The 71,079-nt window shown below is 39.8% G+C and overlaps 4 protein-coding genes, 1 long non-coding RNA gene and 2 pseudogenes across 6 annotated transcripts; 3 read left to right on the plus strand and 4 right to left on the minus strand.

The window, feature by feature from the left end:
* Window positions 1-7,614: 7,614 nt before the first annotated feature.
* LOC133714002 (root meristem growth factor 10) lies at window positions 7,615-8,824 on the plus strand. Its single transcript, XM_062140017.1, has 2 exons — window positions 7,615-8,015; window positions 8,136-8,824. Exons 1-2 carry the CDS (start codon window positions 7,869-7,871, stop codon window positions 8,505-8,507), a joined length of 519 nt encoding a protein of 172 aa, XP_061996001.1. The 5' UTR covers window positions 7,615-7,868; the 3' UTR covers window positions 8,508-8,824.
* A 3,997-nt stretch (window positions 8,825-12,821) lies between these two features.
* LOC133713668 (spindle and kinetochore-associated protein 1 homolog) lies at window positions 12,822-16,159 on the plus strand (annotated as a pseudogene).
* A 7,698-nt stretch (window positions 16,160-23,857) lies between these two features.
* LOC133713669 (uncharacterized) lies at window positions 23,858-25,744 on the minus strand. Its single transcript, XR_009848182.1, has 3 exons — window positions 25,538-25,744; window positions 24,301-24,454; window positions 23,858-24,203 (listed from the first exon to the last, which is right to left on the minus strand). It is a non-coding gene; the product is annotated as an uncharacterized LOC133713669 (long non-coding RNA).
* A 395-nt stretch (window positions 25,745-26,139) lies between these two features.
* On the minus strand, window positions 26,140-26,883 carry LOC133716582 (disease resistance protein TAO1-like). Its single transcript, XM_062143275.1, has 2 exons — window positions 26,490-26,883; window positions 26,140-26,279 (listed from the first exon to the last, which is right to left on the minus strand). Exons 1-2 carry the CDS (start codon window positions 26,881-26,883, stop codon window positions 26,269-26,271), a joined length of 405 nt encoding a protein of 134 aa, XP_061999259.1. The 3' UTR covers window positions 26,140-26,268.
* Window positions 26,392-30,231, minus strand: LOC133713666 (TMV resistance protein N-like). The gene is made up of 4 exons (XM_062139697.1): window positions 29,599-30,231; window positions 28,042-29,143; window positions 27,401-27,802; window positions 26,392-27,290 (listed from the first exon to the last, which is right to left on the minus strand). The coding sequence occupies exons 1-4, from the start codon at window positions 30,081-30,083 to the stop codon at window positions 26,883-26,885; spliced, it is 2,397 nt and encodes a 798-aa protein (XP_061995681.1). The 5' UTR covers window positions 30,084-30,231; the 3' UTR covers window positions 26,392-26,882.
* Window positions 30,232-56,159: 25,928 nt separating this feature from the next.
* On the plus strand, window positions 56,160-60,225 carry LOC133713667 (spindle and kinetochore-associated protein 1 homolog). Of its 2 annotated transcripts, none has more exons than XM_062139698.1 (9): window positions 56,160-56,345; window positions 56,437-56,561; window positions 56,962-57,074; window positions 57,193-57,280; window positions 57,416-57,483; window positions 58,314-58,419; window positions 58,498-58,527; window positions 59,168-59,281; window positions 59,978-60,225. In XM_062139698.1, exons 1-9 carry the CDS (start codon window positions 56,249-56,251, stop codon window positions 60,053-60,055), a joined length of 819 nt encoding a protein of 272 aa, XP_061995682.1. In that variant the 5' UTR covers window positions 56,160-56,248; the 3' UTR covers window positions 60,056-60,225. The 2 variants fall into 2 exon arrangements, with proteins under 2 accessions (XP_061995682.1, XP_061995683.1); XM_062139699.1 differs by having other exon boundaries at window positions 56,437-56,525.
* A 9,769-nt stretch (window positions 60,226-69,994) lies between these two features.
* On the minus strand, window positions 69,995-70,865 carry LOC133716583 (TMV resistance protein N-like; annotated as a pseudogene).
* Window positions 70,866-71,079: the final 214 nt, after the last annotated feature.

Genomic DNA, 71,079 nt, shown 5'->3' on the forward strand with positions numbered 1-71,079 from the left:
GTTGGAGAAAGTGCCACCTTTTCAGATGGCAATACATGTAGACCTTTATCAGGTGCCACAATCATGAAGCCCGATAAGAAGCAGTTCCAACTAGCGCATCTATGTGTATTGCAGAATACAGATGAAGCAAGGCCCTATTTTGAGTAAGTGAGCCCAACTGTTTTTCCACTTCTATTTTGTTGATGTACAAGTATCTTGGAAGTTAGTTTACTAAATGTTATCATTTCTATTCTTTTTTGCAGTGAACACTTGGAAATCTTGAAGCGTGTTTTTCCAAACTTTGAAAAAAATGAGAAATGGCTAAAGGAGAAGCAGAATAAAACATTTGTTAAATGGATACAAGACAAGGTAGTGATCTGCTTATTTCAACCTCTTATTTATTTCGACATGTTTAGATTATAATAGTGTTTTATGTGGAAATGTAGGTTGCAGCTGAACTTCTTGATGACGGTAACAATGTATCAGAAAAGTTACGATGGATCGCTGATGGTCCTAATCCAGAAGTACCCTCATTCTGTGGTTACATGATCAATGGGGTTAACTTCAGCACCAAGGATCGTGATGATGTCCGACAAGTTCAATGCAGTGGTGTTTCGTTATTCGCCAATGCAATGCTAGTGTCTAGTGCGAAGGATAAAAATCCTGTGAATGATGATACCACTTTCTATGGAGTCATTAGGGATATCTGGGAGTTAGACTATCATAGTTTTAGGATACCTATATTCTATTGTGATTGGGTTGATATTGATAAGGGCATTAAGATGGATGACCTAGGATACACTTTAGTAAATTTGAACAAGTTAGGACATTTCAATGATCCTTTTGTGTTAGGTAGACATGTGAAGCAAGTCTGCTACATAGATGACCCTCTTAATGCTAATTGGTCAGTGGTTTTACGATGTCCGGATAGGGATTACCATGTTGGGGATGAGGAGGAGGTTGACGTCATTGAATTAGAGCAGGAGCCATTTGTTGCAACCATGCCACCCATAGATAGTACTGAAGGCACTAGTGACCAAACCAGCAATTATATGCGGGATGGTGACGAAGGCATATGGGTGGAATGATGAATTGTGTGTTATCATGGTTTAGGGTTGATGTTGTTAATTTGATCATTGTAATTGAACCTTTGTATGAATCTTTGCTTACTGAATGGTTGGTCTATATATATATATATATATATATATATTTGATTCTACCATGATGTGAATCGTTGCCTTTTAGGTACACTTTTGAGTTCTTTGATTGCTTTAATCTGTTATCGTTTTGTGTAAGATCCATTTACTGTAATCAAATGTTCATTGTGAATCTTTGTTTTATTTTGCTTTCCTACCTGATTATATGTTAAACTAATCTATGTGTTATTGGTTTAGGTTATGGCTCCAACAAAGACAAGGGCTGCCTCTAGAGCAAGGGCAAATATTCTGAAGGCATTGACAGTGACAAGAGCGAAGTCTGCACCAGAACCAGCAAAACTGGCTCACTCGAATGCTTCTGAAAATATGCCTTCCCCAAAGAAAGCAATCATATCGCTGAATGTCAAAAAGTCATTGACCAAGAAGAAGAAGGGCAAGTCATCAAAGGCCACCAGCCTCGAAAAACATGGCTTACAGTTGTTGAAGCGAGGCTGTGTAACTATGCATAGGATTGTGCGTCGAAAAATCCTTGGTGTAAAGCTTAAAGTCTTGTTTAACAAGAAGGGTTCGCCTTATGGTGCTGCAGCGAAGGAAATGCAGTCATACATTGGGGTACTTGCACGTACCAAGGCACCTATTTGGAGACCTACTTGGAAGCAGGTGCCAAGAGATCGTAAAAATAAGATATGGCAATGTGTTGAGGTATGCAAATGACCCCTTTGTTTATTTCATTAATGTAAACAACAAGTACTTTACCTTCATAGACTTGGTTTTAATCTGAACAATTATCATCTGTTTAGATGGCATTTGAGGTACCACCGGAGGCAAGGAAACTGGTCCTATCTTCAGCTTGTCAAAAGTGGAGAGAATTCAAGAGCAAGCTGACTACACACTACATCATACCTTTTAAGGATGAACCAGAACTGCTAGAGTATCCCCCAGCTGATTACAGCTTCATCGAGAAGTCTCATTGGGACATATTTGTAGCTGATCGGTTATCTGAGGACTTTTTGGTACAGTTTATGAGTATTTTAATGTTTTGATGATTTTGATAGTTAGTTTACTGTAATCATGTCCATACTTTTGAATTCAACCATGTTTTTACTTGTACTGTTTATAGGCACTTCAGAAGGTGCAAAAGGGAAAGAGGGCTAAGAACAAATACCCTCATCGCATGTCGCGCAAGGGATATGCAAATCTGGAGGCTGAACTGGTGAGCGTATATAGACTGATCCTCAAATTCTTTCATACATTGTTGTTTTAAGGTTAAATGATTTCTTATATTTTTGTCTTGCATGTTGTAGTCGGAATCTATCCCTGAGTCAGAACTCGACCGTGCAACAATGTGGATCAAGGCACGGCAAGATAAACATGGTAACTTCAAAGATGATGAGGTAGAGCAGAAGGTCGCAGAAATAGTAAGTAAACCAGTATAGTCTTTTCAATTAATTGAAGCCATTTTTACAACCATATTATGATATTGGCATTTGTAAATCCTAAACTGATTTATGCGAGTGCCATTTTTTGTTTTAGGACAAGGTGAGGAAGGAAGTGAGTGAAGGATCGGTGACAACCTGTGGTACCGATGATGTGTTGACATTGGCTCTAGGTAACCCAGAGCACCATGGTAGAGTCCGTGGTGTGGGAGGTCATGTCAAGCCTGCTACTTATTTCAACCTACCTAGGCACCACAGAAAGAGTGTTGAAGAGAGGATTCAAGAAGGCTGTAAGAAATTTATAGAAGAGGAAACAGAGAAGATTGTGGCACGAGAGAGAGCTCATTTTTCCGAAAGGATAATGAGGTTGGAAGCTAAATTACAGGAAGTGAGATCCACTCCCATTGAGTCGCCTCTTGGAGGGCACATTAGCAAGGATGTTGGTTCTGGACAAGGTAGCTGCTCCAATTTGAGGGAGAAGTGTGTAAAGCAGAAGGCTGATGAGGTTGTTGCTGCTGCAAAGAAGCGATTGGATTTGGTGGATGACATTGTGATGGAACTAGAAAAAGAAAGGGTTATAGAGCTGCCGGTGGAGGAACCAGCTGCCGTAGAGGTTCAGGAGAGGGCTATTGAGTTGGTTGAAGTCACACAACAGGTATATATTCCCTAAACCCTATATGATCAATGTAGATGTACATTACTTTGTCTATTTTCATGCATATGGGATCAGGAATATATATATATATATATATATATATAAATAGTTGATCAGTCATTGATATAGTTATTTGTATGGGAATATGTGGTTCTTCATAAAACAGGAACTCAAGGAGGCAGAGTGCAAATTGGCTTTAGGTGACATTGGCAATATTGTTGCCATTGCGAGGCTTGTTGAAGTCGACGCTGACTCTGCCAACCAGACAATTCATGGTGTACATTTGGGAGAAGAGAATGTGCGAGTGTCAATTTTGCGTCCACTTGACCCTAAAGCTAAGCTTCCATTCCCAGTCGGAGATGAGATGGTTACTGTCAAAGATGCTGTGGGGTCTTTTGTTGCTTGGCCGAGGGATCTTATAGTTCAATCCCCTCCCGATGTTAAGAAGGTAAAGTAACAAGAATTGGAATTTAATGAGATTATATATGTTACATGTTATGTATTTGTTAATTAAGCACTCAAAACTGTTTTCATGTAGAAACAACCTGTGAAGGCTGGTAAGGGTTTGAAGAAGAGGAAAAGGGTAGTAGCCGTTGATGAAGAGGAGTTATTTATCGACTTCAAGAAGCTGCCGAAAGATTACCCTGCAGCGTGCAAGTGCTTGTGGTTGTGGGCAAAAGACAATTTGGCAAATGGGAAGACAATCTCCTTTCAGATGGAAGACAAAGTTTTTGGCATCAACAAAAAGCAATATGTGTTTAAGGCAGATATTCATGCCTTGTGTACCATGGGTGAATTGTCGGGTGGAGTGATCTGCATGTACATGCTGTAAGTTGCTCCAATAAGTCATTCATAATGTATTATTGCCATATAATTGTGTTTCAATAATTATACTCTCCTAGATTGCAAATATATTAATGATCTACCTATTTTGCAGCTACTTGCATGAAGTCTTGAAGAGAGCAAAGATGTCAGAGATGGTTGGCTTTGTGGACCCTTCACAGCTTGGCGCACTTGGATGTGGAAATCCAACAGAAAGATCACGCCATCTAGCAAATAGGTTCCAAAATGCAAAGAAAGGGCAGATTTTTATGTTGCCATATAATGCAGGGTGAGTAACATATTTTTAAGTTTATCTAATTGCTTGAAGTAGTCATTTAGTAAGTAATATGTATGTGTATATGTATAATACAAAAACTGGAGTTGACATAATTTTTGGTTTCAAATTATAAGCAAGCACTGGATGTTGACTGTTGTCAATCCGGATGAAGAAACAATCTACTTCATGGATCCTTTGAGGCGTCGACTAATAGGTGACGAATGGGAGACGGTTGTGGAGAAGTAAGTTTGGAGCGTCTTTCATTTTGATTAAATGATGGACTGATGATTTCTGTGTTTGTTTCTTTGTTGAAGGGATCGATTTTAACTTATTGCTTTCTTATGTTTATTTGTTAGTGGTATCAAAATTTACAATGCTCACAGGAATAGATCTAGCCGCAAATCAATATTGTGGCAAAACATGGCGGTATGTCTAGCTAGTATTCATTTGTAGGTTTACACTTTCTACTTTGGTTGGTACATATGATGGTTAGTGCACTGCTGAGCTCTTGTAATGTACTGTTTTTAGGGTATTCCGGTGCAGCAAACTGACAAGGATTGTGCCATATTTATCATGCGGTTCATGAAAGAAATAGTTGAGGATAGGAATCTGGAATTTGCATCAAAAGTAAAGCCTCAAATTTAGGCCTAAACTGCTTTGTAACTTCATTTTCTTGTTGCATGTGATTTGTGATGTTGAGATAGTACTATATTTGTTTCAGTGGCAGCGGCGATCATCCAAGGAACTGGTTTACACCCAAAAGGATCTTGATGCTGTGAGGACAGAGTGGGCTAAGTTTGTCATGAAGTATCACACATAGCTGGTAAATGCATGAGATAATGTTTTTGGTATTTTGATCACCCTAGCTAGTTGCCATTTTTGGCCTTTACGTATAGGCATATTATGGTGAATGTGCATTGGACAGAGTTATACAAGCACATGTTTTTGGTTTTAATGTATATGTGTAGGCATCAGGGTGTTGATCGATTACTATGTTGATTGATGTTGGGATGAATCGAACTAATGGAATATTGTAGATCTTGTTGGAATCAATGGAAAGTTTTTGGTATCAATATTGGATGTGTTCGTAAATGCGTTGATTGATTGGTTTTTGTTAGATGCAATATCCAGAATGTATGTCTTCTTATCCAATCTCAGACAATTCAATTTCACCAGAAAACCATTGTCTGACAATTGAGCACAAAAAATTCAACTGAAAAAACTGTTGTCTGTACAACATAACAACAACATCTTTTACATTGGTTCTATTGCCCAACATTGTAAAACACAATGTTAAAGGTACATATTCTGTTGTCTCACTTCATTAACCACTACATCATAGTGCCCAAACTACAAATATGCTGTTGTTTGACCAAAAGCAAAACAACAGAGAGTACAAATTAAACATTGTCTCACTTCAATAAGCAGTACATCATAGTAGCAAAACCATGGTTGAAAATAAACTTCAATAACTGCAAAATCTAGAAAGATGTTGTTTGAGTCGACTACAAACAACATTTTACTATGAGAAAAATGTTGTCCTAAATGACCTCAGAAGTTCATTTTCTTTACATTCTGATGACTTTATTCACTTTGGACAACAGCTATTTAGGAGGTCTGTTGTCTTTTCTGGTGTTCATACAACAGCCTTGTTAGTTCTTGTTGTTGTCCAAATTTTCTTCAGACGACAGAATCTCGCTGTTGTCTGATACCTCCATCAGACGGCTCTCACTCAGTCAACAGCAAAGAGGGGTATCAGACGACAGTGAAAAACTGTCGTCTGATCATATTATTGGCGTAGTGTGGATTCATAAATTCCTATATTTCCTTTTAGTTAACTAGTGATGAATTTCAAGAACTAGGTGGCCTCTAGCCGTCGACCCTCGATTTCAATTTGATAAAGAACAAGAGACGAAACCTCTCAGAAGCAGGAGAAAAGTGTGTGATCATATCATCATATCTATAAGTTAGGCTCTAAATGAAGGTAGGAAAAGGTCATTTTCCAACAATGACTTTGAAAAGTAAAATGTGTACGTAATGCTACACACCTACGTCTACTAAATTTGTTCACCAAATTTAAAACATAGTACTTACTGTAAACTAATTCAAAATGCCTTCATTTGCAAAGTTTAATTTAGTACGTCCAATTTAGAGGTTAACCAATTGAGTACGTCTAAATCAATTCAATCGAATTAGAACTCGTACGAACATGTTAGAGTAAGCGTAACATTGGCTTATCAGCTGTCGCCTACGCTTGCTAAACTGTTCACCAAGTTCAACCACAAATCACTTATGTGACAAATGCTGCATTGCTTGGTGATTGAATTTGGTGAAAAAGCATAGTATTTTCCCTATACTAAATCAGAATGCCTGTAAGGGTCCAGCAACGTAGAGAGGTTAACCAGCTGAGTATCATCAATTGATTCAATCTGAATTAGAACTCGTACGAATTTGTTAGTCTAAACAGGCTTTTTGGTAGTCGATCAACCCAATCAAAGTCAATTATTATGCTCGACAGATCGAGTTAGGGCTATAGGTTCGAGCAACTTATATTCAATAATATGAAGTTGTCCAGATTCACATTAGGTTTCAGCTGGAAGCTGTTCGAATTTGCAAGATACATATGTTTCGAAAGTTAAAATTCCTATGACGAGACTTTTAAGTTTTAACTTTGCATCACTTTTTGTTTCCTAGATTGAGGAAATAAAAAATTAAGGTATTTCTTCTCCTATTGTTTGATCTTGTAGACAGTATGAAATAAAAAGGGTAGTTCCTAGCTACTTTTTGAATGTACTTAGCTAGGATTAACCGCTAATAAAATAATCTTAGTACCTTAACTTGTGAGATTAGAAAATTCATAGTCAAATTGCCAAGAGGGTAAAAAGAGAGGCGGGGGCTAGGGACTAGGAAGTAGGAACAAAGAAGCACAACTCATGCAAACGGTGAATCTATGATTCTATAATTTAATATAAGATCAAATTAGTGAGACAAGTAATATGGGAGTGCCATCGGTATATTCAACTAGGCAGACACTAGCTTTCTCGATTTTGTCATGTGTTTCACTTCTACCAGTTATACTTGGTTAATTTCCATTTGTTTTGTATAGTATATGTACTTTAGATGTAAAAATCTCTTTTTGACCTTCCTGTATATAATTTTGAACAAGCTAGGGTGAGAGTTGCTTCTTCTCTTTCTCTGGTGGGGAGTCTTGGGACCCAACAGAATTGAAATCGGAGAGTTAAAGAGGACAAAGGGTAGACCACCCCATATCTTCGATCTGAAGTCATTTTTCGTCTCATTTTCATTTTCACACTACTGCTTACCCATACACCTCCATGTTCTTCTAGCTAAAACAATTAGCCTCTTAAATTTTCTGAAATGCTTAACTGCATTTAATGCTCATTCTCTATATCTCTATCCTCTCAATCCTTACATATACCACCACCAGTACTACTAGCGTTCTACAAACACCTTCTATCCACCATCAAGATTAATCAAAAAGTGCCATATAGTTTCTGTTCAATCGATCGATCTTCATATATATGTCGACCTGCACTACTCATCACTGTCCTCTATATCTTTTTCTTCTTCTTCTATGCCTGCTTTCTTTGCATGCATGTAGTGCCCGGCGTCTTGCTGGGGTTGATGATCCTAACAAGTCTTCGGAAAAGCTTCACTTCACCAACAAGGTAAGTAGTGAAATATGATTTCTTGTTCATGCTCTTCTTGTTCTTCGTCTTCTGCTTTCATTTTGAGTTCAGATCATGAAATGCAATAGTCCAAGTTAATGACGTCATGCTTTTCTGCAGGGTACTGATGTTAACATTACAGTTGTGCCGAAAGTGAAATCTTTCTCGTCATCAAAGCCGGTTCTTGAAGTTACAGAAGGATCAGAAATCACGGTGGAGACGGAACCCGATAGCGATGATAGTACTAGAGAAGAAAGTCCTAAACGGTACCACACAAAAGCTACCCCCAATGTGAAGAATGTCTCATCGAGAAAAAGGAAAGGATCAACCTCATCATCCTCAAGTGCTGCAGATCAGAAGTCGAAGACAAGGTCTGATCAGCATGTTTCAGTTTCATGGCGAGTGCCGCGAAACAAACGAGGGATTCAGAAGCAACCAGGGTTTAATCTGGACTATTCACCCCCGAAGACACACCCTCCTTCTCATAACTGATCATCATCGGTCTATATTATATATGAACTATATATATAGATATGGATTCTGGATCCTTTTTCTTCTTCTTAGTCTGGTCTGTATTTTTTTTCTTTTTCTGATCGATCCCCTCTTTTGCGATATTAATGGAAAATGAATACTACTTCTCTTCAATGCATGATCCATCATTGCATGTGGAAGGTATGTATGGTCAAGAACTTGTAGGGCCTTAAAGTCCTAGCTATGGTTATAGTATGGTCTTCAAGTACTATAACATATGATCGATATGACTGTATAACATAAGTGTTATAATATATATATCATCTAGTGGCTTTTCGATCATCATCCCATTTAATGTATATTTAGCCACAAATTTATATCTGCCTCTTCTTCTTTAATTTCTTCCCGATCCTTTAATGTTCTATATGAGACATCCTATTGTGCTCCATTATATGATATCATAGCGTGTTTTTCCACCGTTAGAAATGTTTCTGTCACCTGTTAAATTTGGTTAAATTGATCTGATGCAAAAAGGGTAAGAGTAAGGCCATGAGATATGTTCAATCAACCTTCTTAATTTATAATTGAATATGTGATCTTTCATCTGTGTTTATTTTTTTGAGGAGATCTTTCATCTGTGTTCTACCTTCTATATATATGGGGATCACTCATCAGTACGCTGACGTTAATATGTTCATCTTATGAAGTAATTTAACATTCAATTTTCTGAAGACAACAATGAACATTAATTGGTTAAGATTATATGGCTATTTTGTGAGATTGATCCAAGACTGAGATGGCCGGTGTGGAAATATTTGTGAGATGGAGTGGTGGGTTTCCTAATTATTATGAGGGAGGCAGTTATTATATATAGTTTGAGTACCCCACACTATTTAGTTAATGTTTATGCTTGTATTACCATTGGTATTTTAATTTGTTGGGAAGAAATTGTGGCAATTAATCTTCTGAGTGTGTGTGATAAATTGAACTTACTAAACAATAAGTCAATGAAACCAAAAGAAATTCAAAGTTTTGGGTGCAAATTGTTCTACTACATTGTTAAGATTAAATCGCAATCATCAATTGAATCATTGATCACCCAAATCATCGACCTAACTAACTCAGAACTCGGTCCGATTTGATGTATAGTTAGATGAAGGGATAATTAAAAAACATAACATTACTTTTACAAATGATAAAAGAACATTACGAACATATTATATTCATCTATATCATATTTGTTATTGAGTCAAGAATTGAAGTCGAGCGGTGATGAGCTAGCTCAGGGTTTGTTTCGATCACTTTCTCATAGCTAGCTAGACGTGTTCAGAACGTGATCACAAAAATAAAAGTCTAGCTACATGAGTCTTAATTCTTAATGATACCCGAGGTACTAATTTTCTTGAGGTATTATAGTAATGGCTTGCCAAGTTCATACATTTAGTGCCTTTTTGCGTGAGCTCGAATCCTTGAGTCCTTTTGAGGTCGTTGACAATGCAATGAACTTCAAATCCATGTTTAATCAAATCCCTTTGCCAAGAAAAGACAGTGAACCTTTTTCTCCTCCTAGCCTGACCTTCATTGCATTTTGTATATTGCTCGTGCAACTCTCCATCCCCAAGTCCACTTAAGCTACTTTGTTTATTACTCATCAATAGTTTAAAAATAAAACAACTTATTATATAGAGTGGTCATTTGGCACCATTTTCCAGAGGCCTCAAGATCATCTAACAAGAGAGACATAAGATGCAACATTTTCAAGGGTGTCTCCAAAAAAAGATAAAAACTATAAATGAAATTCAACTCGGTTTCAAAATCCCAATGAACACCAAGTTATTAACTAGTAGATATTTTTCTTATGGGGGTAATGGAGACAAACATCCCATGTATCCTTACTTCCTTAGTAGCCAAAATTCCTAACAAAGCCAACAAGAAATGTACCCAATTTGCTTCTTCCCAATGTGATCCAATGGTTCAAATTGCATTCCAGGCATTTCCAGCTAATCCCCATCACATAGCCTTTGTTAAACTTCATTTCCTTGTTTCTTTGTTTTTTGTCTATTTTTATGTCTCATTCATCCCAAAGTAAGAAAAGGTAGGGGAAAATGTGCATGTTCCAAGATGGGTACTTCATTTCATTTCTGTCTACCTAATAAACCAGATTTGAAGGTCCCTATACATTTTGTCTCCCAAGATTTAGTGGTGCTCACCCAGTTTAATCAATTAATTATGTACTGAAATCGATATAATATTGGTTATTAAGTTCTCATCCATGCATTCTTCTCCTTGGAGGATGGAAAGTTTTCATGTACTTTCTGAAAACTTTGAGGTAAACATCTTTCAAGAATTTACTTCACCAACTGGCAACTGGGGTGCTTGTAATGATTTTAAGATCTCAAAGATGGATTAGTATTTCCTGCTTGATATTAATTAGGAGAAAATCTAAAGTGGGGCAATTTTGCCAACGTAGTATTTTCTACTTAATTAATAATATTTTATATACATGGCGAGAAATGATTGGACCGTCGGACAAATTTTGTAGTCTGATGGTCTTACCGAAAACCCTCATTAGAGATGTTCATTCTTTAATGCTCAAATCCATTGCTATAGATGAGTGCACAATTACACTGTACATTGGATCATGCATCCTGTTTTACATACATGTTTCAGTATTCAGTACACATGCAGCTAGGGTTTTAGGATTGGCCAAAACAACAACTCTGAAATAGTAGTTTCAACTTGATACAAAATTACAAATCCATAACTTATGTCTCACAATTCACATTTTACTGAAAGAGATAAACATGATTGCCCTATCTATTTTAATTTAACTCTATGTGAATGCGAGTTTTTGTATATAAGTGTAGTACTCCTCTCAGTCTGGTGGTCATGTACTCATGTTGGTGGAGATATCAGTAGTATTACAAAGTGAAACCTGATTCAGAAAGAGAATCAGCAATATGAACAAAGTAGGAGCAAGTGTTCAAAAATCAATTACCCAGTACAAATCAAAATCCAAAACGGAACATCTCATGATTTTCATATATATAGCAGTCACAATGTCACAGAACTGTGTTTCACCTCAGATAAAGTGATAAACAATCCCAAATACAACAAGGGTTGCTAGAATAAGTCCATTACATTCTCGATTACATGCACTAGAATGACAACCAGTTTTTTAAGGACGAATAGCCAGACCACATCCATTGATTATGTTGTTATGTTCACAACTTATCCAGAAACCAGGATAACAACATTTATTTTAAAATAAAATAAAAAAAAACAGAAAAACTCAATAAAAAGAATGTAGTCCGAGACACTATATATATCACTAAGTAAAGGGACCATCATGGAGCTGAATTCGAACAAAGGAGGTACTAACAGAAATAACCTAGTCATATTAACTTCCACCTCATTGATTCATTGATGTCGAATGCTTCAAGCTATGTTAATAAGCATTACTTCGTTTTCTGGGAAGCCCTACGTACAGTTTTGCTGCTATTTCGATCCCAACACCACTGGTTTGATCTATCAACCGCGTAATCCAAGACCTAACCTTGCTCCTCTGTTACTATAACCTTATCAATTATGCACATCTGATGGAATGATCGATCCAGCCATTGTTTAACCTTGTCCAATTCATCAAATATGCCAAGATAATGAGATATGCCTATATGCGATTCCCAGGCTTTCATATATAAAATATCACTAGGATTTCGTTAATTGGCATTTATATCTTACAGACGAAACTGCGTCAGCATTTGTGAATTTTTTTTTTTTGGTGTGTACTCTGCATTCATAGATCAAGGCCACATCAAAAGATAACTCTAGTTATCAAGCAGTCTAACACCACAACAGGAAAAGAAGGGAAAATTAACAGTAAAACGCCAAATCAAGGTCAGCGAAAACAAATGAAAAGTCCAAACTCTAGCTAAAAACCATTTCAGCAGAAAAACCACAAACAAGGACCCAAATAAATGACCATTGGCATTTTTTCACCAAAAAGCTAAAATTCATTACTCCAAAATTTATCAACAGAAACAAACCCATTATCTCAATCGCAGTAAAATTCACATTAGCTACAAAAATTCTCAATAATCTTACCTGTTTCAGCAGTAAAAAGTCGAGACCTTTTACCATATATAGGTCGATCATTTTTGTTGTACTGGGTATTATCGTACTTTCACTACTTCAGTAACCTTTCTGGATACGACGCCGTCTTCTTTATCTTCTCTTACCCCAAAATCTCAAATGCTTCTTATTTTCCCGCCAAAACAACTTTCCCAACTTGAAAACGAAAATCCACGAATCGAAGATCGAGAGAGAGAGAGAGAGATGGAGGCGGAGAAAGCAGGGGCGTCGTTGGACTAGCTGATCGCCTGGTTCAACAGTCGGATCTCGGAGCTCCAAGAGCTCGTTATTGCGCGAAACAGTATGACCCGACCCAATTACTTGATTTAATTTCAAGCGTAGCATTCTCTAAAGCTCTGAAATGTGAACGATTCAGTGTACCCAGCTAGCAGCGTCACCGATTTTTCGGCCCTCGACGCCGCCGTGAAGGACCCGGTTCGCGACGAAACCCTAGCCATCCCCAAAGCAAAAGTAGTTCCTTTTCTCTCTCTCTCTGAGTATGTGTGGATTGGGCTTTGTTTGATTTCTGAGAAATTTTATGAAAATGTTGATATATCAGTATGCGAGGTCCTTATAATTTTCATCATGTGTTGGGTGGAGTTTGTGATAATTGTGCTTGTGGCTACTTGGAAAATCAATTTACAAAGTGAATTGGAAAGAATTTGATCTTCTTACTAGGAAAGTAAAAGAAGCAATTTTGATCGTCTGGGTGTATAATGAGCCTATGAATTCTTCTTTTAAAGGTTAATGAAGGTTTCAGTTGTATGTGTTTCCATGAATGATGTATAATTAGATGGTACAATGTGATGGCAGAAACTGATCGATGCATCGCTGAAGCAGCAAAGGAAATTGAAGGATATGTCAGTTTATCCCCCCACTCATGTTCCGGAAAGGATGTCAATGTTGAATCTGGATACCAACAGATGGTAGAGAGCTTATACTGTTTCTTTGTTTCAGTTTATTTCCAGAAAGCTCTCAGCAAAACACTGGTTCTGGGATCTTCAAGCTTGAGGAGGATCCTGCACAGCCGCCGCTGCCTAAAGTACATCTCTCTGTCTCTCTCTCTCTCACACACACACACACACACTTGTGTCAATTTATGGTCTATTCTGTAATCATCTATAGCTACATGCTCTGTATATAGTATGAGGGGCCACTATTCTTTCTGTTTTTGTTAATTTCAGGAGAAAAAGGGTCGTTCCATGCCACCATTGTGGTTTATAATAGCTGAAGAGCTGGATTCATTGTCATCGTGAGTAAAGTTTCCTTTCTTAATTCTTTTGCTATATTTGTTAAGAGGAAGTCCTGTCTTCGTTGTTTTCTTTCGGACAACAATAGCATACTAATATGGTAGTCACTTATACTGTTATACATCTGACATGGACATAGTCACATAGACTGTCTGATAAGAGATCTCAAAATCAAGTAATGCTAACCTGGCAAAGTGATATACATAGAGGTGGAACTTGTGTACAATCTAGTATTGTCATTGTCACAAGTGTTAACTAGTGGCAAAAATGTATAAAATGTTATCTCTCCGCTACTTTAAAGTACTCTACATTCACAAACTACTGCAATTTCTTTTCTTGCTAAATAAGAATTTTTTATTTTCCTTCAAGTTTCGCCTTGCTATGCAAGAAGTGTATGCACAATGAACAAAAAAGTTTCACAAAGAGATATTAAGAGTGAAAACGACTCTGACAGAGCTGCAAATGGATTAGGAGGTCTGTGCCTGTTAACTCATACATGTATCTTATAAAATGAGCCTTTGTCTGTATTGAAGAATGTTCTACACTTTTGAAATTTGTACAACTCTTTCCAGCTATAATTTTGATCCCAGATACCATGAATTTAAAGGTTTGAAAGACCACTAATTGTAAATTATCAAGCCATCTTTAACTTGGTTTGTTTTGCCTCCAAGGAGGAGGAAATGATTTCTACAGCCTCAAAAGTAATGCTATATAATAGGCTGTTGTGTCTACTCCATGATGGGTAGGTATTGAAAACAGAGGTCTTCTGTATCTAGCCCTGTTATTGGCATCATTTTCTTGCTCTAAGTATTACTAACTGCAGATACATGAGAGGAAGGCTAACACTAGAGAAGGTCAATGCAGCTATTAATGACATGGCAACATATGCTGAAGCAAATATCAGCTCATAGCTGCTCCAAAGAAGAATGTTTGTGTTCTGCCTCTCTGATTTTTGGTTTGTACATCTTTGGCACAGGTCTGATTTTGGTTATCAATCATCATGCAGGTGGCAGGAGATCGATGGGAAAAAGCCTTGGTAAGTGAATTAAATCAGGTTATTGGGTCTGTTCTCAGGTCCTAAGTATGATGTTAAAGGAATTAACACACTTAGCTAGCTAATACCTTCTACATCTCAAATTTCTAGATCTCCCCCCCTCCCTCCCTCCCCACCCATTTTTCCTCATAAACCCTTGAATTTCATTAGGGACGAAGATGACGTCGCTTCTCTGAATTTTTTATGGCCAGTCAGGTCCTTACTCCCACTTTTATCAGGATGGGGGCTGCCTACCTCATATCTTGTAGCTCATTGTTCATCTGTACTAAAAGAAAAAAGAAGAGAAATAAGCAATATCCTTTTGGAACCATTGTTTTATGCAAATAATGTGTCAAGTATGGGATTCTGTAATCTGTATTGCCATGTCAAGCAATGAGCATGTAGCTTTGTCAGTTCTCACTGCTGGTTAACTTTTTATATTTGTAAGCATGGTTTATAGCTGCTCACGTATGCCATTAGCATTGATACCGCTTACCGCTATAATGAATACAGGATATAAGAGATACAGCAATGCATGAAGCTGTAAAGGGAAAACACTTCTTTCTCAAAACTGACATGAAGGGACCATCCTTGAAGCCTGACAACACTGGAAAAGCAATACTAACTGTAAGGTTCTTGTCTTTATTTTTCAAACATGTATTGTGTAGACTTTAAACAATATCATAGTGCACTCAAGAAAGCTTCAATTCTACTTGGCATAAGTTGAGTGAATACATGGACCTCCCATCTTCACTAATAAAGAGGTCTCAAGTCCAATCCTCTTTTCTCAATAACTGATAAATGTAGTAGTTTCTGTCATATCTACTTGGACTTGAAGATCATGACTTTGATATGTGTATTCTCTGAAATAGCATTTATCTTTCATGACTCTTTACAAATTCAGCTACTTACAGTGATGAAACTTTTATTCTTGGTGCCTTTTGCTGCTTCACAGGTCCTTCGTCACCTTGGTCGTGTAAGTGAGACACGGATTGGTCATCATCGGGTGATCATTCTTTTGAAGCCTCATTGATAGGGCTTGCTTTCTGGACAAATGTATGCATTGTTTTTATTCCTTTTCTGTTTCGGATAAAACTTGTGTTTTATCCTTGCTTGCATATGTAGTAAGTTAACAGTAACTAGTAAGGTGTAGAAGTTGAAAACTGGTTTGGAAAGTTATGAAAAAGTGGGTTGTCCAGAACTTATTGATCCTGTGTTTTATTTTATTTATAGTTTCATTATATTATATAGAAGTTGAAAACTGGTTTGTAAAGTTATGAAATAGTTGTTTGTTTAAGTAAAATAGATTCGAGAGAGAATTGTAGAGAGAGATGTGTATTAGTATTGATAATAGGAGCCCTATATATAGGGATTACAAAGTGCTAGTTCTAATGTTACAAGGAATACCAATCCGTGTAGGATTGGGAAATCTAGAACCTTCTCTCCTATTGCTACTCCTAGTTTGATAAGGCACATTAAATCGATATTCCTTCAACACTCCCCCTTGTGCCGCTTCAAACTTGGTGGTGACGCTTCATCCGTTGCCTCGTTAAAAACCTTGCCAGGTAACAAAAACCCTGTGGGATAAAAATAACCCTGGTTGAAGGACAAAAAGAGCACAACACGTCCTTCACTCTTCGAGATCGAACATGTAGACACCATAACTCCCCCTGATGTCGATATCTCCCCCTGATTGCTACAATCGTGGGAGTTCGGATAACTTTCTCAATCCGATGCTCTTCACATGTTTCTCGAAGGTGGATTTAGGTAACGACTTAGTGAATAAGTCCGCTACATTATCCTCTGATCGGATTTGACTCACTTCAACCTTTAGAAGTGATTGTTGTTGCTGATTATAAAAGAACTTAAGCGATATATGCTTGGTGTTGTTGCCTTTGATGAAACCTAACTTCATTTGTTCAATACAAGCTGCATTATCCTCATAAATGCATGTAGGTTCATCTGTGGTAGACTTCAAACCACAACTTCCTTGAATATGTCGAATCACAGACCTTAGCCATATACATTCACGAACGGCTTCATGTAGAGCAATAATCTCTGCATGATTCGAGGAAGTAGCAACAAGGGTCTGTTTCGTAGACCTCCAAGATATCGCAGTGCTTTCTATGGTAAAGACATAACCAGTTTGGGAACGACCTTTGTGAGGGTCAGAGAGGTACCCTTCATCAGCAAAACCCATCAAGACATCATTGTCGTTTTGATGGAGGGAGATAGGAGGACGCCGGCCACCAAGAGCGGCGGCGGCGCCGGCGGCGGCAACATGGTCGGCGGTCATTCTATGGACGGGGGCGTTTTGCCTTTTGGGGTCCGATCCCAACTTTTCGTCATTCCTTTTCTCTCTGTAGGGATAAAATAGGCCCATATCAATCGTACCTCCTAGGTATCGAAAGATTGTCTTTACACCAATCCAATGGCGGCGTGTTGGCCCAGAGCTATGTCGAGCTAACAAGTTCACTGCGAATGAGATATCCGGTCTTGTGCATTGAGCTAAGTACAATAATGCGCCTATTGCACTTAAATAGGGAACTTCGGCCTCTAATGGTTCTTCGTCCTCATCCCTTGGACGAAACGGATCTTTTCCGGGCTCAAGACTACGGCCGATCATGGGAGTACTCGCAGGCTTTGCTTTATCTTCATTAAAGCACCTTAGGACTTTCTGAGTATATGCAGACTGATGGATCAAAATCCCATCACTACGGTGCTCGAGTTCTAAACCGAGACAAAACCGTGTTTTCCCAAGATCTTTCATCTCAAATTCGGATTTCAAGTATTTAGCAGTTTCCTTCAACTCATCTAGAGTTCCAATTAGGTTCATGTCATCGACATAAACTGCTACGATTGCAAATCCGGAACTTGTTCTCTTAATGAACACGCAGGGGCATATTTCATTGTTAATATATCCCTTCCCAATCAAGTAGTCACTTAGACGGTTATACCACATCCGTCCGGATTGTTTTAATCCATATAGTGAGCGTTTTAATCTTATTGAAAACGCGCTCCGTGGTTTAGAGCCACTTGATTTGGGTGGTTGAAGTCCATCTGGAACCTTCATATATATCTCTGAATCTAGATCCCCATAGAGATATGCTGTAACCACATCCATAAGCTGCATGTCAAGTTTTTCGGAAACTACCAAACTGACAAGGTAGCGGAACGTTATAACGTCCATTACGGGAGAATATGTCTCCTCGTAGTCGATTCCAGGGCGTTGTGAGAAACCTTGCGCCACAAGGCGGGCTTTATATCTTACCACCTCATTTTTCTCATTACGCTTTCTAACAAAGACCCATTTATGGCCAACAGGCTTTACACTTGGGGGTGTCTGCGTTACAGGCCCAAATACCTGTCTCTTTGTTAGTGAATCCAATTCAACCTGGATCGCATCTTTCCATTTAGGCCAATCTGCTCTTCGTTGACATTCTTCAACAGAGCGAGGTTCGATATCATCATATTCTATAATTCCTTTTGCAATATGATATGCAAATGCATCATCAATCGCCATAGAATTTCTATCCATCATCTCATGTACACTAGTGTAATTTATGGAGATCTCTCTATTCTCTGGAGTTGGTTCTGACATTGGAGCGTCCCCCAATGATGTCTCTTGGACATAACCATAATCCGGAATATTCTCATGAGATGGATTATTCACATCGATGATTAATGGATTATTTTGTGCCAAACTCGCTTTCTTTCTTGGGCGAGAATCCATCGAACCTATGGGCCTCCAGCGCTTCCTGGCAAGAGCCGTGGGCCTAGCCATAACGTCACCATCATTGAGAGATGGGACGTTGGCGCCATGCTCATGCATTCTTGAGTTGGCGTCATATCCTCTACTTTTAGGGACATCAATCCTTGCAGGCACGTTTGCAGCAGGTATGTGTGATCTCGTCACTTTAGCGATATCAGAAAACGCATCAGGCATCGATTCTGCTACGTTCTGAAGATCGAGAATTCTCCGCACTTCAATTTCGGACTGTGCGGTTCGGGGATCAAGATGAGACAGAGTGGGGACAGACCACGACAATTCCTGTCGTTCCTGTTGAACATTGATGTTCTTATCTCCCCCTAACGACGGGAAGACTGTCTCATCGAAGTGACAATCCGCAAATCTAGCGGTAAAGAGATCGCCTGTCAAGGGTTCTATGTAGCGGATAATCGTTGGAGAATCATATCCAACACAAATGCCTAATCGTCTTTGAGGACCCATTTTGGTGCGCTGTGGTGGCGCAATTGGCACATAAACTGCACACCCAAATATGCGTAAGTGTGAGACATTAGGCTCATACCCAGTCACCATCTGGGACGCAGAAAAGGGTTGAGTGGCAGTGGGCCTCAGACGAATAAGCACAGTTGCATGCAATATTGCATAGCCCCAAGCAGAAATAGGGAGATTGGTGCGCATTACCAATGCCCTAGCGGCCATTTGTAGTCGTTTAATGGCGGCTTCTGCGAGACCATTTTGGGTGTGAACATGAGGAACAGGATGTTCAACATCAATCCCAATGGATATGCAATAATCATCAAAAGTCTTTGATGTAAACTCTCCAGCATTGTCTAATCTTATAGACTTAATAGGATGATCAGGGTGGTGAGCCCTTAACTTAATTATTTGTGCTAGGAGTTTAGCAAATGCAGCGTTCCTTGTAGACAATAGCATGACATGTGACCAGCGTGTTGATGCATCAACCAATACCATAAAATATTGAAATGGTCCGCATGATGGTTGAATAGGTCCACAAATATCACCTTGGATTCTTTGTAAGAATGGTATATATTTTCTTTGGTGTCCTTTGCATAGGATGGTCTCAATCCTAACTTTGCTAAAGAGCAGGCTTTGCAGAAAGAATGATGGGCTTTAGAAACAACCAATGAGGATTTTTGTTGAGCCACAAAGTCACAAGTGACTTTAGAAGTAAAAGTTGGAGACAAAGGAGCCTTGGTGGCGTCAATGCCACCCTGAGGCCGCAGGGGGAAGGCGGCGCCGGCCAAGGATGGCCGGATTTGGGGGTGAACGGCGACGTGAGGCGCAGGGGCTCCTTCGGTGTCCAAAAACCTAGTTTTACTTCTTTTCGTTCGGAAAAAGGGATGTCTGTGTGAAGTCTTTAATATACGGATCATCATGTCACGACCTGGGTGTCCCAAACGGTCGTGCCAAAGCCTATATGTGTCGGAATCCCATAAATCATCTCTCATGACATGGTTGGATTCAATGACTCGAATAGTGGTTGCATACAACCCACTAGAGCGACACATAAGTTTCTCTAAGACTCGTTTATGTCCGTAGTCATTAGAGGTGATGCAAAGGAACTCTTGTCCATTCTCACAATGTGTTTCCACATGAAAACCATTGGCTCTTACATCTTGTAAGTTAATAAAGTTCGAAAAATATGTCCATGACATGAGATAAAATCAATCGATACTTTATTAATAATAGCCAATGATTACATCAAAGTTTCTTGACCAAAATCTAATCCAATATAAAAATCAAACCGTAGACAAATCGTAGTCACTCAATCCGTTCGGTAATTTCAATTTAGTTGTGACCAGGTAAGGTAAGGCGAGATTTTGGTGGAGCGTTGCTCACTTTTAAAACCGTTCTCTCAGATCAAACCTTGCCTAGACATCACAAGTACTCTTGAGTACGCCTAGAGGGAAAGAGTTAATACAATAAGTCATTTTATTGATTTAAGGCATAATTGCCATTACATAATTCTTGGACAAAATAAAAGACTATAAATAAAAATCTGCGGCATTTTGTCTTCATCGCCAGATTTAAAGTCTTTGTGAACTCGAAGTCTTGATCACCATGATGCAACTACCTTCTTAGGTACATTGCAAATTCAGGTCCATTGATCAGACGTTCCATATCAGAAATAGACACCATAAAGAGGATTCTCCCTTGATTGAGGCGCATTGGCACAATATGCATAGTCCCTAGGACTGGTGGCGTTGGAAAGTGGTGCCCATGGCCAACGTTGGGTCCATGGTTTCCAACCCTATTTCCCTCAAAATCACGCCTCCTACGGTCGTGGGATTGTCGCCTTGAGCGATTACCTTCTTGAGCATTTCGATCGTATGGATCATGACGTCGATGGCGACTTTCTCTAGCCATAGGACGATGCTCTTGATAGCTATCTTGAAGCCTATCAAATCTTCTTTGCACAAGTTCATTGCCATGTCTTTCAGTAGTGGCCATAGCTTCAATAAGCTGTTGAAAACTTGTGATCCGTCTTGCATTTACATGAGTCCGGAATAAGTCAGAGGACCTCATAGCACAGGCGGGGAAGGTATTGAAGGTTTTCTCAATCAACTGGTCTTCTGTGATTGTTTTTCCACAGAGACGCATCATTGCTCTGATGCTGAGAGCTTCCGAATAAAATTGCATGACAGTGTCAAATTCAGAGAAGCGAAGATCTTTCCATTCTGCTTCTGTATTCGGAAGTATGGAGTCACGAACATTGCCATATCGTTCGCGAAGCGCATGCCAAAGCTTTATGGCGCTATCCTCATTTATGAACTCAAACTGTAGGTCACTATCCATGTGACGTTTCATGAAGGCAAGTGCATTGGAATTATCTTTCTCAGTTTGAGGGTCTGGAGCTGTTTCTATAGGACAAAGCTCTTGGATAGTATGCAATAAATCACGGGCAATAAGGTGGATCTCGACATCAATGACCCAAATTAAGTACCTTTTGCCTGCATAATCCAATGGAACAAAATCGAGTTTGTTCATGTTTGACATCCTGAAAGATGAAACAAGAACAAGTTAGTTTCGGAGTCAATGCTTCCACGAAAACTAATATAAATAAGATTTCCGAGCTATGCTACCAAGAAATCGATTTCCAAGAATAATTGGATTAGACCGAAACAATGATGTTTGAATGGTCAAAATAGATGCTCACGAACGCTCTTAGTCCGTAGCATACGAACGCTCTTAGTTCGTTAATTGCGTGAATCCCCACGATTCCGCTTTTCAAGAATCGAACCCACGTTATAAGAAAGGTGGGATGTAGAAGAAGGGAGGTTTTCAAGTCCCCGAGAAAAGAAGAAATATTTGAATTATAGGAACTTCAAAACTTACTCTTGAATACTTACTTGTATTTGGATCACGCGCGTGTCGATGCAGGCGTGATGGAGCGAAGCAATCCAAGTAGATGCGTGCAGCGAATGCGGGGCAGCAGGGGCTGCGGTGGTAGTAGTGGTGCAGGAGCAGCGGAGGCAAATTGCAGGGGCAGCAGCAGTAGTGTAGGGGTGCAGGTGCACGGGTGCGTAGGGCAAAAACGCTAGCCAAGTTAGTTGGAGGACACGGACGCTGCAGGGGTAGCAGACTTGCGGTAAGGCTACAGGGGCAGCGCGCAAGGCAGCAGGAGGCTGCAGTGGCAGCAGCAGAGCTAGTCGCAGGGGCGCGCGGGCTGGCAGGTATGCAAGCCGAAAGGGCTGCAGGAGCAGGCGGGCTAGCAAGGGGCTAGGTGCAGGGATGCTTCGGTGGCAGCAGGCTGGAACGCAGGGCTGCAGGGAGGGGGCAACAGTGTGCGCAGGGGCGCGCGCGGAGCAGCAGTAGGCGCAGGGGCGCACGCGGGGCAGGCTGCAGCGATGCTAGCACGGGCTAGGGGCTGTGGCAGTTTTGGCGATATGAAATTCTTTTCGGCTTTTTGGCTTTTGTGGTTTAGGGCTCGTGCTGATAACGTGTTTAAGTAAAATAGATTCGAGAGAGAATTGTAGAGAGAGATGTGTATTATTATTGATAATAGGAGCCCTATATATAGGGATTACAAAGTGCTAGTTCTAATGTTACAAGGAATACCAATCCGTGTAGGATTGGGAAATCTAGAACCTTCTCTCCTATTGCTACTCCTAGTTTGATAAGGCACACTAAATCGATATTCCTTCAACATTGTTATTATTTTTAACGACGCGAATCTAACATTTGACATAACCTAATCCTAACTTAATTTCCCACCTTCTGTTGGGCTACGCTTTATTGGTACATAACATAACCTTGTTATTTAAAAGAAAGATGCATGAGTCTATAGTTTGTGATACTTGTTAGCCCTAAACCCAAACAACATAAAAGATGCACAAGTACAAATTTTATTCTCCAAAAAAGTGTGACAAAAATTGTATATTGAATCGAGATTGACTATCATCGAAAACTAAAAAATGTTTCACTAAACTAAATAAGTAAGATAAGAGTATTTATTACAAACCAAATAGATCATTCTTAACTTTTTACATTTAAATGTAAATATTGAACAAACCGATGCAGCGAATTCGTTTTTCAATTTTAATCATGAACTATCTAAATAATAAATAATTAAGATCATGAACTACATGAAGAATTCTTTTTCTGGTCAGTAAAAACTTGAACATTTAAACAACCATCTAGCAGATGCAAGACACAATCCACCATTAAGTAAATGCGTCAAGTACTAACGTGCAATTAAAAAACAGCAGTGCCATAAACACCAAAGCAAGGAAGGATAACATAATGACCGCATGAATTCTTCTTAGTCTTTGCCCTAATGTCATTCTTCTTCTTCTTCTTGGGGCAAGTGCTTCTCTTTCTCTACGAGCTAACATGGTTTAATATGCGAAGTAATTGCTGATACAGTTTCTGTTACGAGTGTAAATGGCATTAAACTCGTTATTTATAGAGCACGGTTTCGTTTAATTATCATAGGAGTCCTTTTCTGGAAAAGATTGGTAGTTATAGTTTCAACCAAATTAGGATTTGCTAGAGAATAAACCTTTCTAGTCCTGCATTGGATTAATTTCATACTACATACAATATCTTTTGCTGTTAAATATGAAGTTTGTTAAATGATTAATCACAAATACCTACCGAACCATGGAGCGATTATCAATTTGATACCTTGACCATTGACACTGTTAGATATGAAAATATTAACGGAGTGTAACTTAAAAGTACGAAATTGAAAATCACGCCAAAACTCATTTAAGCTTCACCCTCTTTTGCAAGAAGTATACACGAAGTTAGAATAAAATATATCTGACAGAGCTTAAAGGGTTAGGAGGTGGTGTCCCTGTACCCTTACAGATAATCAACAATATGATACTTCCTATTCATTGAAGAGTGCTCCAACATGGAAAGACTTGCTTACATCTACCATGCCAAACAGAACGCGAATTAAAATTTCCTGAACCTTCCACCGGTACCTGTTTCAGTCTTTGCATTTCATACTGGCGCGTGGTGCCTAAAGCAATACGACTCCTCACTTCCTCAGCTTTGGTGGAAGTGTTCACTCACAACTATCCCATCTGATATAATTGAAGTAAAGACATGTAAGAACGTCAAGAATGATGTGTCTCTTGTTCATAGAAACATTGGTACAACAAAGCTTGACAAATTGATTACCTGAAGCAAAATTGATGTTGATTCCTGCATAAGAGGCTGAATCTGAACTTCCAACCACCAATTTGTTTATCCCAACCTAGTGTTCCACATCTGATATATGCTTCTGTCCTCTTTGTTCACACAGATACTACATTGCTCTGAGCGTCAACATCTTCTTTTAAACTTTCCAAAAAAAAAAAAAGTGTTATGTTGATCAACAAACAGAATGCAACAATTGACAAATTTTGAGTCATTATTTGGTTGAATTATTGTGCTATTAGCTCCTCATACATACAGATATGTCATATTATGCTTTTTTGGAATAATCAGTGAGTGAAAGTATAGCAAAGGATGCTGGCTTAATATATGACCACCCGAGAATGTTCATATGTAACTTCCTATGTTGATTGACTGCATGAGATGCCTGATATATACTCAAGGAGATCTAGATTTGCCATTATTCTGTTGAAACTTGGTCTTTGCTTCAGTTTTATTATTTACTTTTCATACAGTGACCTATAGTCTCGATATGTACTATGTGATATTATATGGAAAGGAAAAACAGAGAGCTAGAACTGCAGTCGGACAACTTTCATATAAGCAAGACTGATGCATGAATTAAGAATTCTGTCTTAACATTTCAATGAGGTTATTGGCTTTGTCAGTTGTTGCTTCTGGTTAACTTGTCATATTCATGAGCATGGTATATAATGTTTGGTTCGTCCATGCAATTAGTATTTAATAACACTATAACAAATGCAGGAAACAAGAGAGATTGCAATAGAAGATGCAAGGAAGGGAATACAAGTATGTCATGAAACTGACATGAAACTATGAAAGGATGTCGATCCTTGAGGCTTGACATGAAAGGAACACAAATGAATCACCCAAATTAAATAATCTAGTTAACATAACAGAACAAAAGACCTAACGAGTTACTATAAAAAAAACTTGAAAAGAATACCAAAGTCAACCAATCGAGCTAAGAAATTTATCAGCTATAGAGAGACGGGGAGACCTAGAGCAAGTACCAAAGTTACTGGACCTAAAAAAATTAATTACCAGCAGAGCACACTGCTGCATTTCATCAAATATGACGCATTTCATACGGAAGTGTTCTAAAAAAATGAGAAACAAATGCAATCAACAATCCATGTTTGCCAAAAATGTTTCCAAAAAAGGAGGGAAAAAAAGAAGAAGCCAAGACAACGAATAATCAAATGGAGTATATATGAAAAGTTGTAATGATGATGGATACCTAGAGAGACAATGTGAGGAGTCCCCCTTCCCCTGAGACATCCGCGTCCTCTGACTCTAATCCTGTGCACCCACTCAACGAGAAGCAGTAGCATATGGGCCCTCCTGAGCACTCCTCCTCCTCTTCCTGCACCTCCACCCCCATCTTCTCCTTCCCTCTCTCTAGTGTTTCTCTCTTTCTTTTGCTCCTTATCTCTGTTTCTCTATTTTCCAAATTGCAAATAAGGTCCCACAGAGGGTGGTGGATTTATGTGGAATAACCGAACCCCGCAACTTGTGATCCAAGTGCAATCTTCTAATGTCATTGAATCATTTGGGATGACTCCATAGGTGCTTGCCACTATCCTAAATCTGGCCTCGGTGTGTTTGCGTTCATTATGCCTCTCTCCTAAACTTCGGAAATTTGTATATCCCAGCAACATATGATCTGATTCAAGAGGCATGCCAGTTCCATCTAGAATATCGAACAAAGAAAAATAGAAATTGTCCCGACCATCATTTGCTTCTAAGGTACAACAACATACAGCAGATTGAGTTTTTGTATTTGCAGCACCCCGCAAGTTACCGATGGCGCATATAGCGAACCCTAGAAACTTGTTTGCGAGCCAATTGGGTGGTAATTGCACAGTTACGGAAGACCCTCTACTCTGATGGTTGAACCATTCTGGAATATCACTTCCAGGAAGAGATACAAGGCAAGGAGGTCCAATATAACGATCATAAATATAACGATCATAAATAACCTATACATTGAAAACAGGAAGTTAAACTAAATCAGTAAATTAGGGTGTTTGTGTTGTATGTGTATGTGCTAATGTTTCTGAAAGAGGGCATAAACCTGAATATCAGTAGCAGTTTCCACAATATCTATAAATAGATTGGTATTGATCACCAACATCCATTACATGATAATGATTCCATACACAAGATAGAGAATGGAAGTTGTTTTATACCACTTCTCTCCACTTTAAATTGCCGCAAGGATTTCAAATTCCCAAAGTACTCAGGCAACTTTGAAAGGTTAGAGCACCCAGTCAGATCGAGATAAAGAAGGCGTGCCAAATTGCAGATATTGTCCGGAAGACGGACAAGGCTTGAGCACCCAGTCAGATTGAGAAACTCAAGGCTTGTCAAATTGCAGATATTGTCCGGAAGACAGACAAGGCTTGAGCACCCAGTCAGACAGAGATAACAAAGGCGTGCCAAATTGCAGATATCGTCCGGAAGACAGACAAGGCTTGTGCAGTTACACATACTTAGCCGAAAAAGCCCCGTAAGATTATTAATAGATGAGGGTAGTTCTTTAATTGCTGTCCCGTCTAATAGAAGCGCAAATAGATTCTCCATTACTCCGTAAGTTTCGAGCAGCCAGATAGATTAAGAGATTGCAGAGATTTCATGTGAATGCTGCTCGGAAGACTCCTGAGTTCTCTGCAACCAGCGAGGCCCAAAGTCTTCAGCCCGGAAAGATCATTAATGGACGAGGGCATTTCTGTAATTGCAGTCTCACCTATGTAAAGATCTCTTAGCTTCTTCATATTTCTGGATATATTTGGAAACTTCTTGAGATTTGAGCAGCCTCGTAGGTCCAACTCAACGACGCTTTTAAGGGCTGAAATGGATGGGTGAACCTCCAATAAACTTGTACATCCTTTAAGCTTCAATTTCTTAAGATTTGTTGCCCCAGTGAAATCGGGGGTTTTGATTAGATACTTTGAGTATCTTAAATCGATGTGTACCAAGTCTTGCAAAGGCTGTGAAAACAACAAATGAAAAACATACGTTAAAGAAAGGAAAGAGAGATATGAGAACTAAATTATATTAATGAAGATTTGAAACATTTATGATGCATGGTTGTACATACCCTGGTTCCTTCCCAAAGTTGTTCAATACGACTATAGCGCATGTCAACATAAATAAGATTCTTTGGTAGAAAATTAATTGGGAAAGACTTTAGTGGGCATCCATGCCACACAAGAAATCTCAACTCTTGAGAAAGAAACTGTAAGTTCTCACTCACGTACTGTACACAAGGTTCATAATCTGCAGGTCGCGTCAATTTACTTCCATAATCATAATCATTCCATGCACTTCCATAATCATAATCATTCCATGCACTTCCATAATCATATTCATATTCATCTTCATAATAATATTCATAAAGCTGGAGTAGCCTTAGTCTCCTCATGCTAACAAAAACTTCATCATTTACGTATACCTCTTTGAACTTTGACAAGTCTAGAATTATGCCTTCAACTTTCGTAGCCTGCACAACCAATCGTGAAAATTTAATAATTGTCCAGAAGCTAGCTTATTTAACAATATAATACACACACACATGTATAAAGTTATAAACTCATTGCAAAAATATGATTTTAATTTGGTTGAAAAGTTGAAGCTTTTCTACTAAATATTATGTATAGATCTAAGATATGAAAAGGGAGATCATGATTATAGCTCTTATAAAAGATATGAAAAACGGAGATCATGATCGTACATTCTTACCGTATTTTGAGCTAACACTTGGAGAACATCTTCAGAACTCCATAATCTACTACGCATTCCCGGATCTTCAGTAGATTGTCGGTGGACGATGTCCCTACCCACTTCCTGTATCAAATCATGCATCTCTAGTTCACCATCCCGTGAGACAGTTACAAGAGATCTTTCTTCCAAAACTCTTAGTCCATTCTGGGGGAAAAAGCCACAACTTTCATGAAACTTTGTTACAAAATCTTTGTCCATTCTCTTAAAGAAACATGCAATATCTAGAAATATTTTCTTCTGATATTCATCCAATCCATTATAGCTTGCCCAAAGCACACGTCCAATGTTATTATCAAGAGACGTGATTGGGACTTTCTTTATCTTCTCCAACTCATATTCCCACTCCTGTACAGTAGTTCTGTTAACAAGCAAAGCTCCCAAGACTTTGAGTGCCAAAGGAAGACCATAGGCGTATTTTGCTGCACGGCTTGAGATAGCATCGTAACCCTCTGAGGGTTTGTTTGTTCTGAAAGCATACTTGCTAAAGAGTTCAAGAGCTTCTTCATTAGTGAACAACTTGGGCTCGTATATCAAAGATCCAGCTGCTAGTAACTTCTTATCTCTAGTAGTTATAATAATTCTGCTGCCCCTACCAAATGTAGGTTTCTCTCCAATCAAGGTTTCAATTTGGTCCAGATTGTCCACGTCATCAAGAACAAGAAGAATTCTTTTGTTACCTAGTCTTTCCCTCATCATATTCAGGCCTCCATCCAGAGTGCGTGGATTGTTTACCTTCAGAATTCCAGATAGAAATTCTTCAACCTTTTGTACTGCACCATTCTTTGTGAGGAAACCCTCCTTCACATTATCAAGAAAGCACTTGTGTTCAAATTGATGAGCAATTCTGTCAAAAACAGCTCTAGCTATGGTTGACTTGCCGATGCCACCCATACCCCAGATTCCAACAATGCGAAAATCATCCACTCCCAGCTGTAATAGCGAATCAATTTTATCCATGTGAGAATCCATTCCAATCAAGCCATCGGTTTTACTTGGTGAGATGTGGATCAATTTCTTTAAAATGTCTTCTACAATGCTGCCGATAAGCTGGGTATCATCCCTGTGAAATAAAAAAAAAAAAAAATATATGCAGGCGGGATACATTAATTTGAAGCAGGGATCTAGGTATGCATCCATTAAAAATAAAGTAAATAGTTAAAGAAAATCCACTTAAACTAATTACTGGACAAAGAGTGATTTAATGAGCAAAAGTCCCTGCGACATTAGTTGAGCTCAGGCCTACCCCGTCAATTCTTCAATACTTCAAGATTGAGATAGTAGCAGGAACCGTTAATGCAATAAATCAGTTAAATTCCCCCTTAATTTCATTCTATGACGAAAGATCAGGCTTGCTAGAGATTATGTTACCTGACTTACCTCAGTAATATAAACAAGATCAATAAATTATCAACATCTTTAAGACTCAATCTTCAACAGTATGAGCAGGAAACTTCAACAATATTAATCTTCAGCAGGAAACAGATAGACTAAATAAGTAAGAGTGAAAAATATTACCGATAATTTCTGGAATCCCAGCCAGATAAATTGGTGGCTCTCTTTAAACTGGACTTCCAGCTCTCCAACTCTTCTTTGTCGACATTGGAACCGCTTTCATGTTTTGCAAAAGCTTGTGCAAAACTTTCCTTAAGGTTGCGAACATGGGAGGGATCTACTTCATAGAAAATGGGCACCACAATCTGGCTCCGCCTATCCATACACTCCAAGATCTGGACCAGTTCTTTTAAGCACCATTTAGAAGATGCGTAGTCTTTAGAGAAAACTACAATCGAAAGCGTCGAGACTTGAATGGCTTTGAATAGCTCCGAAAGGTCGTCGCCTTTTCTAAGCTCTTCGGAATCTATGAAGGGGTCGAGTGCTTTCTGTTTCAGAGCTTCGTAGAGATGGCAGACGAAACACCTACGTGTGTCTTCGCCTCTGAAGTTGATAAAAACGTCGTACTTGAAACTGCCCGCGAATGATGAAGACGAAGAAGCAGCCATTAATTAACGAGCACAAGGGCGATTGAAGCGCTGATCTGATTGGGGCTAGGAATTTAAAGCGTGACTGAATTTCTAGCTTGCAGTTGGTGTTTGGGGGGGGGTTGCTGAGAAAGACTCGAAACACGGTTTCCACGGGATTAGAAAAATGAAGTTGCAGGACCCTTCGCCATATTTTACTAGGAAAAAGAGGTACAGCTTTTAACTTTTGTGATTTGGATGGACCAATTCTCTTGCTAGGAAAGCATAGGGAAATTTAAACTTAACCATGACTAGGGACTATTCTCACTTTATCGGTTTGTTTGTTATCATCATTGGAAACCAGATCCGTAAATTAGGGACTTGGAGTCGTGATGGCAAGTTGGTTTAAAAAAGAAACAGAGATAAGAGGGGGGTATTTGAGGGCTTTGTATTTTATTCATAAAAAAATTGAAAAAGAAGAGTTTCACCTTAAAAAAAAAACCCTAACGCGCTTGGCTTTCTCCAGTGTGCCGTCTTGCCTTGTCCGACGGCACGCCCTCGTGGCGGCGTCGTCGGACGGGCTTTTCAAGGTGGATGGGTCGTTTGATGGTCCTCTAGTAGGCCCAGTCTGTGTGGAGATCAGATGTTGCCGGGATCAGGTGTTGGTTCGCTGGGTTCCGGACGCTATGGATGGGAAGGCCGGTGGGGATTCAGTGGTTTGCAGCGGCGGTCGTGGTCTTCAGGGTGCGATTTGGTAGGTCTCCGCCTCGGGGTCTTGTCAGTGGGGATAGATCCGAGCGGCTGGATTGGGTAGGAAGCAGATTTGGATTCGATTCGCTGTTTGGTTTGGCCTGGTTGTAGGTCACGGTGAAGCGCCGGTGCTGGGTTTGGTCTGTCTAGTGCTGGGTTGGTTGGCACAGGTAGTGGAATGCAGAGGTAGGGGTGTGGATGGCGGAAGGCGGGCGACGGGATTCCGAGGGAGCAACCGGTGTGGTGGCTGCAGATCTAGACATGGGCTTGGGTTAAGAACTTTATGGGCCTGGGCATATGCTTTGGGCCCAAACTATTTTAATTTATATTTATTTTCTTTGTTTTTTAATTAGAATTGGCTTGGGCCGGGTTATATGTGTTGGGCCCGTGTTGGTGGGAAGTTATTATTAGTTTTCAGGGCTAGGTTTTTTTGTTTTTGTTTTTCGGTTTTTACGTTAGCTATTGGGTCGGTGCACTGCAACTTTTGGCATAGACAATCTTCTCTTCGGCGGTCTAGAGGGTCGTTCCTGTTCTGGAGTTGGGTCAGCAGCGGTGGCAAAAATGTCTGGCTGTGGCATACTAGCATAGACAATCATCCTTGGCCTTCTAGGGGGTCGTTCCTTTCTGGTTTCGGGTCGGAGGTGATGGCGATTTGGAGCATTTGTGGATTGCTGGTGTTGACATTAAGGTAGCAATGGAGTTGGGTTTAGTTTAGTCTCAGGTCTGATGGTCCAGCATTTCACTTTGGTCGGGTTCGAAGTCACAACGAGTGTAGACTTGGTCGATCAAAGGCAGGTCAGGAGGACTCTGGGTGGCGAGTTAGTGTTGACGAAGTTGTGAGTTTGGCATTCACTGCTCCTACGCAAGTTGTCTCTGCCTTTTAGTTGTTGTATAAGTTTTAGTTTGTAGTTGAGTCAGTCAGTCAGTATGGATTTCTAGTGTGAATTCCAGTGGCCATTTCTGTGTTAGAGATGTTGCCCAAACTCATTGTAACCAGTTCATTATTAATGAAGTCTCTTCTTGATCAAAAAAAAAAAAAAAAGAAATCTAATCAATGAGTTTTTTGTTGTTGTTAATTATGGTTAACTTCTAGGGGTAATTCCCGTATGCCCAAAAAGCTCCTGTATTTTTCCCAACTACCCAACACTTTTGTATTTCACTATTACAGACTACTAGGGGTAAGTCTTTATCTAAATGTCATTTGTATCTTATGTTGACCCTTAGTTTTGTCAATAGTATTTGACTAGAAAAAATTTATTTTAAACGACAAAAACAAAACCAAGACTAGCCTTCAACATGCCCAAGTTTTTCTCCTAACGGCCTCTTGCCTAACGGATACTTTAACAGGCGAAATCACTGCTGCTTGTCCTAATTTTTGGTTTAAAACTGGTTTTTTCGGGTAAATAGTACAAACTTAACTTTGGATCTCTATAAGATGCAGACACTTTAGATAGTGACCTATGAAGAAATACAAAGATATTAAGAAAAGGTAATAACAATGATAACGACTTTTGAAGAAAAGGGTGAGTAACCACATGAATTTATTTATTCAAATAACATACATGTTAACATTCAGAGCCTCATTCTCAGGTAAACAGCAAAAGGCTGTTTAGCTATCCATAAGAATGAGAACAGGTACTTACTTGTACTGGAAGCACATGCACTACTTCACACTTATACAGGAAGGGAAGCACACTGCTAAACTAGTTGAGAGAAGACTCTTCTACTCAAGGTGTTTGAATCTAGAACTGATATGGCTATTTTCGAATATTGGATTGATGTTTCCGTTTTCGAATGCCTTACAAATGAAACTAAAGCTCCTTATATAGAGAGCAGAACTCAAACTAGAATTCAAAACTAAAAATGTACAGAACAACTCCGTGATCTTCTACTTTTCTGAGTGCTCCTGATGATGGAGGTCGGTCAGGGAAAAGCAAAAGCATTTAGGTGAAATGTTTTTCACCTTCTTCTTTTCTGAAAAGCAAAAGTATCTTTTTTGAAAAAGGGAATAGTTGCTTTTTTGTTTGGGTGCTTTTTTCTTCACCTGCTACTACATGTTGTCGTCAGTTTCCGAGTTGTGGCCAAAGACAAAGGAGTTGTTGTCTGCTTGGGCCATCCTAACTGTTGTAGCATTGTCTTCTACGTCTGTGTCGACATACATCTTGTAGTGGTTGTCATTTTCAAGTCTTTCTATCCACTGCATGCATGCCATTGTTGAGTCTATCTCTTTTCTGGTGAGAGATAGGAATAGGTTACTGCTGACTACGTCAGGATGATCGTAAGCAGTGATGATTGTCTTTTCTCCTGCTGCCAGGAAGGTATTGTTGACATCTTCAGAGATGATCTTCTTGATGTAGTCTAAGGCCATGGCCTTCATCCAGGGGATGCTTGAGTTTGGTTGGCCATTGTATGCTACACAGGCTGGTTGAAGATATTTTCTTTGAATAATTCTCACATAATGATATGGGGGAATATATTCAACCTCACCGTTTGCCTTCTGGATCCATTCTGGAGGAGTGGATCTGAACTTCAGTCGAAGTGTACAGTCATGTTTCCTGATATTTTTGACTGTGTTGACAATGATGGGCGGCAAACCTTTCAGATCATCATTTGTTTTGCTCCATAGGTTATGGACAAAACCATTTTCAACAAGCCAAAACTTGTGTTCTTGAGGATGTTCACTCTGAACATTAACCAAGTATCTTCCAACATATGATCCTGAGACAATGAAGAGGGTTGGAGGAACTAGGTCTTCTGAATTGTGCCTTCCTATCAGATTGTGGAATTCATGCCAATCTGATTCATTGAGTGCCATAATAGGGACCCTAGCACTTTCTGGAGTTTCAAGGAAGTTAATTTTTTCTTTCTTGACAGCACTCTGCTGTAGTTCTAAACTGTGGCCTGCCGTTCTCATAGAGTTCCTCAGCTAAGGCAAAGAGAGCTGGAAACATTAGACCACTGCTTCTTTCCTGAAAGGCAAATAAAAGGTTATCCATAATTGCCTTCTGGTGGTAAGCAAGTCTCCTGCCAGTTCTGAACACAGGAGTTTCGAACGTTCGAAGTTCATAGTTAAAAACATTTAATACCCCGGTTGGAGTTGGTTTGCTTTTTGGCAAAGCAACAGCCGTCAACGGTCTTGATGAGCCTTTACCGTCTGCCGTTTGAGACGGGCTAGCCAATCCTTTACCCTGGGATTGATCAGTTGTGGCTGGTCTTTTTGGACCTAGCCGGAATCTTTTGAGGATTTTTTCTTTAGGATCCTCAGTATCTTCATGTTCTTTCCCAGGTCTTCTGCTTCTGGGATTGCGACCTTCGTCGTCATCTCTTCTGGTGAACATGGCTAATTCTCTTGTCAAGGCATCTGGAAGATAGTTATTGTTTCCTGCAATTAATTCAACAATATAGTCGTATTGGTTAAGAAATAATTGCCAGTTGGCTAATCTTCCTCTGTCAGCAGCTTTATCAAGTTTGAAATTTTTGAAGTTCTTTACTCTGGCACAATCGGTGCGAACAGTAAAGGGTTTTCCAAGAAAAGCTGGAGAATTTAAAATTGTTTTCTTAACAGCCAAAATTTCTTTTTCCCCTGTGGGATAATTCAGTTCTGCAGGGCTGAACTTGCCGCTACAAAATTTACAGATCTTTTCAATGTTAGTTCCAGGCGCTTTCGCTAGAACTACACCGGACCAATAATTATCACTCGCATCTGTCTGGAGGATAATCTCATCATTCTCTTCTGGTTGTTGAAGAGGAGGGAGGTTTTTGCAGAGATTTTTTATCTGCTTCACCGTTTTTTCATCATCTTCTGTGAAGTTCCATTTTCTTTTGGAACTTGTCTTAGGAGATAACATTGCTGTTAACCCTGAGATTTTAGGGATGAAATCTCTCCCATAATTTATGACACCAAGGAATCTCTCTAGACTCTTAGCATCAGGAATCCTATCTAGGAATTTCCAGATCTTCTCAAGGATATGAGGTTGGAGTTTTATTACTCCATTTTTGATGTTTATTCCTAGGAAATCAACTTCATCGAGGATAAAGAAGATTTTCTTTTCACCTAGGATAATTCCATGCTGAACTATCAGCTTTACTACCTCATGGAGGTGTTTCATGTGTTCTTCTCTGTTTTTGGAGAAGACCAGAATGTCATCTATGTAGACGACGCAGAACTCCGCTACGTGCTTGAAGATGTTGTCCATCTTTCTCTGGAAGATTGAGGGAGCTTGCTTGAGACCAAAAGGCATTACTAACCATTCGTAATGTCCTTGTGGTGTTCCAAAGGCAGTGAGAGGTACACTCTCAGGATGCATCTTGACTTGCCAAAAACCCGACTTTGCATCGAATTTTGAAAAGACCTTGGCTCCTCTGAGCTAGTTGATCAGTACTCTTACTTGAGCAATTTGATAGCCGTCTTTGACAGTCTTCTTATTGACATCTCTGTAGTCAATAACCATTCTAGCTTTTCCTCTAAGGGTTTCTGCATGATTTCTCACGTAGAATGCTGGAGCATGATGAGGGCTAGTGGAAGGTTGAATTAATCTCTTGTTCAGGAGATCTTCGATATTTTTTCTGAATTCTTTTTGGTCTTCCTCTTTGTACTGAGGAATGGCTTTGACATGACAAATAGTATTCATGTCATGTAATCTCAATTCACAGACCACTGGGTCTTTTTCCCAAAACTTTTGAGGATTTGTGTCGATGTTCTCTTCAAGTAGTTTCTTGATTTTCTCAAGAGTGAGAATTTTCTGAGACTCAAGCTTATTCTGAAAGTGCTTGAGATTATGCTCATGGATGAAACTAGCTTCTTCTTCTTCACTAGTTTCTTCTTCTTCTTCTTCAGAAGATTCTGAAGATTCTTCAACAAGCAATTCTTCTTGTTGTTTGATTTGGAGTATGGGTTCGAATTTGGGTTTGTAGGTAGTAAGATCACCACTATTCTGTTGCGATCTCTGATACTGGGTAGTGAAGTTTGGTCCTACCACACTGTTGGCTTGCGTAAGCCGATCTGCCCAGAACACCCGTTCTCCTTTTCTGAAGCCTATCGCTTCTTCATCCTGAATAAATCTCTGTTGGAGAATAAAATCATTTCTCAACAAGAAATCTGAGCCTTGGCCTTCAGATTGCCAGACATTGTGGATGATAAATGTTCCTCCACCAATGGTGATATGAACATTTTTTGCTACTTTATTCATGGTGAGGTGACTTCCGTCAAATGTTACACCAGTAGCAGATCTTTTCTTATCTTCTTTCCAGAGTTCGTCTGGAATTGCAAATCTCTTTGCAATAGTAAATCCCGATCCATTATCTACAAAGGCATGTAGATGATATTTTTTATGATCAGGGAATTTGAGTCCAATCTCTATGTAGTTGCTGTATCTACTAGTAGAGACGACCTTCGATTGTTGAAGCTCATTTTCTTGAGCTTGTTCCTTTGGAATGAATGGTTTGCATTCTTCTGGAACAATTTCTGGTGTTTCAACCAGTTCAATATCTTCATCGATTATTTTCTCTTCTTCTATTTTTGAGGAAGAAGGTTCCATGATTTCTTGGAACGAAGTTTCTACTTCTTTCTCTTTTTTCTCAGAGAAATATTCTTCATATTCTTGTTCAACCAATTGGCTGACAAGACCATTCTTGGTTTTTCTTCTTGCTTCAGCTATGAAGCATTCTTTGTGATAAGTCTTTTTTGACTCTTCACAAAACATAGGGAGACCATCCTTTTCGTGACAGAGGCAGTAGTCACAAACGAATGTACCAGGGTTCACCTGATAAGAAGACATGAAGGATTCTGTCTTACTTTCTTCCCAGATTTTGATTTTCAAAACATTCATTTGTCTGGATTCGAAGTACTCTACTTCAGAATCTGTCTCAGACTCAGATTAATCTTCTTCTTCAGACCAGGCAGAGTAAACTGACCTGTCATCTTCTTCATCATCGGAATAGGCTATTTCGTAGCCTTTCATATTTGTTGATTCTACTATATGCTCATATTCTTCAAAGAGAGCCTTAGTAGATCTTTTACCCTTTTCCGGGCATTCATTGGCATAGTGCCCTTCAGCTTTACATAACCAACATCTGCAAGCTTTCTTGCTGGGTTGTTGTTTATGCTGATGAGTATTCTTCTTTTTCTTGAAGAATTTCTTTTTAGGATTTTCATCCTGTTGTTTCTTGTAATTGGAACTTTTCTTGAATTTCCAATCTCTTTTCCTATTACCCTTGTAGAATCTTTTGGGGTAATATTCTTCTTTTCTTTTTCTGTGGAACTTGGATTCATGACATCCCCAGTTTGTGGGTATATCCAATATTCCATAGCAGAAATTTTCAACTCCTTTGAGTTGCTTCTTGGCCATCTTTGCTCTAAGATTGGCTTTGCATTGTTCTTTCAGTAATTGCCGGATTCTGTCGGCAATTCCTCCAACTGAAAATCTTTCAATTGGTTTTTCAGCTATGCTTTCTCTTACAGCTGTTCTCCATGGTTCAGGGAGTTTCCTGTGCAACAGGTTGACTAGATCAGTGTTCTCTAGTTCACCAATCGTACAGTAGTATTCTTGAAATTCATTCAAGTATTCTTCAAAATATCTCATATCACAAATCTTTAGTGCATAGATATTTGATTTGGCCGTTTCTTTAGCCTTTTCACTGAAATTTGAAAGATCTCCACAGAACTGATCGTACAGTGGTGCTGCAAAATCATACGGAGATTTTGAAGTTCTGATCTCATCCAGCCATTCTTTTCCTCTGGCGGTTTCTTTGAAGGAGAAGTAATACTTCTTAGTTACTCCAGTGAGAGTAGTTTCAAAGTACATCTGAAGATCAGGAGCTTCAAATTTTCCAAGGGTAAGAGCGGATGCCATCATTAGGCTGTCTACCCATTGGTCAAGAGTTTTTCTCTTGTCTAGAGCTTTGTCTAGATCTAGCCAGATACCATAGTTGGAAATTGGTACTCTGGGACAAATCTTTGAGAATTTCTTTCTCCATTTCTGCCCGTAGGGGCCTTCTGAACAGGGAGTTTGATTTTTCCTTTTTCTCTAATGATAACTGTTTTGGAACTGGAGCTATCTCCTTCTTCCATTTCAATATCCTGATAGGGGAGGAGTTTTCTCTCCTTTCCTGGTTTGAATTTTTTCATTTCTTCGATTAGTTTCTCTAATCGTTCAGGATTTTCGCAGGACTCTGCTTCTTCATAGAGATCATAGAGCTTTTGTGCTCTAAGCATATTAGCTGGTCTGTTTAGATCAGCTTCTAATTCTTCTTCAGTGATGGATATGGACTCTGATGGTTCTTCAGAGCTTTTTGTACCACTGACACTAGCTTCTCTAGTGTTGTAGCTTCTTCTGAGAAGATTTTTGTTTATCCTGAGGTTCTCAGGACAGACATCACTTTTTCTGTGATTGTCAAAATTTAGACTGATTTCTCCAGTCTTTCTACTTTCATAAACTTTAGCTTTTGCACTTTCTGCTGGTAGCTTCGGACCAGATAATTTCCATTCAATGGGAAAAGTCACTTCCTTCCAAGTAACTTTGTGAATCTGTTGTGAATGGTTCTTCTGATTGGTGAGAAATCCAGTAGTAAGACCAGGGATATTTGTTATCCTTGTCTTTGGCTCTACTGTAGTACTCATCAGTTTATAGTATATTCTGTATACTATTGCCAATTCTTGCATATCACTTTTCATTGATATGCCATCTGTCTTGACTCTCAGTCGGAGACAGTGGGCTGCATCTTTCAAGCTGGTTGAGAAGTTGGGGAAGCAGTTGAAATATGCCACCTGGTTGCACAAAGATGCTTCAAGGGTTCCCAACAGACTGGCTTGAAAATCTGTTAGTCTGTTGTCTTGTAAGACACACAGAACTGAACAGTTTATGCCTTCACGAGCTAGAAGCTTTATGCCTACTTGGACTGCTCCAATATGCATAAATTGATAATTTTTTGATCTGGCTCTGGCGACTTCAGATGGAGTGATCATCAGTAGATCTGTTTCTCCTGTTGTGGAAGGGGTTGTAAATTCCAGTACTTTGAAATGATGGCTATCCATCAGGTCAAAGGTTCCCCTTCTGTAGATTTGTTTGAAATCTAGCTTTGGAATTGAGGTGTTTTTTACCTCATGCTCGATTTCATTGTATTCAAATTCTTCAGCATTTAGGAGTTGCACTCCTTTCTTTTTCCCGAAGATGCTTAACATGCTTACATCTCGAGTTTCTGTCGGTTTTTCATACCGAATACTAGTAGAACTAGTTGAGGGATCCAGAAAAATCATGTTTGGTACAGGATTCTTTTCCGGTCTTTCTAATGGTTTGAATCCATTAGCCTTCTTTTTTACTGTAGGCACTTTCTTGTCCTTCAGTATATCCAGCGTTTTTTGCTGTTCATTGATTTTTCTACTAACACTCGTTAGCTTTTCTTCTTCCATTTTTGGAAGTTCTTTGATATAATCCAGTTTGTTTTCCAATTTTTCCAATTGGTGGATTATCAAAGGAATTTTCTCTAGATGCTTTTGATATCTAGATATTTCTTTCTGCAGGTTCTGATATTTTTCATCAGATGATTGTAATAGAGAATTCAGTCTCTCTATTATCAAATCGGACATTGTACCCATGGGGGGTTCCCCTGCTGAGCTCTTTTTTTCAAGCTCTGATACCAGTGAATTGCGGATCTAACCAATGCTCAAATAATCAAGAGGTTTTTGTTCCTCTTCTAGAACATATAAAAGATTATCAATATCTTGTTCTAGTTTATAAATTATTAAATTCTTGTTTGCAGTCTATAGAGGATATCCCAATAATTGGGAGTTTCCCTAGGAAGATGTTCTCTATAGTCTTTCAATTTTCTCAATTTTTCTCTTTCCTGATTCAATTCTTTGCTAGTATTTTTGCAGATAGCATTCAACTCAAGTCTGTCAATGATCGAAATGCTGGATAATAAAGTGCACTGTTTACCTTTGAAATAGAGGATGATTGTAACATCTGTATTTAAACAAATATAATTCTTATGGGCCCACCACGTTTCAACAGAACGATTTTAAGTAAAGAAAGAAAACAGATTTAAGGAAAACAGACTGACAGAATAGACTGACAGAGACATTAGAGAAGGGTATTACTGGTAAGAATTTTGATAAGGTGGGTTGGTAGGAATGGAAATGAGGAAAAGTTGTGTAAAGAGGAAGAAAAATAATACACTGGGGTGTATGAGAAGTATTTTCAGGGATCTGGGGTGTATGAGCATTATCTCTAACTTCTATATGAATATATGATGTGGCATGATTAAATAAGGTGGTGATATCATCACAAAATTAAATATCATGAGTAAATATGAATTTTTTATGGATTACCATTAAGAAAAAAATTATTTTTGATAGTAGATTGTCATGATGCCGTTATTGCCGTCTCAACAATTAAGCCAAATCGAATAGTGAAATTTTGATAGAGAAGTCTCTCCTCGTGGCTCCAAATACTGCCTCAGAGCAGTCAATCATGCACTCTTATATAAAAATTAAGATGAATGGTTCAAACAAATTCAAATCACTTAAATGTCAAAGACAAATGAGCAAGTACATACTACAAAGTAGTTGGAAAAAAAGAGGAGACAAAGTCGTATAAACAAAAATAATTGTATAAAATGTTAAACAGTAACAAGTGTGGCCTGTGGTCCCATTATTCTATCGATATTGTCTCCAACTTAACTACTTGTTTGGTGTTGGGTTTTAACACAAAAGTGCTCGATACAATTAGGTGTAAGTCACCCACTTATAAGTTATATTTTCTTTTGGAGAGAAATTCTAATGAAGACCCTATAATAAGGATTAAGCTAGGACTTTTAAATGAACAGTTGGATCACATGCATGTTCTAATTTTAGAATATCAACTAAAGTTTAAAATATTCATCAAACCGTTTATTCAAAAGTCCTTACCTGGTTCATATTTATAAGGTCCTCATTAAAAGCTCACCCTGTTTGGACCCAAAATAAGCATTTTGGCCTGACAAGGCGTGTCTTGGAGAAATTGAGCCAATGTCAGTGGCTCAAGCTATATATTGTCGACAAGTTCGAAATATATATTTAGAGGCTAAATAAAGCCTACTATGGAAGCATGGAAACATGAAAAGTCAACTTTAGCACATTTTCCTACTTCGGCTAGGAGAAACCGAGCTAAACAAGGAAGGAGGGGCGGCAGACTGACCAAATGAACTTGAAATGAGCTGAAACTCTGCAGATCCATTCTAGACAGCCCAAGGATAATTTCTTATGAAGAGTGCCAGAGCTTTTTTTGAGAGGAAGGCCTTCAAACAATCAGCCCAATTTTCTACAGAAGCAAAACTGGAAAACTGGACCTGTAAGAGGTCCAGCAGCATTTTCGGCCCAACCACATGGAATAAAAATCTGCAAATTTGTCAGGATGATCTACACTCATAGTGAAACATTTCATATGAAGAAGTCGAAGGCATATAATGAAGTATTGTTGGAGAAATAATTGAAGGAATAAAGGGGCAGAAACTGACCTAAAACCAGCTCAATATTCACATGTTCATGTTTCCTACCCACATGAAGAAAGCTAGATGCTTTTCTCTTTTTCCTTGGATATATTTTTCTTCTACAATCTCTTTAATAGATCATCACCACTTCCATGTTGCTGCACCTTCATGCTTTGCTTTCATTTCATCTTTTCTCTATCTTTTCCATATTTTACAAGTGAACTTAGATCTACTTTCATTATTTTTCTTCCACTCATCATTTCACTCTTCTTTTTCTTCCCTATATAAACACCTTCTCTTCTCATTCTAAAACACACATTCACATTCAACAACAACATCTCTAAGATGATCTAAGTTCTCTCTAGAGCAAACCTCTCTAAGAGCAACTCCTCTCCCTCTCTTTCTCTTTCTCTTACCGGTGATCACACTCCTAGTCCTAGTCTTCTCAGAAGCCGACTTTCAGTGCCACCAAACCCTCTGTCAACGTGCTTCGGTCCTAGTCTCCTCGGGATCCGACGGTAGTGCCGCGACCACAACGGTTACAGAACCAGTCAAGCAAGGGTAACGCCCTAGCAACCTAGCCAAGCTAAAATCACGCTTTAGCAAGATCTCAATACTTCCCGGTGATTTCGCTCTGCTCAATCTGCAATATTGAGTATCGACTTGTGAACAAGAAGAAACTTCAGCAAAGTCCTCACCACGAGGCACAAAGAATCCCACGACGAGGTTGGTGCTCTCCTCGTCTACAATCGCTTGATAGAAGTCAGGTCAAGGGACACCCCCGACGACCGCACCCGAACGGTGCTGGCACGCCCGTGCAAGAAAAGAGACTGTTGACCAGCTGCAGCAAAATTGGAGCCAAACATTTTGGCACACCCGGTGGGACCACATCAGAAGTTTTTCTCTTGAAGCACATTCAACCACCGGGCTTCAAAACAAACATTTTGGCACACCCGGTGGGACTACATCAGAAGTTTTTCTCTTGAAGCACATTCAACCACCGGGCTTCAAAACAAACATTTTGGCACGCCCAGTGGGACCTACTGTAGAAGTTTTTCTCTTGAAGCACATTCAACCACCGGACTTCAAAACAAACATTTTGGCACGCCCGGTGGGACTACATCAGAAGTTTTTTTTTTTTTGAAGCACATTCAACCACCGGGCTTCAAAACAAACATTTTGGCACACCCGGTGGGATAAGGTTAGAATTTTTTTTTTCTCTTCTCTTGAAGCACATTCAACCACCGGGCTTCAAAACAAACATTTTGGCACGCCCAGTGGGACAAGTGGGACAACACCAGAGTCTTTTTATGTTCACCATCATTGGGATGCTAGGGGAAAATCTTTACCAAAAGAAATTCCTAAAGTAAATAGATGGTCAATGTTGCCACCACTGGCGATACTGCCATTAATGATGAGTTTATGCCTATTCCCATCCCAGAGGGGGCAAGCATTGAGGAACAACTGGCGATCATCATGGCCAACGTCGAGAGGCATAAAGAAAAGCGAGCCAGGGACATGGCCAGTTTGATCGCAAAAACAAAGCAGAGGTTTCGCGATTGGGACCAACAAATTGAGCAGAACGCTCGAGAAGCTAGAGAACAATTCTATAAGCCTTTCTTGAGCAGCGACAAACAGACCACTCAACATGCCGCGAACATCACATCTGAGTTCACAACCTTACACGAGGAAGGTTCCAGCTTGGCTAATTCGCAGCAAGGCGAATTGGAAAGTCAAAAACCTGCTCGCGAAGAGGTCGTTTCTGAGACTAACTTGCCTATAGGTGGCAATCAACCTAAGGGTCTCACTGGTGAGTCACAGCCTTACACAGAGGCTGTGCATGGAAAAGGTCATCAACAAGATTGTTCTTCTGACAATATAATTGTCTCTGAACAAATATCTGATTTCTCCACTGATCAAGCCAAATACGTGGCTACTGATCAGATGCATAGGGGGCAAGATATGACCCATGATCATCCCTTTGATCAAGAGAAGTTGGCGACAGTTGGCGACAAAGCCGATCTTGGGACACCGTCATCTCTCAAATTACAATTGAAGATCATGCCTCGTCAACCAACAAAGATACTTGGGGGGCAAGATTACCCCTCTCACGAACCAAATTCTTCAACGAGAAGTATCTTTGTTCTTTTCCTATAAGCTCTCACAGGAGGGATTTTTACCCTACAAATTTTGATACATCGGAGCTTGGAATGAAGCATAGATGGCCTCCCCCGTGGTCTTCTAGAGGTTAGCCAAACATGGTGCTGCTAGCTTCTTTCTTTCTTTGCTTTTAATTTGCTGTTAATTTTTCGTTTCTAGTTTTCTTTTCATTTAAAAAAAAAAATGGCCTAGTTTTCTAATTACCAAAAATGAATTTGGTAAGGGGTTGTGAATCATAACGGAATAGGTGAAGTCTCTTTTGTTAATATTGGCCTAAACTCCTTATTGGTGCCTAGTTCAGGTCCCTTAAGGTTAAGGGCGGTTTTTATTAACACTTGTTGAACTGTCTTCACACTTATGACATTTCTCATCTTAGTAAGTATAGCCTATGTGAAATGGTGTCTAGAAAGGGGACAACGTTCATGACAGGTTCTTGAATCCAGAAGTGCGTGCAAATGGGCCTAAACCACTATGTGGGAGTAGCTCATGCCAAAATCGATTCTGCCTCTCTTGTTCGTCCTCCCCCACCTGGCCATTTCAGTAAGGTTGCCCAAATGATTTGAAAGAAAATTTGTGTCTAGGCGACTATACTTGGGCCGCATGTCTAAACCTTGATTCACAATGTCTTATTAAAATAAAAAAATAAAAAAATACAAAAATACAAAAAAGAATTTCAAATTTGTGCGTCGCGGAGGATGCAAAAAATTGTGTTCTTGCCTAATAGTGGCTGGAACTTGCTAATATACTTAAGAGGCCATTGGTATTGGTCTGGGCACATATACAAGAGGCATTTAATATGCCTAGTATGGTATTAGCAGTGGAGGAGGTCAAATCAATATTTTTGCCAATAATTGTGGCGAAAGCTGGGTTACGAATTGTTGGCAGCGAAGTGATTTTAATTACATGGCCTCGCAAAGGATGGTTCGCGAAGGAAGACTGGCGATTAATATATGTATGCTCATTATATATAATTAAGAGGGAAAGAGTCCACTGTTCAAGTAATTTTAGTCAAGCCAATACAAGTGGCTTTGGAGCAACGACATTATAAGAGCAGTGCTGATTCAAGACCTCTTCAGTCAAGACGAAGACCTTTGACTTCGAGGTCTGGGGGGCAATGTTTGGACCCAAAATAAGCATTTTGGCCTGACAAGGCGTGTTTTGGAGAAATTGAGCCAATGTCAGTGGCTCAAGCTATATATTGTCGACAAGTTCGAAATATATATTTAGAGGCTAAATAAAGCCTACTATGGAAGCATGGAAACATGAAAAGTCAACTTTAGCACATTTTCCTACTTCGGCTAGGAGAAACCGAGCTAAACAAGGAAGGAGGGGCGGCAGACTGACCAAATGAACTTGAAATGAGCTGAAACTCTGCAGATCCATTCTAGACAGCCCAAGGATAATTTCTTATGAAGAGTGCCAGAGATGTTTTTGAGTGGAAGACCTTCAAACAATCAGTCCAATTTTCTACAGAAGCAAAACTGGAAAACTGGACCTGTAAGAGGTCCAGCAGCATTTCCAGCCCAGTCTCATGGAATAAAGCTCTGAAAATTTGTCAGGATGATCTACACTCATAGTGGAACATTTTTTATGAAGAAGTCGAAAGCTCATTCTGAAGTCTTGTTGGAGAAATAATTGAAGGAATAAAGGGGCAGAAACTGACCTAAAACCAGCTCAATATTCACATGTTCATGTTTCCTACCCACATGAAGAAAGCTAGATGCTTTTCTTCTTTTCCTTGGATATATTTTTCAAGACAATCTCTTTAATAGATCATCATCACTTCCATGTTTTTGCACCTTCATGCCTTGCTTTCATTTCATCATTTCTCTATCTTTTCCATATTTTACAAATCACTTTCATACTCCACTTTCATTATTTTTCTTCCACTCATCATTTCACTCTTCTTTTTCTTCCCTATATAAACACCTTCTCTTCTCATTCTAAAACACACATTCACATTCAACAACAACATCTCTAAGATGATCTAAGTTCTCTCTAGAGCAAACCTCTCTAAGAGCAACTCCTCTCCCTCTCTTTCTCTTTCTCTTACTGGTGATCACACTCCTAGTCCTAGTCTTCTCAGAAGCCGACTTTCAGTGCCACCAAACCCTCTGTCAACGTTCTTCGGTCCTAGTCTCCTCGGGAGCCGACGGTAGTGTCGCGACCACAACGGTTACAGAACCAGTCAAGCAAGGGTAACGCCCTAGCAACCTAGCCAAGCTAAAGTCACGCTTTAGCAAGATCTCAATACTTCCCGGTGATTTCGCTCTGCTCAATCTGCAATATTGAGTATCGACTTGTGAACAAGAGAAACTTCAGCAAAGTCCTCACCACGAGGCACAAAGAATCCCACGACGAGGTTGGTGCTCTCCTCGTCTACAATCGCTTGATAGAAGTCAGGTCAAGGGACACCCCCGACGACCGCACCCGAACTGTGCTGGCACGCCCGCGCAAGAAAAGAGACTGTTGACCAGCTGCAGCAAAATTGGAGCCAAACACACCCATAATCTTATCTCTTTGGCTAAATAGTTCTCTTTCCTTCTCTTTACATGACTTTTGTTGTACCAAAAAAAAAAAGTGAAGATCTCAAATGTTGAAATTAGGACTAAATTCAGTTTGCCTCCTCCAACTTTAGGGCAAACATCAGTTTGGTCCCTGGCCTTTTTTTTAATCATTATGGTCCTTGCACTTCCATTTTCTATCACGCGCGTCCAAAATTCAAATTTGGCTCGAAACATGACATCATCTGCTGATTTGGCACCAACAGCATGACCCACAAGAATGGCATAATAGACATTTCACAATAAAAAATAAAAAAAAACTAGTTGCAAGACAATAAACCTGCACCTCTCCTTTAAAAAAAAAAAAAAAAAAAAAAAACCCCCCGAAAACTCCAATTCACTCTCTCCTTAAACCCCTTCAGACCTAGTTCAATTCCACCAATGTTGGCGACGAAAAATTCCAAAGGGGAATTTGGCTCGCCAATGAATTCTGACTGGAGCAAGAGCTGACAAGGAATGATCGAGAAACTTCATTCGTCGTTGACTTAGAGTTAACTGTCGGCGCAAAGGAAGGGGATACCTGCAGAAAACTCTCCGACCCTCAAGTTAGAAACTGCTTGAGTTGTGTGCAATAGAAAGAGTCAGAATCATATATCTTTCTTGGTTATCGTGCCCCCTATTTATAGGTGAGGGAGTGCTTGCACCACAAGTCGCGTTTAATATCTCCTTTATTACCTCTACTTATTATCGTCATCATGCCGCGTTAATTACCTGATTTATGATCGCCATTATGCCGCGTTATTTATGATCATCATCATGTTGCGTTATTATGATCACCATCATGGCGCGTTTATTAGCCTCCTTCATTGCTGCATTTACAATGGTAGTTATCATCGTATTCATGATCATCATTACTTGCACACAGTGTTCTAAAACTCGGCCGCCCAGGCCGCCTAGGCCCTGGGCGGCGGCTCTTCGACTCGCCTAATGCCAAATCAGAGCTGTTGGGCAGATTGGGATTAGGCGGTCGCCTAGGCGGGTGACTAAGCGCCTGGGCGGGGTTGGTTGGGCACTAGGCGGGGGTGGTTGGGCGCTAGGCGGCCTTTCTAGGCGGATTTGCAACTTGCTTCATGGAGTTTGAGACTTAAAGAGAGAGAAAAAGTGGAGGAGTCGACTCTGATCGGAGTAGTATAAAAACCACAAAGTTAAAATATCGATCGTCATCGCAGCCTTCGTTCTTGTTTCTGATTGTTTTGGGTGGTTATTGATTGAACAATAAAGAAATTGAAGAAAAATCGATGAAGAGAGATGAGAGAGAATGTGGCGATGGTGGCTACTGGTTTACTGGTTTCGTGAATGAGAGGACGAGGAAGAGAAAGGAATGAACTTTATTGTTTGAGAGAGAGAGAGAGAGAGAGAGAGAGAGAGAGAGAGAGAGAGAGAGAGAGAGAGAGAGAGAGAGAGAGAGAGAGAGAGAGAGAGAGAGAGAGAGAGAGAGAGAGAGAGAGAGTTTAATAGAATAAAAAAAACTTTGTGGCTGCTGTTAGCTGGGAGAGAGAGAAAAGATAGGATGCTAAGGCCAACAAGAAGCATAATTGAATACTGCTTCTTCTCTTTTTGTTGGATAATTGAATACTGCTTCCTCGCCAAGAGCCTTTTTCCTTGCAAAGAGATTTTTTCTTATCGAGAGTGTTCTTCCTCGTTGGGAGCTTTTTTCCTTACCAAGAGCCTTTTAGTCATCGAGAGTTTCTTCTCGTCAACGGTGTTTTTTCTTTTTGTCGCGAGCTTTCCTCGTTGAGGATTTTTTCTTATCGCGAGCTTTCCTCGTCGAGGATATTTCCTTCATCGTAGGCTTACCTCGTCGAGGATATTTTTCTTTGGCGCGGACTTTCCTCTTTGAGGATATTTTTCTTTGTCGCGGGCTTTCCTCGTTGAGGAAATTTTTCTTCAGCGCGGGCTTTCCTCGTCGAGGATAATTTTCTTCATCGAGGCCTTTCCTCGTCGATAGTCCTTTTACTCCCCATATGGACCCCACGAAAGCCAATCGTTACTTGATCCTTGTCTGTGGGATAAGGATGGGAACTTAATTGGACAAAACAGAAAAGGATGGGGACTTATGATTTTTCGGCCCAATTTCTTCGGCCCAGCCCAAATTACAGATGAGCAACAGATTGCAGTCACTACAGATGTAGTAGGAACCTTTCATATATAGGAATGCTTGGAAGCATCTACCAAGTTGCTTGTCCAATAACCAAAGTACCAAATCTTGTAAAAGAACAGACTTCATGTGCCTAATGTAAGCCATTTTCGGGTTCTGTGTGGTAAATTGAAAGTCGAGTTAAACTTTTGACACTCGTTGCAGCAACAAATGAAGTGGATGAATTTCAAATTATGAGTCTGGATCTGTCCAGCATATTTCGAAAAGAGTTTCTGTTTGAATTTGGATACACATTCAAGTAAGGAGATTTCTCCTTACTTGAATCACCCTCGAGGAGATCTTTCCTCACTAAGATTCTTTTTCGAGGAGATTTCTCCTCACTTGAATCTCTCTCAAAGAGATCTCTCCTCACTTGAATCTCTCTCAAAGAGATCCCTCATCACTAGAATCCTTCTTCGAGAAGATTCCTCCTTACTTAAACTACCCTCGAGGAGATTTCTTCTCACGGAGTCTCCTCCTAAAATCATTATCAAAAATCTCCACCCCACATCCTGCTGTGCTTTTCTTTACATGCATGGTGTTTACTTCTTTGATCATCAACCGTGATAGAGCCCAACCCAAATTTCACTATGAAATCTCAGGTGGCCCTGTGGGGCCCACTTTTTCAGAAAATTCTATCGAAAATTTGGTAGAGCTTTCCCTAAAAATGGACAACCCAAACCTGTGAAAGAAAGTAAAAATCACACTTCTAAACATTTACACCCTCAACTCTTGGAGCCACCCTGCTCCCCGCAACAACAACTCCACCAAACAGATTATCTTATATCTGAACATGTCCAACTAATAATTTAAAAGACCACATCCAAATATTTCAAGTTTACAACCATCTCTGAAAAATTCTAACTCAATTTAAGCCCTAATTTAGAACATTAACAAATATCATCATGGTTATTAGAGTAGTCTAAGGAAAATAGAAAAGCAATACACTAAGTAAGTTAACAAGTAACCTACGAACGATAGGTGGCAACGGTGGTGTTAAGCCTCAATTCCTAATGCCGGACAGCTACACTGCGAACTGCGCATTTGAAACCAAATGACCCAGGGAAAAAGCATATAAAAACATTAGCGTGAGTGGACAAAAATAAAAACTTCACAAGTAATCGAAAATAAGAGGAATTTTATACTTTCCCTCGTTTATTTCTTTAGAAAGTCAAACGCATGCAACATTTATAAAGCATATTTCTCTAAGCTCGAAAACTCATGAAACAGACCAGGCCCGCTGGTTAAGAAACAATCGACTAGCCTCGCTAGTCAAGTAACGATAGAGTATGGGGAAGAAATTATCACCATACGAGTAAGGGAGCCTCCCAGGCTCTTTGCTCAACTCACCCACAAACACATAGTAAGCGGGGAGGAGTACTAATAGGCTAGCTAGCAAATAAATACAACAATCCAGATATAGTGGGGTAAAATCATACGAAAACCGAAAACCAGTAAGACTTCCCCAAAATCTCGTAAAGGAAGGTACGATACGATTCCCAACCATACACGGAAAATCTCAAGAGGAAACAAATAAAGTATTGGCGTGTCCCACACGCCAAGTTATACTCAATATGAACGTATCTCATAATAGAAATTTAAAGCAGAAATAAAGAAAATCATCACTCAATTTATTTACCAAATTTCCAAATAAATCACCGGAAGGCTCTAACTCAAAACCAATCATAAGGTAATACCACTTTCGAAAATCACAATCGGAAATAATTATTTAACCTTCCAAAAATAAATCTCACATATCTTTAAAATAAATAAAAGTGTTCATATTTTAAAAAGAATGGTTGCATGCATATTTACTTTCAAAATAAAAGTTCACTCACAGTATACGTTTAAGCCTACCGTCGATCCGAACTCTTCTCATGTGGGTCCTCCTCACGTCCTGTACAGAGTAGCACTCATAAATAACTAAGAACAGACTGGAATTTAAATTTACGTTAAATATAATCGAATTCTAAACATCGCCTCTATGCACCAAAACCTCCAATCTTCCTCAAATTCATTCCAAACTTCACCACTAGTATCGATTTGTCGATTAAAGTACTACATAACAGAAATGAGGGAGATCCAATGGTCGGAATCCAGTAAATCGACAACTAAAAATTTAAACTTTGGAAATTCACAATCGATATCAAACTTCTCCTATTTCTACCAAATTCATACCTACAAGTTCTACAACTCACAACTAACTTAACTAGACAAAATAGAAAAACCAAAACAGGCCCTACACGCCTCCACGCACCACCAACAGTGCCCCACGCGCCGCCGGCCAACCCTAGAACCGGGTAACAATACCTATGCCAAATTCTTCCTCTCAACAAGCCCAACAACTTTCATAACTACAACAAAGTCTAAAATTACCTTGGTTGGCTGGAAATTAGCCTGAAAGGAAAGCAGCCGAAATCTCAAACCCTAGAAATTTCAATTTTTCAATTCTTCCTCCACACTTCAAATTGGATCAAGAAACTTGGAGGAATTTAAGTACGTCTTAAGAGATTCAAAATCGAACCAGTTTCGTTGCCGGAGGTGGCCGGAATTTGTAGAAATCACAGGCGACCCCAAATTTGCTATAGTACACTGTTTTACTTTGATTCTCTCTCCTCTGGCCAAACCGGCGTAACCCATTGCCACAGCCTTGTAGAGGAAGAGGCGGTCCAAACGAGACCGGTGGCGCGCCTTCAGGTGGCCGGACAGCGAAGAATTGCTGGAAAAACGAAAAGGGGTCGGAGAGAGAGAGAGAGAGAGGAAGAGAGAGAAACGACGCGGGGTAGGTTTCTGAAAATGAAAACCTACCACAGTAAATTCTCATTTTTTAGAAAAATTACCATGAACAATAACTTTAGTTTTTTTATTATAACTTTTGCATACGAACTCCGATTTAAGCGTGTCACATGTCCACAGACTCGGTTTAACGTCCCCTACAACTTTTGTGAAAGAAATTTTCTCATATTGTTATCCAATAAAAAGTCAAGTCTTAGGACCCCTAATCGGTAAAACAGAAATCGAGGAATGTAAATGACTTGATACACATTTACGCAAGCGTACGTATCATTGTCAAGGTAGGGAAGTATTAAGCCTAAAATTATCGTACCACGAGGATTAGTGGCTAACCCACAATCCTTGGGTGGTCGGAACTAAAGTCACTAACCAAAGAAAAGAAAAATAAAAAAAATAAAATAAAAATACTATTCTAAGGCACCAAGCCTTAGCAATGCTCGGCTTTGGTTCTCACCAAAACCTAATCAAAGCTTCGAGCTTAGTGATGGATATTTATAATGGGTCGAATTTGTCATTGAAAATTGTAAATTGAATTTCTAATAACTAAATTGCAAGAATTTAAATGAAAGCTTTAATTAACAACTAAATTAAATAAAGGAAAGAAAAGTAAGAAATGGAAATTAGGTCACTAGGGTATCCTCCTAGCCAAATTCAATGCACAAGTATGTTCCGACAATCATCATTCAATTCATAATGGCATCAAGGACCGTACCCAAGGCTTTTCAAGGCTCATGGGTCATTAGATTCCTTAAAGGGTATTTCTACTCCGGATCAAGGGTCGTAGAAACTCAATTGGGACAATCTAGAGTCTTGTTAGGGCCTCTAGTTGCACCAAAAGGCGAAGAGTCCTAGAATCAAAGTTCCCAAACTAGCCAATACGGCAATCGAAATTGGTATTGTAACTAACCATGTTCTAAACAAGTGTCCTAACCATAAATTAGAGAAGTGATTAGGTCCCCTAATTTGTTTTAGACATGCTCATCTACACATTCAAGAGTTAATGAAGCTTCTAAGCATGCATCTAAGCCAAATATTATAGAATAGAACATATATATGCCAAACATAAAATTGAAAACCATTAAATCAAAACATATTTATTACATCGAATCCATGCTAGGGCTCAAACCCTAGTTTCCTAATAAGCTACTCACTACCCATCAACAAACCAATAACAATATGTATCAAATTAAAGAGAGAAAGGTGAAGAGAGGTGAGAAGTAACAAGAACAAGTCACAAATTGCTATGGAGCAATTATGACAAATCTTGATTTATGGCTTCTCACTTTTATCCAAACTCAAATCTTGATGCTCCTTGACAAATTAATGAAGATTTGTTGTGAGGATATGAGAAAAGAAAAAAGAAATGGAAGAAATTGGGAGAGAGCAGCCCTTTGGGCTGCCCCCTTTTAGCTGGTGCGGCGCTGTGTATTGAGGTGAGTGAAGATGAGGTCCTCAATAGGGTTCTGGAATATGTATATACTAGATGGCCCCACACACTATGTGTGTGAAAATTGAATTTTTTTTTAATAGGTAGTGGGAAGTTATTTACAGGAGTGGATAGTTTTTCATGAAATGATAGAAGTGGGTAGTTTGATTATCTGTTTCTCATTTTCATTTTTTTTTTCTGTTTATTTTATAATTTGACTATATTACCCCTATCTGTTTTATGAGTTGTATAGTTTTTTAATATTTCAGGGTCATTTTGGTACATTTTTTCTATTTTGGCTAACAAAACCTCTTCTCTTAATAATAGTATATATATTGGTCTTCGTTGTGGCTGCCACTTGTCAAAGCTAGATTGGTTTCCAACCAATTAAATAGCAACTTGTAATTGTAGTGGCTTCACGTGATGGCTGTGGCTGAAACTAAATATAATCAACAGTTTGATTAATCAATCAAATCATTGATTAATTAACACAAATCTATTTCTCTTTTCTGCAATTTTCTTCTTCTTCTTTTCTATTTTTTTTTCTTTCTTCCCCACTTGCCACAATCTCGAATATTTCCATATATATTGTCAAGGGACTAGTCGGGTTTCTCTCTCTAGCTTGCATTGACCATAGTTGACTTGGCGTTGACTTTTCGTCTTTTTATCGGAAACTCTAATTTGCTCCAGTTTTTGCAATTTTCTATCGATTTCCGCAACTCCACTTATTTTCTACAAAATAGATGAAAATGGATTAATTATATAATAATTAACTCGAGGATTAGCTTAATTCTAGTATTTTAGATATAATTACACGTATAAAAATGCTTGTAATCAGTAAACCTTAAAGTAATTAACTTATATATATAGTAAAGGGGTAAAGTGGATACGAGACGTAACAAACTGAGTAAGAATTCGAATTTCGCCTGCCATTGCAGCATCTGCTGCTCATTAGCTCTAGGAATTTTGAAGTGCATACTACAATCCATAGATACTTACAATTGAGTATATTTTGGAAATAGAATTAAGTTAATTAAAAATGAACCATACATAGAACTATGATTTCTGATAAACAATAAGTAGCTATACATAGAACCTCTTTTTGGTCTGAACTATACATAGAACCTAGGGGTGCTAAATTTATGCAAACAATTATGAGCTCAATTTAGTAATTGAGCAATTGCAGTTGGTATACACTATACAAGACCTATTCATCAATACATAAATTTGGCATTATCTATTGATTTTATTGAAAGAGGGATATTGTGAGAAATATATTGGTTATTTATAAAAGTAAATTTTAATAGACAGTGAGGAGGTCTAAATTCCAATTTTAGATGTTGAATAGAAACTCCCATTTAAAAAATATATATACAAATTGAATGAAAAAAATAAAATGAAAAGGGAGTAATTTTGACACTCGAATTTTATGTAGATATAAGTAGAGTGCAAGAGTTAATATATACTAGAAATGCCTACATATCCGATGGGTGTGAGAGTTGTAAGGTGTTGTGCTTGTGTGAGAATATTTTGTTCTTTCAAATATTGACAATAACATTAACCAATATTACCCAGTGTAGAACAATAAGAGACCATATTATTTTTTAAGTTTGGGACAAATATGATTTACAATTGATTGATGTAACTTGAATCAGTAAATAACCAAGACTAGCTCCTAACTCTCTGTCCTCGAGAAAACCCTAAAGGCCGATCCTTCACCCTGCGAGATCATCCTCATCCGGCGGCGCCCGAACGCACGGGCTGGCCTCTGGGCCTCGCCGTCATCATGAGGTCGGTTGCCGGACGGGTATTGGATAACTATTGCTCATGGGGTGCCATCGAATGGGGTGTTGCTCGGGGCTTATTGTACGGGTCTGGCTGGGATGGTGGAAGGCGGCGGTTATGCTAACGGGTCCGGCGATCGAACCCTGATGGGAGGGGCCACGGATCTGGCTCGATGGCGGAGTGAGGTGCGTGGTCCTGGATCTGGGTTGGGTTTCTTCGTGGTGGCGTAGGTTGAGGCGGCGTGGCCCATGCGGTTTGGTCACAGGTAGTGTGATCGTGGCGGTGCAAGTCGTGCGGCGACGGTGTGAGGTGCGAGGGCCTGGATCGGGGTTAGGTGGTGTGGTTGAGGTAGCATGGCCAGTGCGGTGCGGTTTTTGGGTCATAGGTGGTGTGCTTGTGGGGTGCGGATCGAGGCGGTGCAGGTCGCGATGACGTGTGGCGGACAGAGATGGGCTTGGCTGGTTAGTACGACTGGGATGATGGCGCAGGTGGACTGGACCGGACCAGGTTGATGGGCCTTAGGTGGACCTTTGCTGGGTGGCTGTCCTATTTGGGCTTTGAGTTTCTGGGCTGGGGTCTGCCCTAGTCTAGTAGCTTCTAAATTTGGGCTAGGGTTTTGAATCTTGGCCCAACCCTATGTTTCTAGTTTTTGTCTAAATTCAATAATTTCCTTGTATTAGGAACCTAGATCTCTAGCGCCTCCGACATAGTACTAAAAGAGGATCTCCGCTATCTCTACGATCTGAAATGTATAATGAGTGGGTCTATTTCTATATACCACTGTGGGTATTATCATTACCTTCTTGTCTGTCTATGTCCTTAAATGACAGTGGAAGGGTATGCAACGGCCTATTTTGACTTGTGTTGAATATACCATTGTGCCCCGTGGGCTTGATTAAAAAAAAAATCAGTAAATAATAGTTTTTTAATTTTTATTTCTATTTTTTCATAACGAAGGGGATTGACATCTTAGTTTTTTTTTTTTTGATTTTGTCAAGGGGAACCCAAAGGCTTCCTAGGCCCAAGATAAACCCATTCGGAGCATGTGAAATGCTCCAACTGTGCATTGCAGCACAGTGCCTGACCACTTTGACAGCTTCGGGGTTCGAACCTAGGTTGGGGATTGACATCTTAGTTGGGCTAACCCAATGGCTTAGTTGGTACATAACATGATATGTAGTAACACATTTGTAGCTTGTGATGCTTGTCAACCCTGAACCCAAACCACATAAAGATATATGAGTTAGAATATCATTTTCAGAAAAAAAAAAAAAGGCGACAAAAATTGTATTTCAAATACTAGCATTAGGAACTACAAAACGTATTACTAATATAAGCTGCACTAGTAGGATAGAGTATTTAGACTAAACTAAATAGATCATTCTTAACTAAACTAAAGATTGAACGAACAGACAATGCCAATTCGGTTATCAATTCTTCAAATATGTCAAGATATGTCTATATGGGATTCCTAGGCTCTCAAATATAAAATGTCAATAGGATTTCTTTGGGAATTATATCTTACCGATGAAACTGCGTCAGCTTTTGTGAATTTTTTATTTTTTTTGGGTGTGTGTTCTGCATTCATAGATTAGGGCTACATCAAAAGTTAACTCTAGTTATCAAGCAGTCTAAAATCACAATAGGAAAAGAAGAGAATTACAGTAAAACGCCAAATCAAGAACAACGAAAAACAAATGAAAAGGGCAAACTCTAGCTAAAAACCCATTTCAGCAGAAAAACCATAAACAAGGACTCAAATAAAGGACCGTTGGCATTTTTTCACATATAAGCTACAGTCCATTACTCCAAAATTTAACAACAGAAACAAACCCATAATCTCAATCGCAGTAAAATTCACATCTGCTACAGAAATTCTCAATAATCTTACCTGTTTCAGCAGTAAAAAGTCGAGACCTTCTAGCATAGGTCATTTTTGTTGTACTGGGTATAATATCACTACTTGGTTACCTTTATCTGATACGACGCCGTCTCCTTTATCTTCTCCTACCCAAAACTCTCAAATGCTTCTCATTTTCCGGATTTTTCCCGCCAAAACAACTTTCCCCAACTTCAAAATGAAAATCGACTAATCGAAGATCGAAACTTTCTAGAGGGAGAGAGAGAGATGGAGGCGGAGAAAGCAGGGGCGTCGTTGGACTCGCTGATCGCCGGGTTCAACAGTCGGATCTCGGAGCTCCAAGAGCTCGTTATTGCCCGAAACAGTAAACCCGATTACCCAACCGTACTTCGTTCAATTTCGACTCCGATAACAAGCATAGCATCCAATTAAGCTCTGAAATGTTCACGTTGCAGTGTACCCGGTCAGCAGCGTCACTGATTTGACGGCCGTCGACGCCGCAGTGAAGGCCATGGAGCTTCAGGTCCAGACCATCAAGGACCGGGTACGCGACGAAACCCTAGCCATCCCCAAAGCAAAAGTAGTTCCTTTTCTCTCTCTATATGACTTTATGTCGATTGGGCTTTGTTTGATTTCTGAGAAATTTTATGAAATGTTGATATATCAGTATGCTAGGTCTTACAATTTTCATCATTTCTCTTTAGAAATGATGTCAAAGATTGAGGGAAATTAGTTAAAATGTTGGGTGAAGTTTGTGATGATTGTGTTTTGTGGCTATTTGGAAAATTAATTTAATAGTGAATTGGAAAGAATTTGATCTTCGGACTAGGAAATTTAAAGAAGCAATTTTGATCATCTGGATTTCTAATTTTGATCATAAACTGTTTAAATGAGATTTCTAATTTTTGTTTTGGTTAATGAAGGTTTTAGTTGTTAGTTGGCTACTGCTTGTATAATTAGATGGTACAATGTGATGGCAGAAACTGATCGATGCATCTCTGAGGCAGCAAAGGAAATTGAAGGATATGTCAATTTATGCCCCCACTCATGTTCCTGAAAGGATGTCAATGTTGAATTTGGATACAAATAGATGGTAATACAACTTTCTTTGGCATGCAGCAACCATGGATGACATATTGTTGATTTGAGTTTGAAATTTATTTGCATTTGTTTGGTAGAGGCGTAGAGCTTATACTGTTTCTTTGTTTCAGTTTATTTCCAGAAAGCTCTCAGCAAAACACTGGTTCTGGGACCTTCAAGCTTGAGGAGGATCCTGCACCACCACCACCACCACCTAAGGTACCTCTCTCTCTCTCTCTCTCTCTCTCTCTTCACGTGTCAATTTATGGTATGTCTGTTCTGTAATCGTCTATAGCTACATGCTCTGGATACAGTATGAGGGCCATGTATTCTTTCTGTTTTTGTTAATTTCAGGAGAAAAAGGGTCGTTCCATGCCACCATTGTGGTTTGTAAGTGCTGAAGAGCTGGATTCCTTGTCATCGTGAGTAAACTTCCCTTTCTGATTCTTTTGCTATATTTGTTAAGAGGGAGTCCTGTCTGCATACTTGCACTGACAATACTTACATTGCAGTACTGTTATACATTAGTCACATAGGCTACCTAATGGGACATCTGAAAATCAAGTTATTCTAACCTGACAAAGGGATATAATGTGCTACGCAGAGATGGAACTTTTCATACAGTGTAGTATTTTCATTGTCTCGAGTGTTAACAACTAACATTGGCCGCCATGTCCAATACATAAAAAAATTATCAATTTCCCCTCCTTAACAAGATTCAAGTCTAAGATTAGTTTCCTATTTCGTAGCAAAAATTTGTAAAATGTCTTCCGGTATTTTAGAAGTACTATGCATCCACAAACTACTGCGATTTCTTTTCTTGATAAATAAGAAGTTTTCTGACAAAATGAAACAAAAAACCTTCAGAAATAGATATTAAGAGTATAAAACAACACTGACAGAGCTGAAATGGATTAGGAGGTCTTTTCCTACCACTCATACAGGTATCTCATAAAATGAGCCTTCACTTCTATTGAATAATTTTTACCCTTTTGAAATCTGTACAACTCTTTCCAGCTATTATTTTGATCCAGATACCATGAAAATGAAGGTTTAAAAGACCACTACTTGTAAATTATCAAGCCATCATTAACTTACTTTGTTTTAACTCAACAGAGGAGAAAATGGTATCTAGTTATTAGGCAGTTCTGTAACTAATCCATGGTGGATAGGTATTGGAAAAAAGAGGTCTTCTGTGTTCAGTCCTTTGTTATTGGGGTCATGTTCTCGCGCTAAGTATAAATAACTGTAGGTACATGAGAGGAAGGCTTACACTAGAGAAAGTGAATGCAGCTATTAATGACATGGCAACATATGCTGAAGCAAATTATCAGCTTATAGCTGCTCCCAAGAAGAATGTTTGTGTTCTGCCTCCATGAGTTTTGGTTTCTACATCTTTTGCACAGGTCTGATTATGGTTATCAATTTTGATGCAGGTGGCAGGAGACCGTTGGGAAAAGGCTCTGGTAAGTGAACTTAAACCAGGTTACTGGGTCTGATTTTCTGGGACTTCTGTTTGTGGGCGGTTGGCCCATAGGGTACCCAATGTCTGGTAGCTCCTCTTCATCCTTGGTGAAGTTGGGAGTTCATCTTTAGTCCTAGATAAGATGGCAAAGGAATAACACACAGTTAGCTAGTACCTCCTACGTCTCAAATTTCTATATCACTTCTTAATAATACCTCTCTCTCTCTCTCTCTCTCTCTCTCTCTCTCACACCCCTTTGTTCTCATATATCCTTCTATTTCATTGGGAAGATACGTCTCTTCTCTCAAGTTGTTATGGTCAGTCAGGTCTTTAGATGGTTATAACAAAGGTCATGCTTACTCACACTTTTCTCAGGATGGTCTCTGCCTACCTCATATTTTGTCACTCATTGTTCATCTGTACTAGAAGAAAAGAAAAGAGAAATAAGCAATATCCTTTTTGGAACCCTGGTTTTTACAAATAATGTGTCAAGTATAAGATTCTGTAATCTGTATTGCCATGTCAATCGATGAGCATGTAGCTTGTCAGTTGTCACTGCTGGTTAACTTGTCATGTTTGTAAGCATGGTTTATAACTGCTCATTTATGCAATTAGTATTGATACCACTATAACAAATACAGGAAATAAGAGATATAGCAATGCATGAAGCAGTGAAGGGAAAACACTTCTTTCTTGAAACTGACATGAAAGGACCATCCTTGAAGCTTGACAACTCTGGAAAAGCAATACTAACTGTAAGGTTCTTGTCTATCAAACATGCATGTGTAAATTTTAAACAATATCATAGTGCACTCAGGAAAGCTTCAATTCTATTTGGCATAAGTTGAGTGAATACATGGACCTCCCATCTTCATTTACTATGAACTGATTATTTTATGTATTGGGGAAGTACCTAGGTAATCCTTTAAAAATGCTGGTTTGCAGGGGGAAGTTGATCCTGAAAATAGATTTAGGATACTCCATGCTGTTCTTTACACAGCAGAGGGGAAAATTGGTTCATTCTAATTTCACTTTACTAAAAAGCTAATTGAAGTGTGAATGTGCTTGAATAAAGTCACCATAGGTATACCTGTATATTCCTCTTGTTTTTTTTTATTCCTCTTTTCCCTTTTCAGATGTGAACATAAATTATGTCTCTGAATTCCTTATTTCCTAGTCACCATGTTTATAATCTTTTTGGTTGAGAAAATTTGAGTTTGCATGTTATGTAAAGAAAGAGTTCTTGTGAGCTATAAAGAGGTCTCAAGTCCAATCCTCTATTATTAATAAATGACAAAAGAAATGGTTTCTGTCATATCTACTTAGACTTGGAAGGTCATGACTTTGATTTGTGTATTCTTTGAAATAGCATTTATCTTTCATGGCTCCATACAAATTTAGCTACTTCAGTGAAGAAAGTTTTATTCTTAATGCCTTTTGCTGCTTCACAGGTGCTTCGTCACCTTGGTCGTGTAAGTGAGACACGGATGGGTCATCATCGGGTGATCATTCTTTTGAAGCCTCATTGATAGGGTTTGCTTTCTAGACGAATGTATGCATTGTTCTTAATCCTTTTCTGTTCCGGATAAAACTGCAAGTTTTAACCTTGCTCGCATATGTTGTGAGTTCACGGTGCACTAGTAAGGTCTAGAAGGTGAAAACTGGTTTGGAAAGTAATGAAAAAGTGGTCTGTTCAGAACTTCTTGATCCTTTGTGGTTATTTTTATTATTTTATTATATTATATATACTTCTTACTTTTTTTTTGAAAGGATATTTCTTACCTTTATTTCCTGTTCACATTAGAAAGGACGAACCATTGACCGATGTATCTCTCTTTTCCATGCTAGCCCCTAAGCATAACTCAACCACCACCCAGACCCACCCGCGCACACAATATATTTCAATATAAAGTCATGGTACTAATGTATTACCAAATTAACAGAACAGATTCAATATAAAGTCAAGGTACTAATGTGCTGAATAAGTATCAAGAATCAAAAAACAAATAGACATCAATATTCAACATGAGTTCATGAAAAGTTGATCAGTATTGACCAAAAATTAGTATGGAATACCTAGAGAGATAAACTGAGGACTCTGCGTTCCTCCATTACACCTGCTTCCTGTGACTCTGATGATCCCAATCCCGTCACTCCAATGAGATCTCTTCATCCATTTCTCTTTCTCTCCTTCTCAGAGTACACTCAGCCGATGGGAAGCAACAGCATATGGCTCCCTGCACTGCCACTCCTGACTTTTTGACTTCTTCCATCTCTTCCTGTGCATCTGATTTTCTGCCTCTGTCTTGCTCCTTTTCGTCTCACGCACGTAGAAATGGTCTGCGGAGTTTTCCTCATGAATTTTTGGCTCGGTATTGCTTACAGTTTGCACTTCCTCATGATCAACGTGAAAAAGACGAACCCCACAACTTTTGATCCAACTACAAGCTTCTTCTGTTGTCAAATCAGTGGCGGAGACTCCATTATCTGCAACTACAATCCTAAATGTGGCCTCAGTGTAAAAGACTTTATCCTCCCGCCCTAGTTCTCCAATCAAGCAGGTTTTGTATGCCAGGAACAGGTGATCTGACTCAAGGAGTCTATCAGTTCTAAGTCGCGTATGGAGCAAAGGAAAACTGGAACTCTGCTCAGCGTGATTTCCTTTCAAGGTACAAACACATGAAGCAGATCGGAGAGAAGCATTATTGACAGCATCCTGAAAGTTACTGACAGCGCACATAGCAACTCCCAAAAACTTGCTAAAGAACCGATTCTGTGGCAACCGCACTGTTACTGAAGATCCCTTGCATTGATGGTTGAACCAATTGGGAATTTGGCTTCCGGGAAGAGTTACTGATAATCCCCTATGATGATGGTCAAACACCCGCTTGCCACTGTAAAGAGGTCGTAGTTGATTATCCTATACAATGAAGCAAACGTCAACTTCAATTTATTTGGGTGTTTGTATGTGTGTGCTCGCACAAGCGAGAGAGAGAGAGAGAGAGAGAGAGAGAGAGAGAGAGAGAGAGAGAGAGAATGATTTTCCACAATTTATTCAAACGGAGTTGTTAACACCAGCTTGAAGCAATTACAAAACGTGAAGGAAAAATTTTCCTTGCGTGGACGCTTTGGTATTGATACCGTTTCCAATTCTGAGCAGTCATGCACATCTATGTAGTTTAAACGTGGTGGAAGCTCTGGTATGGATATCAGTCTCTTGCAGCCTTCCAATACGAGATCTGTTAAAGAATGAAGTCTGTTCATGGTTGCAGGTAAGGTCTCCAAGTTGTTTCTGCATAGCTTTAATGTTTTCAAGGAAAATAGAAGAGTAACACCATCCGATAATTCTAGCATGTTACAGTCACTTAAATCAAGATGAACCAGAACAGAGTTCCTACAATATCTTTGGATCGATGATGGCCATGATGAGAAGGGTGCTGCCATTTCTTTACTTCCATTACATGATAATGATGTTTTAAGCTTGCCCAAACGGAAGATAGAGAATGGAAGTTGTTCAATACCACTTCCCTCTACTTGAAGGTCCCTTAAGAACTGTAAATTCCCTTAGTTCTCTGGCAAGTTAGAAAGTTTTGAGCACCCAGCCAGAATAACTTCAAGGTATGGCAATTTACAGATATTGTCCGGAAGAGATACAAGGCTTCTGCAGTTTCTCATTCTCAAGAATGTGAGGCACTGAAGCCGTTCAATTGATGATGGTAAGCATCTAATTGCAGTCTCATCTAAATGAAGCCTTGATAGCTCCATCATAACTTCTGGAATGTCGGAAAACTCCTCAAGATTCGAGCAACCAGAAAGATCAAGGAATTCAAGAGCTGTCATATGAATGCTGCTTGGAAGATTCTTAAGTTTTCTGCAACCATGGAGGGTCAAAGAAGCAAGCCCTGTAAGATTATTAATTGACGAGGGAAGTTCTTTAATTGCAGTCCCATCTAGATCTTGTTCCTGTAGCTCTGTCATAACTTCTGAAATCTCTGGGAACCTCTCAAGGTTTGAGCAGCCAGAAAGATTGAGGACTACAAGAGATTTCATATGAATGCTGCTCGGAAGACTCTTCAGTTCTGTGCAACCATTGAAACTCAAAGTAACAAGTTTTGGAAGATTATAAATCGATGAGGACATCTCTGTAATTGCAGCCTCATCGAGTTCTTCAAGCTCTTTCATATCTTCCGAAATCTCTGGAAAGTTCGTAAGATTTGAGTAGCCAGAAAGATCAAGGAAACGATGCTTCTTGGAGGACGCTCAAGTTCTCTACAACCCTCGAGGCTGAGGAAAGCGAGCCCCATAAGGTTATTGATGGATGATGGCAATTCTTTAATTGCAGTCTCATCTAAATGAATCTCACGTAGCTTCTTCATAACTTCCAAAATTTCCGGGAACCTTTCAAGTTTTGAGCAGCCAGAAAGACTGAGCGTTGTACGCGACTTCATATGAATGTTGCTTGGTAGACTTCTAAGTTCTCTACAACCATCGAGGCTCAAATAGTCAAGCCCTGTAAGATTATTAATCGATGCGGGCAGTTCTACAATTTTGCTCCATATAATTGGAGTTCTGATAACTCCTTCATATCTTCTGAGATATCTGGAAACTTCACAAGATTTGAGCAGAGAGAAAGATCAAGGGTTTGAAGAGATTTCATATGAATGCTGCTTGGAAGAATTTTGAGTTCTCTGCACCCTTGCAGAGTCAAGGAAACAAGTTTTTTAAGAGCTGAAACGGATGGGTGAACCTCCAATAAACTTCTACAGCCAGCAAGAGTTAGTGACAAGATTTGGTGCCTGAGAGTAACTTAAATTGATGTGCTTTAAGTTTCTGAAAGGCTGTCAAAACAAGAAAAAGCAGAAGAAGCATGTGCTAACAAGGCATCTAAGAACTTAATCATTTAAACGAAACATATGAAATGATTATTGTACCTGTGGTCCTTCCCAAAGTTGTTCAATGTGACTATCAACCATGTTAAGGTGAACAAGATTCGGTCCCTCTGACGTGCGTCACGAGGGTTTGGCTCTGCTAGGGTTTTCTTAGGCGGCTTCTTAGGGTTTCTAGGGTTTTATAACCCAAATCCTTCGATCTCGGATCCATTCTTTGCGTAGATTCTGGTTTTTTGGGGCTTGTACTAGGGAAACTGCGATGGAGGAAGTTGAGAGGCGTTTTGCGGGTACGTTGGTTCTCTCAGAGAGGGAATCGAAGGGTCTGAGGATTGGAGGAATAGCAGCCCGGTCTGCGCTTAAGTACCAGTTTGCGGTGGTTTGTAAAGTATTGACGGACGGGAATTTTCGTCGTCAAAGTTTTATTGACCTTTTCTCACGGCTGTGGGGGGGAGACAAGGGAGTGGCGATCAGTGATGTTGAGGATGACCGGTTTTTGGCCTGCTTCCAGAGTGAAGGTGATATGCGAAGGGTGTTGAACCGTGAGCCTTGGGACTTTGATAAGTCGCTGATTGTTATGGCTCCAATGGGGAATGCAAGATCTGTAGCTGATGTGCGCTTGAATTCTGCAGTATTTTGGGTCCAAGCTCATGGGGTCCCATGGAAGTTTCGCACACCTGAAGTTGCAGCGGATATTGGTGGTGTTCTTGGCGATTATCTGGAGGTGAAAACTGATGAGAACGGATGTTGTGTGGGGCGCTGTGTGTGTATTAGGGTTAGGCTGGATATTAACTTGGCCCTATTGCGCCGTACTGTAGTTAATTTCCCAGAGTATGGGGATCAATTAATTGAGTTTCAGTATGAAAGATTACCGGAGTTTTGCCAAGAGTGTGGTCTAATAGGGCATCCAACTAGGGTTTGCTTCGAGAAGCTGGGAATTAAGGGTAAACCGGAGTCGGAACGTCCTTTTTCCTTAACATTGAGGGCAGATAAAGATGTGCATGGGAGAAGGTTTGGTCATAGAGTAGGGAGGAGTAGTTTGGCGGCTGCGTATAGTGATGGAGATGTTAGTGGTGATGGGAATGGTTCTAAGTCAGGGTGGTCAACAGAATTGAGTAAGAGATCTCGCAGTGGAGGTTCCTCCCATATTTCGAAACCATTGCAAATTGAAGATATCTGCCAAGATACGGCTTCTTCCCCTGTGAAGGCGCTACCTCCGAAACCTAAGTCCAAAGGTGTACTGATTGCGGAGAGTTTTTCTGCCCGACACCGTAGTTTAAACGTGGGTGATGTATTGGTCAATGATACCCCACTGTTGGAGGATGTAGTGAGAGATGTATCTGCTGTGGTTGTGGCTGAGAGTCAACCCCCTCCCATGCAGATGAAAATTCCTCCAACTTTGAATCTAGTGGAGTGTGATGCAGTTCGTAGATTGGGTTCTGCTTTTAGACAAGCCTTTGGTTCCAGTACTGGGATTGGGGAGAGTGGCCCAATTGTATTGTCTGCATTTAGTGGAGTTGAGAAGAGCCGCAAGGCCTCGTTGGAGTTTTCTCTGGGGGTTAACAGGAAATCTCCTGTGGGTAAGAAGAATTTGAAGGGGAGGAGAATGGTGTCAGTAACGGCCAGAAGGAAATTACAACTAGAAAGTGCTTATACTGTATCTGAGTCTGAAGGTGATGGCGGTAAGAGGAAATTGGAGGTGAATATTTTCAGTGGTGATGAACAACAAATTAAGAAGGTGACGCTTTCGTCGGGTGTCCCTGAAGTGGTGGGAGCAGCGGGGCTGCCCCACCACGAGCAATGAGGATGTTAAGTTGGAACGTCCGAGGGATGAGGGGATCCCGGACGTTCCGTGATCTGAAGGACTTCCTCCGTGTTCATAAGCCGGAGTTGGTTTTTCTTATTGAGACGAAGATGACTTCGTGTCAAATGGGAAGGCTTAAATCGCGAGTGGGTATGGATGAAGTTCTTTGTGTGCCAAGGGATGAGTCAAATGGTGGTTATTCAGGGGGTCTTTGTTTACTTTGGAAGAATAGTATTTCAGTTTCTTTTCTTTCGTCGAACTTTTATTATATAGATACAATGGTTACTTGGGAGGATGGGTCTGTGTGTAGAGTGACTGGCTTCTATGGGGAATCTCAGGCTAATCAGCGAATGTACTCATGGAATCTGTTACGTAGTTTGGCTCAGGGCTGGGATGGACCGTGGATAGTGTTCGGGGATTTTAACGAGATCTTAAATATTGAAGAGAAGACGGGAGCTGCTCTTAGATCCCAAAGACAGATTGACGAGTTCCGGCAGGCTGTGGAGGAGTGTGGTTTGTATGAGTTTGCTTTTACGGGTTATGAATTTACATGGGATAATAGACGTGAAGGAGATGCAAATGTAAAGGAAAGAATTGATCGGGGTTTTGGTAATCTGCCTTTAATTCAAAAATGGGGAGGCTTTTTTTCCCATCATCTTGTGACCATGGCCTCTGATCATTGCCCACTGCTAATTGAATGTGAGCCTCCTACATGTGATAATAATTGTTCTCAGAGGAGGAGCCGGCGATTCCTTTTTGAGGAGATGTGGACAAAGGAAGAAGAGTGTGGACTAGTGGTAGGTTCGGTGTGGAATGAAGGGAGGAATAGAGGAGTGGTGGGTAAAATTAAAATAGTGGCGGAACGGTTAAAAATTTGGGAGAAGGAAAAATTTGGCCAGGTACGACGGGACATTGTTGAGTTGAGGAAAGAGCTAGATGACCTACAGAGACAATATCCTTCCAGCGAGGTTGTCCAACAGAGAAGAGACATGGAAGTGAAGCTTGACAAGGTGTTGGAGAGAGAGGAAATTATGTGGAGCCAGCGATCCCGGGTTAATTGGCTTCGGTATGGTGATCGTAATTCGAAGTTTTTCCATAACTTTGCAAAGCAGCGAGGGCGAAGGAATAGAATTACGGGGATCTTGGGTGAAGATAATAGATGGAGAACAGGTATGGCTGATATTGGCTGTGAGTTTGTTAGCTATTTTCGTCAGCTCTTCTCGTCCAATGGGGGACATATTGAGGACAATATCTTTGAGGCAGTGGACTCTAAAATCACGCAGACCCAATCAGATTTTCTATCGAGGACGTTCACTCGAGCTGAGATTGAAAGGGCTTTGAAGGAGATGGGTGCGACAAAGGCCCCCGGCCCGGATGGCATGCCGGCATTGTTTTACCAGAAATATTGGCCTGTGGTGGGTACTGATGTTGTGAATCTATGTTTGGATTTCCTAAATGGTCAGTGTACTATAGGTGGAATCAACCATACTTTAATTGCCTTGATCCCAAAGGTGGATAGTCCAAAAAAGGTGACGGAGTACAGGCCAATCAGTCTCTGTAATGTGTTATATAAGCTGGTGTCAAAGGTTCTGGCTAATAGGATGAAAAGGGTTTTGCCGGAGGTGATTTCTAGTTACCAGAGTGCTTTTGTTCCTAATAGGTCTATTCATGATAATGTAATTGCTGCTTTTGAAGTAATCCATAATCTAAAGAGTAGAGGAAAGAAAAGCAGACAGAAAGTGGCAGTGAAGTTGGACATGGCAAAGGCATATGACCGAGTCGAGTGGCAGTTTTTAAGGAGGATGATGCTTGTAATGGGGTTCCCGGAAAGTTTTGTGAAACTTATTATGGAGTGTGTTCAGACAGTTACATATTCGATTCTGCTCCAGGGTAGACCTTTTGGGAAGGTGAAGCCATCGCGTGGGATTAGACAAGGGGATCCCATTTCCCCATATTTATTTATTATCGTGGCGGAAGGTTTTTCTTCTCTTTTAAGGAAAGCTGAGTTGGAGGGGCAGTTACATGGGGTTGCTATTGCACGTGGTGCACCTTCAATCTCCCACTTGTTTTTCGCGGATGATAGTTTACTGTTTTGCGATGCTACGGTGCCGGATTGTGCCAAGCTGAAAGAGATATTTGGTGTTTATGAAGCGGCATCTGGGCAGAAAATTAATACTGATAAATCTGCAGTTTGCTTTAGTCCTCGTACTAGCAGAGTGGTAAAGGAGGAGTGTGGTGGGGTTCTGGATATGAAAGTTGTTCCCTGCCACGAGCGTTATTTGGGGCTACCTACTATTACTGGAAGGGATAAGAAGAGAACTTTTCGTGGTTTGGCTGATAGAGTTTGGAATAGAGTGAAAGGTTGGGAAGGGAAGATTCTATCTAAAGGGGGAAAGGAGGTTCTTATAAAAGCGGTTGCTCAATCGATACCTACCTATACCATGAGTGTCTTTCAGTTGCCGGTAGGGACGTGTGAGGAGATTAATAAACATATTGCTCGGTTCTGGTGGGGAAAATCTGGTGGAAAGGGCATTCATTGGCGAAGCTGGGACCGTATGTGTTGGCCTAAAAACGAAGGGGGGTTGGGTTTTAGAGAGCTTCAAATGTTTAATAAGGCGCTTGTGGCAAAACAAGGTTGGCGGTTGCTCCGAAATCCTGACTCTCTAGTGAGCAAACTGTTGAAAGCACGGTACTTTCCAAGACGCACTTTACTGGAGGCTGATGAGGGACGAAACCCTTCGTCAGTTTGGAGAGCTTTTGTGTGGGGTATGGAACTGTTGAAGCAGGGGCTAAGGTGGAGGGTTGGTAATGGAAGTGATATTAAAGTATTTATTGACCCGTGGGTTCCTGAGATGGAGGGGTTCAGAGTGTCCTATAAGGATGGTATGAATATGTCTATGTTGGTTTCTGAGTTAATTACGGTGAATGGAGAATGGGATATGACCCGACTTGAACAAGTTGGAACTATCCAAGAGGTAGAAGCCATACTTGGTCTACCAATTGTTCGTAATGGTGGATGTGATAAGCTGATTTGGAACCAGAATAAACATGGCAAATATTCAGTTAAAAGTGGTTATTGGCTAGCGGTGAAGGAGCGAAGGGAGAGAAGTGGTGTTCAAGGTGCTATTCCAGCTCCTACGGATTACTGGCGGCATCTTTGGAAACTTAAAATACCTCCAAAGATGTCACATTTTCTGTGGAGATGTTCTACAGGTTACATGCCTTGCAAGAGTGCTTTGTTCTTGAGGAGAATTACAATGGATCCTACGTGTTCGCGGTGTCAACAATTTTCTGAAACGCCTTTACACGCAACATTTCTCTGTCCAGTGAGCGTTGCGGTGTTGGAAAAGGCGAGCTTCTACCCAAAGTTGAGCCAAGGTACGTGGGATAGTTTTACTAGCTTCCTGGAGGATGCTATGAGACAATTGACTGTGGAAGAGATCAAGCTTCTAGTCGTGTTGTTATGGTGTAACTGGAAGGAAAGAAATGCTGTTCATTTTGGGGAGTTGGCACGACCTGCACAAATTATATATGATATTGGAGTTTCCATTTGGGCTGGCATTATACAGGAGACGAATCATAATAATGGTCAGCTGGGCATGCATGCAAATGAGGTAGAAAGTAGAGGAAAGTGGGTTCCACCCATGCATGGTTTTTTAAAGCTTAATTGTGATGCATCTGTGATGGCAAATGGGGGCCAAGTTGGTATTGGTTGGATTTGTCGAAATAGTGAAGGAAGGCTTGTGGAAGCTATGGGTGAGAGGATCTCTGGGAGATTAAAACCACGAGCTGCGGAGCTATTATGTGTTCTAAAAGGTTTGGAATGGGCAGTAGTGCGTGGGTGGAGAGGCCTATGGGTGGAAACGGATTGTCTGGAGGCTGTCGGGTTAGTTAATGGCTCTGAAGAATGTCTTGCTGATGAGGGATTGTTAGTGGAGCGGATCCGCATGCTGTTGGGTGCTTTGGAAATTCAAGGGATCCATCATGTGGTTCGGGTGGCTAATACGGCTGCTCATGAAGTGGCAGGTTTTGTAGCTCGGGGTAACGGGCGGTATAGTTGGTTAGGGGTTGGGCCCAGTTGGCTCATGGATGTCATTGATAATGACGGACCCATAACTAGTTCGGTTAGTAGGGAGGAGAGTGGGGAGTTCTTGTCCACCACCGGTCATTCCCGTAGTTTGTAGTTTGGTTTGTTTTTGATTGAATAAAGGAATTTTCTTCTCAAAAAAAAAAGGTGAACAAGATTCTTTAGTTTAAAATTAGATGGCAAAGATTTAGAAGGGGAAGGACATCCATTCCAGATACGACAACTCAACTCGGGAAAAATAACTTGAAGTCCCCAATAACTTGTGTGAAGGCATCTTTGCACTTGTCGCGATAAATCATGAGCAGTCTTAGTTTCTTCATGCTAACAAAACCTTCAGTGTTCACATATGCCTCATTTGACTTCCTCAAGTCCAGGATTATGCATTCAACTGCTTCTGTACCCTGGATAACGAAAGTGGACATGAAAGTGGGGAGAAACTTAAAGCCAAAACCATTTTTCCATGAATATGATTTTGGTCATAATTGAAGCTTTCTACGAAAGTGTACGAACTACGAAATGAGAAGGAGAGATTTTTGAGTTAACACTTGATGAACATCTTCATAACTCCATAACCTACTACGCCTCCCAGGGTCTTTAGGAGATTCTCGGTGGACAATATCACTACCCATTTCTTGTATCAAATCATGCATCTGAACACCTTGATGTGAGACGGTTACTGGAGCTCTATCAACTAAAACTCTTGGTCCACTATGCAGAAAGAACCGAAACTATCCATAATCTTTGTTACATATTCTTTGCCATTTCCTCTGAAGAAACATGCTATATCTAGAAATATGTTCTTCTGTGTATCATCTAGTCTATCAAAGCTTGTTTTGAGCACACCATGAATTCCCGGGTTTGAAATTTTCTTTATTTTCTCCAACTCATCTTCCCATTCACTTGCACTTTTGTTATCAGGAAAGGATCCCAAAACTTTAAGTCCTAAAGGCAGACCATGAGCAAATTTTATGGCACACCTTGAGAGATGATCATACTCTGCTGAGGATTCGTTTGTCCTGAATGCATACTGTCTAAAGAGTTCAGGAGCTTCACCATCACCTAATATTTTGGGCTCGTATATCTCAACTTTACCTCGTAAGTGCTTATCTCTAGTGGTTATGATGATTCTACTTCCACCACGAAACGAAGGCTTCTTCCCAATTAAGGTGTCAATTTGGTCGAAGTTGCCCACATCATCGAGAACAAGAAGAACTTTTTCCTTACCTAGCTTTTCCATTATTGTCTTGGAACCTCTATCTAAAGCGCCTGAAATCCGATTATCCTTGAATTTTTTCTAGATACAAGTTCTTCCTGTATTTCTAGTACGCACCATTCCTCGTAAGGAAACATTCCTTAACATTTTCAAGAAAACAACAATGTTCAAATTGATGAGAGATTTGGTCATAAACAGCTCTAGCAATGGTTGTTTTTCCGATGCCACCCATTCCCCATATTCCAATAGTGCGAACATCATCCGTTGCATGACACAATAACAGTCTGATTTTGTATATGTGGGAATCCATTCCAACCAAGCCATTGGCTTTGTTCGGCGAGCTGCCCATCAGTTTGTTAAAAATATCAACCACAATGTCACCTATAAGGTTGGCGTCATCCCTGTGAAATTTGAAAAAGAGTATTGTAAAGCGCACAAGACTGTGGTTAGGTTAAATCATCATGGATGTTAGGACAATATGTAGTGGCACAAGCATATATGATAAATAGCAAAAACGGTGTCAAGAGTTGTTTTCTTATAGGTGCCCCTACATTTTAATTTCA

This window comes from Rosa rugosa, chromosome 6, assembly GCF_958449725.1.
Source record: "Rosa rugosa chromosome 6, drRosRugo1.1, whole genome shotgun sequence".
Lineage (NCBI taxonomy): Eukaryota > Viridiplantae > Streptophyta > Magnoliopsida > Rosales > Rosaceae > Rosa > Rosa rugosa.

Excerpts from the sequence above, each read along its gene's own strand:
- LOC133713667 (XM_062139698.1), top strand. The coding sequence starts at position 56,249 with ATGGAGGCGGAGAAAGCAGGGGCGTCGTTGGACTCGCTGATCGCCGGG. Across the intron at positions 56,562-56,961 it reads TAGCCATCCCCAAAGCAAAA|AAACTGATCGATGCATCTCT; the intron begins GTAGTTCCTTTT and ends ATGTGATGGCAG. Across the intron at positions 58,528-59,167 it reads ACCGTTGGGAAAAGGCTCTG|GAAATAAGAGATATAGCAAT; the intron begins GTAAGTGAACTT and ends TAACAAATACAG.
- LOC133713666 (XM_062139697.1), bottom strand. The coding sequence starts at position 30,083 with ATGGCTGCTTCTTCGTCTTCATCATTCGCGGGCAGTTTCAAGTACGAC. Across the intron at positions 29,144-29,598 it reads TGGGATTCCAGAAATTATCG|GGATGATACCCAGCTTATCG; the intron begins GTAATATTTTTC and ends TTTATTTCACAG. Across the intron at positions 27,291-27,400 it reads AACTTTGGGAAGGAACCAGG|CCTTTGCAAGACTTGGTACA; the intron begins GTATGTACAACC and ends TTGTTTTCACAG.
- LOC133714002 (XM_062140017.1), top strand. The coding sequence starts at position 7,869 with ATGTCGACCTGCACTACTCATCACTGTCCTCTATATCTTTTTCTTCTT. Across the intron at positions 8,016-8,135 it reads AGCTTCACTTCACCAACAAG|GGTACTGATGTTAACATTAC; the intron begins GTAAGTAGTGAA and ends GCTTTTCTGCAG.
- LOC133716582 (XM_062143275.1), bottom strand. The coding sequence starts at position 26,883 with ATGGAGAATCTATTTGCGCTTCTATTAGACGGGACAGCAATTAAAGAA.